We start from the raw sequence: 72,089 nt of genomic DNA, 5'->3' as shown, positions 1-72,089 counted from the left end.
CAATGCTATCCCCATACAAATTCCAATGTCATTTTCTTTACAAAATAGAAAAATCAATGTAAGGATTGAAAAGACTCAGCATAGCCCAAGTGATCTTGAGAAAGAAAAACAAAGCTGGAAGCATCACACTTCCTAATTTCAAAATATATTACAAAACTATAGCAATTAAAAAAGGATGGTACTGGCATAAAGACAGACATATAGAACAATGGAACAGAATAGAGAGCCCAGAAATAAATCCGTGACCATACAGTCAACTGACCCTCAAGAAGGGTGTCAAAAATACACAATGGTGAAAGAATAGTCTTTTTAACAAATGATGCTGAGAAAAATGGATATTCACATGCAAAAGAATGTAGTTGGATCCCTGTCTTACAAGTACATGCAAAAAATTAACACAAAATGGATTAAAGACTTAAAACATAAGATCTAAAACCATAAAACTCCTAGAAGAAAATATAGGGGAATGTTTATAACACTGGTCTTGGCAGTGATTTCTTGGATATGCCACTGAAAGCACAAATAACAGAAGCAAAAATTAGACAAGTGGAATTACATCAAATTAAAAATCTGCACAGCAAAGAAAATAATAAACAAAGTGAAAAGGCAACTTATGGAATGAGAGAAAATATTTGCAAACCATAATCTCATAAGGGGTTAATATCCAAAATATATAATAAACTCCTACAACTCAATAGCAAAAACAAAACAACAACAAAATACCTTTATTAAAAAATGGTCATACAACTAGACATTTTTCCAAGGAAGATATGTGTCATATATTTTGAGAAATTTAAACAAAATTAAGAGTAGTTACTTTTGTCTCACAATGAGAAGTTTCAAAGAGAAAGTACATCCTACTTAGTTCTTAAAGGATATCAACAATATCGAAAAGAGTTTGAGGAAGAATCTTTGACAAAGAGTGGTAGAAAGACCAATGTGAGCTGCATAAAAGAGTCACAAAAGTTCATGGCATGTTTATTAAACAAGCCAAAAAGTAAGATATGGTGGAAGTGAAAGAGGAAAAAAGGAGATTGGTATCACAGTAAAGCCATGTGAACAAATTTAAAAGTATTCAAAGCACATTGGACAGCAAGTAACAATATCTTTTCATTTTAGAAGATGACTAAAAAATGAAAGATACTTTTTAATATTAGTGTCCTTCAATTATTTCTCACTCTGAGAGTTCAAATGCTGATGGATATGCTAATTATCCTGATTTGATCATCACACAGTATATACACATGTTGAAATATTACTCTGCACCCCATAAATATGTACAATAATTGTGTCACTAAAAAAAAAATTTTAATCACAAAAATGCGCAAAAAAAGAACAGATTTTCCTTTAATAGAATTTCTTGTAATAGAAAAATGAAGTAAAATGTCCATATTATCTTTAATAAAAATTAATAAGAATATTATTTTCATTAACAAAAGTTTCCATTTTTTTTATGGCAAAAGCAGAACATGAACATGTCTCCAGAGAACTAAGAGCTCTTGAAATACTTCTGAATTATGGAGTTCCAAGATCTCAAAGCTTTGAAGTTGGGCAGATATGAATTTAAAGACCGTCCATTTGTGTGACATTGTAAGTTAATTTAAGCTTCCTGTTTCTTCTAATGTAGAAGCCAGTGTGCAAGGATATTGTAAGGATTAAAGAAAATGTTGTATAAATAATAAGCATATATCTCAATTGTCTGTACGTGGTTTATATGCAACAAAATGCTTCTTTTTTCCTTCAATATATTCTATTATTTTTCTCTTTTTTCTAATGTTTGTGAAGAAATCCTGATGACTAGAAAACCCTACACATGTCATATAGTGTGTACATTTAGCAGTATCTTAACTGGTTCACCTTCCCCTACCAGACTTTCTCAACTGCACCATTTTTATAAATCAAATTATTTCTTTCATAACCACATAGGGAAAAAAGAGACCTGGGCCAGTGACACCCAGGATTTGGGAAATAAGTCACAATTATTTATCTTGTTCCTTTATTTCTTTCCCTAGGATCACCTACATTTTAATCACTACTTTCTCTACAATTCTAAAAAAATATATAAATAAATAAAATAAAATAAAACTTTTGACTGGTTTGTGTCTTGTGTCCTGCAGTGCTAAAATTGGAAGCCATTTCACTTTAAGAAGTGTTTCATAGCAAAAGTGATTACTAAGTAAGTCATGTAATTGGTTCAAATATGAGATATCATAGAAGGGAAGAATACACATGTGGGTGAAGCCATACACAAGACATCTGACATGATCTATTACTGACTGTGGCATCTTGGTGGCCTTGTACTTGGTTTGTATATCTGTGCTTCATTTAGCCAGATTTATTCTGCAGATGCTAATTCCAATTTAAGTCTAATGACAGCTACCTGCATGTATTAGTCCATTTTTGGTGCTTACAACAGAATACCTGAAACTGGGTTATTTATAAAGAAAATGAAATTTATTGCTTACAGTTTCTAAGGCTGAGAAATCCAAAGTCCTTCTGGTGGTGGTGACAGTCACTCAGGGGTCTCATGTTGCAAGATGGTGGAAGCAGAGAGAGCAGAGAGAGAGCAAGAGAAACAGACTTTCTTCTTTTAAAGCCTTCAGAACCACGCCCCTGACCACCGTTTCTAATCCATTCACTACGGCATGGTCCTACAATCCAATCACCTCTTCAAGGCTCCACCTTCCAATTACCATAATAGGATTTCCCACCCTCTTAACAGTCACAGTGGGGGCTAAGTTTCTAATACATTGAACTTGGGGGACACAATTCAAGTTTCAGGGAGTTTTGGGGGTACATAATTCAATCGACTGCACTGCAAGACACACTAGGATGTGAGCTTCATGAAGGCAGGGGATTTTATCTGTTTTGTTCACTGATGAAATTCCAGATCTTGAAACATCCCTGGCATAATTTAACAATATTTATTTGTTGAATAAAGCAACTTCCTTTAAGCTAAAGTTCCAATTTCTTAATGTCGCTGACAGTGCTCTCCACAATAAATCCTCTGTCTAACTCTCCAGGATCATTTAATGTAACCCCCACACTCTCGCTGTTATTCAACCGTACTGGGTTCATTTATTTCTTTGTGCCACTACTCTTCCTGATCTATTTTTTCATCTGGAATACCTTCTCATTCCAATTCTACCCCTAACTTCGATGGGTAAATTATACATAAAGTTTAGATCACAGTTCAAATAAAACATCCTCAGGGAAGAATTTCCTGAATCACTAAAAATATATCATTCTATACCACCCATACCATGATATGCATCATCTTAAATTACTTGCCTATATTCTGTCTTCACCACTAGATTAATAGCAGCAAAAATTAGAAGCCATATCTTTTTTGTTCACAATTTTCATTTCATTGTTTAATTCTAAAATTCATGTGTAAAAGTGAGAATTATAATGCAGTGGATCTAACATAGAACATAGCAGGTGCATTAAAATAACACATTTCAGTGAGAGAAGATTTTCAAATTAGACAAAAAATCGTGCCATTGTTAGAGTTATTTCCTCATGATTAATAAATGAAGATGATCTACAAATTTTAGTTTTTGTATTTATTTGGCTTTAATGTATTTTGTAATTAAAAGAAAATAATTTGGTATCTGTATTTCTCTCTGTATGCTCTAGAAGTATTTAAATAAGCCAATTATTATCTGTTTCTGGAAAGCTTGAAAAAAAATACCACTACACCTAGGTGGGATTGGAGCTTCTGAGTGTAATTTATCCTCCTCCTTTTCCAACCACCTTCTCCCCCTCTTTCTCCTTCTTCAATTAATTATTTTTTTTCATTGATTACAGAAATGCAATCATATGTAAAAAATGTAATCATACATAAAAAGTTAATTTCAAAAGTGTAATAGCACCTTTTGCCAAATCCCTTTCCTAGTGAAAATATTATAAAAACATTTTGTGAATTATTTAAAAATGTTCTACTTATATGCCACTATTTATGCACACTTCTCTATTGTATATGTGTGGTATGTGTTTGTACATACATCAAATGATAGCAATCCTGACCCATAATTACTGCTTATGAAACTAACAAAAAGGAGACAACTGTTTAAGCCTCTCCCTAAATATCTATCTAATTTTATATGTGTATATATGTATATATGCATGATATATACACACACACAAATGTACACAAATAGATGCAAGAACACACATAGTGTATAGTTTCTGGCACAAAGGGTTAACTGATATTCTTATTCTTATCATAAGATCATAGATTAAAAAAATGTAGGTAATTTACAGGGTTTACCAGGGTCTGAAGAAAAGGGCATAGCTTCATAAGAACGTAAATTGATACAAATTCTTTGAAAAGCAATTTGACAAAATTTCAATTACACAAGTAGCAATTGATTCTGAACATATACTTTTATGTCTCTATTTAGATATTTGTATGCGAATGATTTTTTCTTATCAGATTTAATCGCAAAATATACAAACAACATAAATTTCCATTATAGAGAGACAGGCTAAATTACATATTTCTACCATGGAATATCATGTAACTTTAATAAAACTGAGATAAATCTGTTATTTGCTACTATGGAAAGATATTCAAAGTGTATTTTTGAGTGGAAACAATATAAAATTATGCATAGGATTTATTCCATTTGTCAACAAAATAGAAACATGTACATGCAGATATGTGTATATGTTCAGCGATTGAAATTTTTTGGAAGGAAAAATAAACTATTGTTGACAGTAATCTCTAATGAGTGCAAATAGGATCTTGGATGAAAGCAAGATTAAATCTACTTTATATGCCCTTGTGAATATTTTAATATGTATATGTTCAAATCAGATAAAAAATAAATCAGGTGTACTTTTCTTAATTAAAAATAATTTAAATTTTAAAGACAATACAGACATAATTTTAAAAACAGACCAAAAGCCTCCCAGGTGACATTTCCAATTTGTATATCTCAAAACATACATGTAACACAGGGTGACTCATATCACAGGAACAAGAGTATTCAAATGCAACTGTACTCAGTTGCTTTAAAGAGTGAGTTTTTACTATATATCTCAAATAGGTTACAAGGTTAAATATTTATAACAGAAATTTAGGAAAATACTCTGCCAATTGATATGTAAATTTCTTTTCAATAGGATTATACCTTAATTACAAGAACATGTGAGTCTGAGTAATGTTAAACTAGCAATATAAACTTCAACAAAATTACTACAGCTACAGCTACAGTGACATGCATGCACAGGACATTTTTCAATTACCATGCAAAACACTCTAGGAAGAAACTTAATTGGCCTTTTAGTTGAATTCTCTTTGGAGTAGTGATGGTATTTTGGGTATTGGAGCAACACAGAAAAGAAATAAAAACTAATCTGGATCAAATAGCCTCAGGCAATTTTAGCATTGTTATGCTGTTTCATAAAATATTAGAAATAGAGATGTAAATAATTTTAGTTAGGTACCAATAATTGTCATTTTTAATAAGCCCTGTTTCTAACATTGATTTAATTATCAGCACATGTTGGCAGAATGTAGGATACTCACATCACCAATCAGAAAAATATTTCGAGTACACAGATATGTGCCAAGAAATAAGCCAGGTAATAGGAATACGATAGTTAACAAACAGATACACAGTCCTTGCTCTAATGATTGCTATAATCTAGAGTCTCAACAAACATTAAATAAAAATTACAAAAATATTGTTATTTTCAACAGTGATGGAGACGTACAGGGCTTTGGTGGACCTTTGGGATTCTAGAAGGCTTCTTGAAGGAAATGTCATTTAGGTTGTTATATAACTGAATGATACATGAAAGGAGTTTAACAGGTGGAGGGAACAGAACATGTGAGGAATTGGTGACAATGGCACATTAGAGGATATGAAATAGGGCCACTCTTTCTGAAGCATAGAAATTTGGGACAAGGGGAAGAGTAGGACCAGATGAGTATAGAGAAGTAAGATTCACCTTTCTACTGTCATCCTCACACTACACTCAGAGACATTTGCCTTACTGTTATCTCCTACTTTTGTGTGAATTCTTTGCTACTTGTGAGACCCATCTAAACATCTTAAGGCTTATGTTTCTTGCATGTTTGTTTCCTAGACCTGCCATAGCAAAGTACCACAAATGGATGGCTTAAGCAACAGCAATTTACTGCCCCTCAGCTTTAGATCCTGGAAATATCAAGGTTTCAGCAGCTTTAGACCCTGGAAATGTCAAGGTGTCAGCAGTGTTGATTCCTTCCGAAGGCTGTGAGCGTCAATCTGTTCCATGCTTCTCTCCTACCTTCTGATAGTTTGTTGGCAATCTTTTATGTTCCTTGGCTTGTAGATAAATCACCCTAATCCCTGCCTTCTCTTTTCATGGCATTTTCCCTATGTGAGTGTGTTTTTGTTCAAATTTCCTCTTTTCATATGGACACTGGTTGTATTGGAGTAAGGCCCATTATAATAACCTAATTTTAACTTGAATATCTCTGTAAATATCTTACCTCCAAATAAAGTCACATTCTGAGGAACTGGGGATTAGGACTCCAACATATCTTACTTGGACTGATGCAATTCAATGTTAAATCTTAAAGTTTCTATGAATATGGAATTTTCCTAGCAAATAGGAAAAAGATGATGATGCAAGGTGTCACAATGCTTCATCCTGGAAACAAAATCTTTTTTTTTTTAAATCTAAACCAGAACAGCATCGACTTTATCTCCCTCTTCCTCATTTCTTAAGTGAGAGCCCAGAGAACCTCTTCCATTCCAGTTAAAGCCAGTCTTGTGCAACTGCTATTTGTTTGTGTTGGAATAAAAACATTTTAAATAAGTTTTTTTAAATAACAAGCAATCGATATTGAAGAAAGTTTTAAAATATTAAAAATAACCAGATAAATGCCTGAAATATGTCAAAGTGACTCTTATTATTAAAGGTTATTTTGTGCTCAACATTTGTAGTAGTATAGAGAAGTTGGTGATCTAAAGAAAAATCAATACAAAAGGTTTTCTTCGAATCTAAACCAAAGAAAATTGTGAAATTCTTAAGAATTTTTTGAAGCTTTTTCTTCTGCTTAGAATGTCCATAGAGAGCTGAATTACATCCTTCAAAAATACATGTCGAAGTCCTAACCCACAGTACCTCAGAATGCTACCTTATTTGTAATAAGTCATTGCAGATCTAATTAGTTAAGATGAGGTCCTACTGAGTAGGCTCTTAATCCAATATGTCGGGTGTCCTTACAGGAAGAGAATAGATGCACAAAAATGAAGAATGAAAAAATAAAAAAATGGCCTTGTAAAGACAAGGACAGAGATTGGAGTTATGTTGCCACAAGCCAGAGCTAGGGCTACATACAGGCCAGTAAGGATCTTCTCTTAGAGGCTTCAGAGGGAGTGTGGCCCTCCAACACCTTGATTTTGGACTTCTAGTCTCTGCATCTGTTAGAAAATAAACTCTTATTGTTTTAAACCACCCAGTCTGTGGTATCTGTTTACAACAGTTCTAGGAAACTAATATATACTCTGTGATGATAAATTTTATGTGTTAACTTGTCCAGGTTATGGCATATCCAAATAGCTGGTAAAAACATTATTTCTGATTTAATCTTTGAGAGTGTTCGCAGAAGAGATTAGCATTTGAATCAGTGGTCTGGTTAAAGAAGGTCCTTCCTCACCAAAGTGAGCAAGCATCATATAATTCCTTTTGGGACCCTGGAATAGAACAAAAAGGTGGAGGGAGGGCAAACTGTCTCTCTTCTTAAGTTGGAACATCCATCTTATCCTGACCCAGGACATAGGTGTTCCTAATTCACAGGCCTTTGGACTCAGACTGAATTACACTACTGGCTTACCTGCCCTGGTGTGCAGATTGTGGGACTTCTGGGTTTCCATATTTGAATGAGCCGTTACCCATAATAAATCTCCTCTTACATATCTGCACGCATTCTATTGGTTCTATTTCTCTGGAGAACCCTAATATACTCTCTAGCCATTTTTTTTCTCCTGAAAAATCTTATTTATCCTAGATCCAGATGAAATTTTATTTCTTCTGTGGAGTCTTTTTTTAGTCCACCAATCTACAGACACAAAAATTTTCTAGCCTCTGTACTTTAAATGTCTTTTTAAACTGTGTTTGGCCAAATTAATTACTTTGTACTATTTAAAAATATTTGTGTGAGACCTCTATTCAAAACTCTGATTTTTCTGCTGGGTTATATATATATATATATATATATATATATATATATATATATATATATATATATATATATATATAATCGGCCCCAGATATTTTTCATTCATTTTTGACTAAAATTAGAGTTGATACCTGAGGCCACAGATGTCAAGCTAATATTTGGTGATAAATTTTTTTATGAATATTCATGAGATACAAAGCTAATTGTCACCCCTTGTGCCCATGGTGATAAAATTTTAATGATAATATTTAAAAGCTACTCATACAAGTTCTTTTGACCATGCCAAGCAATGGATTATCTATCCCCTTCATTTTCAAAGACATATAATGAAGCCTAGTAAATATTTACATAGACCTTACTGTGAAATTCAAGTGAAATCTTAACTTGCCTCTTTCTTCAAAATATTTTTTTTCTAAAAAGGGGGAAAAAATCTTTCTCATTATATGAAAATATTTTATAGTTCTAATTATAATTAACCTCTAACCTTAAGGTTTTGAATGTTTGTTTTTTAAAAATACAAATTTAGAATTATGAAAATGCGATCATTCAAAATGATAAACTTTGTTTATTATGGGGGTTGATTTTTCACTACTCATGTGATAAATAACATACTGATGCTGACCTCTTAATCTGATTCTGATTAATTGAATTATTCCAAAGATACTGAGTATTTTATAAAGTTTTGTTTTCCACATGAAATAAATGTGGTTAACAAATCTAACTCTGAAACACAGTGGCAAACAGTGATTTTTCCATCATATTGCAAGGTTTGAGTCATAGTATATTTTCATTATGTACCTGAAACATACTCGGTTTTCAGCAAATATTTTCTGAATGAATGTACAAAAGACCATATAGGTATAAGGAAAATAAAGGACTAGTGAAAAGGATAGACCATTCTTTTTTTGACAAGTAGGGATAGATTTCAATTACTAAGCAGTGACAATTTTTATTTAATATTTATAATTTGTGCTTTTATATTGCAGTAAATTTTGTTGCCAAAAAGTTGACACATCAATAGAGACTGAAAATGTGTTAGAATCTTCCAATAAACTAACACAAGCTGTCAAAATACAAAATATGAAGGATGACAAATTCTTCTGCTGAAACCAGATTCTCCCTTTATGATGAGCATTAATGCAGTCACAGACTATTGCAGCTACTGAATATAGTAGCTCGAGTAAGACGAAATCAGTTCTAAAAGAAATAGGACATTCATTGGAATATCCAGGCAGGACTCATTTTGATTGTAAGAGGTGGAAATCCAACTGAAACACATGTCCTCAGAGAGAAGAACTTATGCCTTACCTAGCTAGACTTTAGGAATCACAAAGCATTAGTTATTCTCAGAAATGACTGAGAACAGGGATTGGAAAGATATCAGGTGTTGCTCATTCTCTGCATCTTCATCTTGGTATTTTCTCTCATCATTCAGGCTTATTACAGCAGACTAGCTAATTCTTCATTGTGCAGAAATGTGGCATTGGTAGCTCTCAGGCTAGTATACTTTTTTTTTTTTTTTTTTACTTTCAGTTGCTCTATGCAAGGGACATTTCACATCTTCAGTCTTCAGTTTTAAAAAGTCATTAGAATATACAGTCTGATTCTGCTCAAGTGTCCAAAAATATCACTAGGTATTTACATATTGCAGAGATTTGGGGGCACAATTATTGGTAGTTCCCTCCACAATAACGTGGTTAGAGTTGGGGAGAAATAATTTCCTAAAATAAGAGGGTGCCTTGCTATTCCTGGGATGTTCAGTAATTAAGCAAATTTATCAACCAGCTAGAAATTGATTATCATTTAACAGAAGGAGAACTAACCTACTAGATTCTACAAAATTCCTAGTAACATAAAGTGACCACGAAAAAAAAGAAAAAGAAAAAAGAAAAGGTTTCTGTGTGTGTGTGCATGTACGAGAAAAGGAGAAAGAGAGATTCATTTTATGTCTTGCTGGTTCTGAAAATACTTTTAAGTTTCTTTTTGTTTGTTTTGAGAAAATAAAATCCAATAGGTTATGCTTTAGACATCATATAAGATAGATGTTAGAGGTCTCTTGTAATAAAAGAATCTTTTGAGAACAATGAAATGATGAATATATAAGTGACAGTAGAGGAGCCAGTTAGTCAAGACAAAGAGAAGACTACATAAAGAGAAGACTACACATGTCAAATCCTTTATATAGTAGCGCTCTTTCTCTGTCTCTCTGTCTCTCTGTCTCTCTGTCTCTCTGTCTCTCTCTCTCTCTCATGCACACACACACACAAAAAAAATCATAAGCAGTTTTTTAAAAAGTTTTATCAAAAATTGTACCAATGTCAATTTCCTGATTTGGTAATTGTACTATCATTATGTAACGTGTTACCATTGGTGCATACTGAATGAAGGGTACACAGAAACTCTCAGTCTATTTTTGCAACTGTTGCATAAGAATAAAATTTCATAATCAAAATTCAAAGAGAATTAAAAAATAAGGAACATATTAATGATGCTTGTTCTCACTTCTTTTTAAAGCTGAGAACAAAAACCCCAGCCTGTAGCTGGTAATAAAAAAATAAATAAATAAAAATTACCAGAAAGTTAAAGAAGAAGTAAAACACTAATTTGTAATGATAGGATTGTCTACACCAGGTCACTATAATATTTTGGACAAGATATGGTTCTGTGGGGTGGGGGGGGTAGTGTCTTGTGCATTGTAGGATATAAATAACAAACTTGACCTGTACTCACTAGACGCCAGCAGCACCGGACCTGAATATGTATGACAAAAAAAGATGTCTGCAGACATAGTCAAATGTTCTCTGGGGTGCAAAATCACCCCCAGTTCAGAAATTATGATCTACATAAACATCCAAGAGAGTATTCAGATAAATTCTTAGAGTAATAAGACAGTTAATCAAGTTTGTTAATGTAACATCGATTTAAAAATTAATCGCATTTTGATTACCAACAAAAGCAGAAAATGTAATTCAGAAAAAAAGTAGCATTTATATAGCAACAAAACATACGAGCCATCTGAATAACTATAAAAAATATACAAGATGTTTATCAGGAAAATTAAACCTTTTTGAAGCAATTTAGAAAGACCTAGAGATATATGATTTTTTGTTCATGATATTCAATATGATAAAGATGTTAGTTTTTTCTCAATTAATCTATAAAATCTATGCAATTCTAATCAAAGTAACTACCATATTTTTTTTGAAACTTGAAAAACTAATTCTAGACTTTACATGAAAGCACAAAGGCCTAATAATATCAAAGATGCTCTTGAAGAAGTTTAAGGTGGGAGGATGTGTCCTATTCAACTCCAAATATAACAGGACTCTATTCAATTAAATGCAGTATGTTATTAAAACAAGGATAAAAAGATAAACCAGATGCAAGTATCCTGGAAACACACCCATGTACACCTGAGATATGAAATAGGTAGAATATCAATTTGGCATACTCTAGGTATATGTTGGGACTGTCAGTTATTCATAAAGTAAAACATAATTATAAAACACATATGATCAATTCCACATGAGTTAAGTATCACATATGAAAACTAAGAATTTTAATTTTTAAATGAAGAGACAATCTTATTAATTCAAGATAGTGATAAATTTCTTATATAAAACTTAAAAAATCACATTCACTAATGAAATAATTAATGACATTTATTAAAATAAATTAAAAATTACATTAAATAATGCTATCAAAATTGAAAAGAAATGTTTAAGATCTTTAGAAAAGATTTACCATGATCTACACACAATGCAAAATAAAATGAGCAGAAGTTATAAACTGGCAATTCATTAAAATGGAACGTATGTAACCAAATGAGCACATTTCAGTAATAATCAGTGAATTAAAAATTAAAAACATGGTGAGAGATAATTTCATAAATAGCAGACTGGAAAACGTCTTGAATCTGAAAATACCAATGCTGATTTATATAGAGAGCAGTGTGTTAATTTCATAAACTCCAGGTAAATTATATGAACTTTAGTTATTTATTTGGTAATATATAATAAATATAACAATATGCAAAACGTATGATTAGACAATTCCTCCCCTAGGAATCATTTTGAACATTTTGTGTTAGTCTTTACTTAGGAGTTCATAATATCTCCTTGTACTATGAAAATTAACCCATTGTCATTCATAGTCAATATATTTGTTTTTTTTATAAAGCAAATTTTTTATGTATAATATCTTTATTAAATTTTGTTATCAACATTATACTGCCTTTGCAAAAAGGCTTCAAATGTTTTCTTTCCTATCCTTTTGGAATGAATTAAATTGCATTGAAGTTGTCTTTTCCTTTTATAAAGGTAGTTTCATATATACCAGGGTTTAGAATGTATTTATATTGTATTTAGCAAAATAATTTCTTGTGATTTTTCTAACATATTCTGTAGATATATTTTTCATTCTCCTTTGTTTGCCTTACTTCCACTGAATTAGCTTAGCCAGTGGTTTATCTTTTTTTTTTTTATTTACGTTTTCATAGAGCTACATCACTAATTTGTAAGTTCTTATTTTCTATTTTCTAGTTCATTAATTTCAGCTTTTATATTACTTAGTTTCTTCCTCCAGGCTTCCTTGTTTTTTTGTACTTTTTCTAACTACTTGGGTTTAATGTTGAACAAATTTCCCTGTCTTCTCAATTAGTATTGCAAATATTTAAAGCTATACATTTTCCCTGTTCAGAGTGCAATCTATTGATTTTAGTATTTCAGTTTCAATATTTTCTAGATATTCTGAAATTTTGGTTTGGATTTATTATCTCGTTTAAACATTATTTAAAGTTATTTGTAAATTTTGTATTATTCTGTTTCATATTTATTATAAATTTCTTGTTTTACTGAACTGTGATCAGAACACGTAATTTTAAGTTTTGGAAACTGTTTTGGTATTTTTTGTATTCGAGTGGTTAAAATGTTCTTTTGTACCAATGGAAAAAAAAGTCTGCTTTCTATTTTCAAAGCATAGATTTGGGAAAACCAATTTGATCCCTCTTATTGACCTTATTGGCCTTATTAATTTGATTTTTATGTGCTCATGAAAATAAATTAATGTCTTCTAATTATTCCTTGTTTCTATGTTTCTCCTTGTATTTCCCATAGTTTTAAATTAAGAATATTGAAGCTATACTGTTTGATTTTAAAGTCATTATAAAATCCTCTCCTTATTACAACTATCATGATTCCATCTTAACTTTTAGTTTTTTTTAATTGTTTTAAATTTTTTAAAATTAATTAATTTTGATGTTGGGTTATTTGGCAGAAAAATATTTATATTAGTTATTCATGATTGGGCTGGCTGGTTAGCTAAGTTGGTTAGGGTGCAGTGTTACACCACCAAAGTCAAGTGTTCAGATCCCCGAACCAGCCGATCACCAAAAAAAAAATTAAAAAAGATATCCATGATTCATTTTACTGTTAATTTTTGAATGCTCTTCTTTGTCTTAGGAAAAGTTCTTTTCTTTTCTCCTTAAATTCAAAGTGTTGATATGAGATTATCCTTCTTGTTTTCATTGTATTTGCTTTTTCCAGATATATCTTTGACTATCCTCTTTCTTTCACACTTCCTGCTGCCTAGTTTTGGCTAAGTCTCATATTTAACAAAATTCATGGTTTTTCCCTTTGAACAGCTGATTACTGACATTATGTATGTGCATATATGTGTGTATGCATATGTGTATGTATGTGCATGTGTGTATATATATGTGTGTGTGTGTATATATATATATGAGGGTACTTCAAAAAGTTTATGGTAAAATTAAATTAAAACATAATACGAATATTTCAATAGACTTTTTGAAGATCCCTTGTGTACATATATGCATATATTCGTGTGTGTGTGTGTGTGTGTGTATCTATATGTGTGCTTGGCCTTATTTATATCACCCCATTTTATATTACGGTTGCACTATTTGAGCCTTCTTTTAAATTTTTAGCCTTCCTTTAAAATCTTTGATTTGCATTATCTTTGTCTTTTTTTCTATGTATTTGTTACGCTTCTGACAATTTGGGAGGCTTATGATCAGTACCTAGCTCTCTTTATGATTACATTTATTACTTTATATAGCATATCAGCGTTTATATAATGCTATTAATTGATGCTTTGGTTTGATTGATAAGGAAAACAGAATTAGCAATCTCTAGTTCTTCCTGCTTCCCATCCTGCCTCTAGTTTTGGTTGGCCCTATTGTTTTTTGTAGTTCTTTTAATACAATTATTTAAGTCCAGCTTCACATTAAAATTTCCAAGGGTTGGATATGGGGGTGGAGGGAATCTTCAAAATATTGATAGCCAATTAAAAAAATAAAATAAAATACAGTGATATCTTGGCCTCACTCTCAAAGATCCAGATGGTCTGTCTTGGAGGCTAATGTATTATTATGTATAAAATTCCTGGTGATTCTAACATGCAGCTAATGTTAAAAACCACAGTCAGTGAGTAATTTTTAGAGCTCTAATGATATGTATCCTCATCAGCCTCTACTCCTGGATGTGGCTTTTCTGTTCATTGGAAGCAGGAAATCTCTCCACTTCACAAAGAAGCCGTGACAACTGTGGCAGCTTATAGGTGCCCACGTTCATGTGTGTGTCCATGTGTACACTCGCACATGTGTGTCTGTATGTTTGTGTGTAGGCATTCTTTTTCTCCAGTATGATTTAGATTTGAATCCTTATCAGATATAAGATATTCTTCTTCATCCTGCAACCTGCTTTCCGCAGAAGTAGTTTGTGCATTTGTTTCTACAGCCCAGCCATTATTTCTCAGAATTACCGAACAAGTTTTAAGAAGGCTATCACAGCAAATTCATTCAGCCTAACCTTGTAATTTTAAGTCTCAACTCTGGTTGTGGACCTGTTTTGGAAAACTTTTAATCTACGTGATCTGAAAAGAATCTGCTTAGTCTGTGTACTCTGTGGTGAACACTCAGATTATTTCGCACGGTGTCCAAGGGAAATAGATATTTGCTAGTTCATTAAAGATATACTTTTTTCTGTTTCTCATTCACCTTTATTCCACTTGGCTTCATAGCAGGAGGAGGATAGAGAGAAATATTTCAGTCATCTGAAAATATTTAGTAATTATTAAAAGTAATTTGTTAAGCATGTCCAACTGTAATAAATTCTATCTTCCTCGTCTCTCTCTCTTTGATCACCGTGTAGTGTTCAATATCTGCTGCTTCTTTGAGAGCTGATGAATATTGTCAGGGTTAATGAATGAGATTTGAACACAGTCAGAATCCTTTAAACATTCATCTAATTTGATTTTTATATCAATCCTTAGCATTCATTTATTTAGCAATTCATGAAAAGGAAGGCTGTTAATAGGATTTACTTATTTAGTCTAATTAGGTAATGTTATTCTTTAGGAGATATTTTCCCTTAAATCTTCTTCATAGTATCAACTTTCTGCGGTATAGAATAAGAGGATTAAAATGTTGCATATGTTAATAAAATACTCTCTCTTAAATTAAGATAATTTATACTCTGTGTAGATTATCTTTGTTTAAAACAGTTTTGACTACCACTGACTTCCATCTTTTTTGAGGGCAAGCAAACAATTCACGTATTTATATTTACAGAAAAGAGAGGATCATGGAGTTTGTAGTAATATATACAAAATTGCTAACAACTGTTGATCATCAACTATATGTTCAGCACCATTCCAAGCAATATGCTTATTTTTACTTATTTTTAAATTTTAATTTATTAATATACAATAGAGTTGATTTTCATGTCCCTTTACTAATTCCTCCTTTCCGCCCTTCAACATCATATCTGTTCACATGTCTTAACTTTGTTTGATCCCTTCTCCAATACTTTAAGACAGATTTGTTATTTAATCTAATAAAATGTTACGCTACTATGCTAAGGAGGAAATTAGTTTGAAGATGAAAACTAGGATCTTAAACAGAGGATGGAATGGTCATTCTTAGGCTTGAAGAACATCATTCTGGTTGCTGAATGACAGCAGGTAACACAGGATGAAACAGATCACTGAGGTTTAGGCCAAATAAGGAATTTAGTGTTTTCCTTTTAAGGACAATCAGAAAAGTTGGATTATTTTTAAAAAGGGTCATGAGAAACAGATTGATACAAAACAGGAATATTCCTGTTGCTGTGTAGGTAATGCTTCCGAGGAATTCATGAGTAGAAAGAGGGAGACAAGCAATGCTGCTGTTTGCCAGGTTCCATGCAAGTGTCGATGATGGACTGCTCTAGAATTAAAGCAGAGAAAGGGAAAGAAGCTAATCACATGTATGCGGTTAGGGACGAAAATAAGCATGGACAGTTTTCTCTAGTTAATAACAAGTAATTGGGTACGAGCAGTGCTTTGTTTTTTGTTTTTAATAAAATATGAACGATGGGAGTTTGGGGAAGTGGAATAATTGTGTCCTAGGCCACGTAGAATACATATGACTGTGAGAGTTCCAAGAGGAAATCTTAAGTAACAAGTTTGATATGAGGAGTTTACAGATCGTAAGACTGATCTTGGTCCTCACTTCTATCAGGTCATTCTATTTGGAGTATGATGACTTCAAAAAGTCTTAAAGGCCAGGAGAGTTTGACTTTTTTGTCACAGACAAGGTTGTTGTCTCTTTCTCTTTGTACATTTCCTTCATTCAGTTACATTATTGTAGCCTTTATTTACATTGTAGGAAATTATTTTCTTGCATTATTCATTTTGGTATATTTCTATAAATCATCATCACCTTAATGTTAGGAATTTTGAAAATTAAATTCGCTTGCAGCCATGTCAAAACTAACCAGAATAAAGCTTCAGAGTTATCAGTTTAAGGTAATAATTACACACATGCACACTTGTGGAGTTGGAGTAGGAATGTGCGGTGAAGACCTTCAAATGACCCTGCCTGGCCAATGTGCTCTGATTCTTAAAGCTACATGTAAACAAGCACTCTAAGCCTAACTCACTTCACATTTATCTCACTTTGTTTTTAATAATGTTACTGTTACTTAACATGTGGCATTGGAAGCTACATTATGTTTTTGTGTACTAACAAGGCATTTAACAAATATTTCATGATATCCTTGTAAGCAAAATTGAGACATATGTGCTGAATATTATTATAATCTGATGTCTTATTGATTAATGGAATAAACATATCAAAAATGTATGCATTATCTATCAGCATCAACAAGGAAGAAGCATTTTAGTCAAAATGCCTTCAAATGCTGTTATGAATTTCATTAACTGTTTAACTGTTCAATATTTTAATAAAAGGCACAAATAAAACTAAATTATCTGTTCTTATTTTTGTTCAAGAATAATTCAATTATGGTCAGGAAAATTGTGAACTATTAACATTTTTACCTTATAAACATTTAAAACTGTTGGTGTATATGTGCATATATGCATGTGTGAATGAGAGTTAATATTTCCTGCTCAAAATTCACTAAAAGAGGCAGAAAGAATGTCCAATAGGAGCTAGGGCAAGATTTGCTAAAGACAAAGATATATGCATCATTCTTTAAAAGTACTAAGGTAATACAAAACAACTCAAAGCAATGATCCAGATGCAAAAAGGCAGAGAGTGAGGAAGGAGACCATGGGAATATGGTGCTGTCCAGAGATGCAAGGTCCCCTTTGGTTTACTTATAAACGTGCTGATAACACATGCTATAGACATTGAAATGCAGGAACCACCTCCAGCTGGATGTCTCACAGGCATCACAAATATCTGCAAAACACATCTCGATAGCCACTCTGTAAAATTCTTTCTTAATTCTGTGTTGCAGTCACCCTAAATCCTGAGCCAGAAGTATTGGAGGTATGTCTTTCCTTCATGTAAACTCCTATCATTCTATATCCCACATATCTCTTGACTCTTCTTCTATTTGTTCTCATTGCCACATCTAATATTGTGTTAATTCTATATATCAATTGCAAATAGCTTCTTGTCTAACATTCTTGAAATCTTTAATTATCCAATACATACAGCCTTCAGAGTAATTTGAAAATGCAAATCTTATCGCCTCTTTCTAGTGTCTGCTTATTGATTTTTAAGTAAACTTGAACTTGATATTACTTACTGGGTAGTTCATTATTAGGAAGATTTTCCTTACCTTTTCAGCTCCATTAATCATTTTAATATCCACTTTTGAGTGTTACCCATGAGCAATATACAGTATATTCATTTTCTCAAAAATGCTAGTATCTCTCCCATCTTGGAAGCTTAAAATAAATGTAGAAATTAGGGTTGCAATAAAAAAAAAGTTTTATAAACTATAAATCAAAAAATTAATGTACAATTAATTATGGAGAAATTTGTCAAAAGAGATTGGAGTTTACATTATTTGAAAATTATATTTGTATCAGTTTTCCATTTAATACATCTTTGATTATTTTTCTTAAGTCTATTATTTTGATCACATTTGCAATTCACACAAATTGAGGAAGGTAGAGGACATATTACTTAGATGACAAAATTAAATATGTCAGTATGGAGTAGGAAAGTTATTACCTTTGGGCTTTCTACCTTAGCAGGGAAGTCTGAACAGAAACAGGTCTTATTAAGGCAAGTAAAGTGAAAAAAAAATGAGAAAGTCATCAGTGATTTAAAACATATCAGTAAGTTCCAGGAAGACAAAATGAGGAAGAAGAAATCTATCATGGAGCAGAGTCACTGTATATAGCCTTTGACAGAGCAATGGCAAGAGGAAATATGGGGTCAAAGTTGTAGCAGAACATTCCCCCCCCCAACACACACACACTGGGTTCATTGTGTATAACTAACTACAAGTCAGAAGAAATATTGAAGCCTTATCTCTGAATCCTGGCTCCATTGCTTGAGTTATTTAAAACCTTGATTAAGTTATTTCACTTCTTATGTCCATGTCTTCTAACCTAAGATGATAAAAGATGTGGCTGATAAAAGTACCCATTGCATAAGATTATTGTGAGAATAGATGAAGTAAAATAAGAGTTTATTTAGAACAGTATCTGTTACATATTATAAACTCAATAAATATTACTCACTTAATAATTATTATTACTTAATACCTAGTTCCAGTCACAGTGGACTTTTTTCAAAATCTGGATTATTACATGCCTCTCAAACTTAATTAGAAATTTTTGGTTCATAGCTGTTGCTAGATACAGTGCTTTTGGGGTCATTGTCAATCTAGGCCAACAGAACTAGTCCAAAAGAAATTACATGTGGAAAAAAAGGTGGTCTCATTTGTTTGCTAAAAAAAAAAAAAAAATAGAGAAAATCTTTTGCAATAGATCTGTTTATATCCATATATCTATATTATATTTGTACCAATAATATTATCTTTAGGTGGTCTGTGTAAGCCCACAGTATTGATTGATTAATGCTGATATCCTTTACAATTGGAGGGGGGCATGCAGTACAATAACTAAAAATGTTGAATATTATCCCTATATATATATCATCAAGTACTTCTGAAATGTAGTCTTGTGAGAAAAGCTAGTTTATTCATAAACAGGTATCTCCTAAAAATTTAGAAATGTTTGTGGCATAAGGTAGATATTCAATAAGTATTTTAAAAGGTCTCAAACAACTTAACAGTAAAAAAATAAGTAACTCCATTAAAATAGGGGCAAAGAAACTGAATAGGTGTTTCAAAAAGGAAGATACACAAATGGCCAATGGACAAAAAATTGTTCAACATCAGTAAGCATCAGGGAAATGCCAATCAAAACCACACCAAGATATCATCTCACCCCACTTACACTGGCCAGTATCAAAAAGACAGAGAACAACAAATGCTGGTGAGAATGTAGAGAAAAGGGAACTCTTCCACACTGTTGGTGGGACTGTAAATTAGTGCAGTTGTTATGGAAAACAGTATGGAATTTCCTCAAACAACTACAGACAGAACTGCCATGAGATCCAGCAATCCTGCTGTTGGGTATATATCCAAAGGGACGGAAATCATCATGTCAAAAGGATACCTGCACTCCCATGCTTCTATTTACAGTAGCCAAGAGTTGGAACCAACCTAAATGTCCATCACTGGATGACTGGATGAGGAAAATGTGGTATATATACACAGTGGAATACTACTGTGTCATAAAAAAGAATGGAATTCTCCCATTCACAACAACATGGATGAACTTAGAAAAAATTATGTTAAGTGAAACAGGCCAGGCACAGAAAGAGAAATACTGCATGTCCTCACTCATGATCAAGAGCTAAAAAATAAGCAAATAATTAAAAAAAGAAAGGCAGATACAACAATCACAGTAATTCATTGAACTTTCAAAGGGAGACAGCAGAACTGAGGCTAACAGAGTTGTAAAAGGAGGAGGGAAGGGATGGTTGGTGAGGAATTGGTAGCGGGCCACAAAAAATGATAACATTGTGTAATGTTGAATATACTAACTGTCCTGATTTGAGCATCACATAATGCACACACTTATCGATATTCAATGCTGTACCCCACAGATATGTACAATCAATTATTTTTCAGGAAAAAGTTAAATTGAAATAGAAAAAGCCAGGCACAGAAAGAGAAATACTGTGTGTACTCCGATATAAGTGGGAGCAAAGAAAGAAAAAAATAAAGGAAGAAGGAAAGAAAAAGAAAAAAAGGGAAAGAAGGAAAGAAAGAACACAATAGTAGGTTGAATTTTCAGAAGGACAGAAAAGAATTGTGGTGACTGGAGGTGGGAAAAGGGGAAGGGGAGCGGGCTTAGGAAAAAATTGGTTACAGACACAAGGAATGATAACGTTTTGTAATGATGAACATACTAACCTAATTTGATCATCACACATTGTACACACTTATGGATATTCAACTCTGTACCCCACAAATATGTATAAACAATTATGTTTCAATTTAAAAAAATAAGTATTGTAAACAAATAAGTACTTGTTATATTGTCTGATATGTTGGAACTCTAAAACAACATTTTTGTACTCTAAAATGCTAATTATTGTTATTATTTTTGTCTTAAATTTGCTGGTATTATGAAGCAATGTTAATTTACCTGCCCTTATTCTGAAGGCAGAAAAAGATTAATGAAACATGATTGCATAGGTCAAAATCTTTATATGAACATTAAAATAATAATTGCCTTTCTATAGGAAAATTTTTATCCCTAAGAGCTAAAAAAATATTGGTGAGATCTGTATGTGGTATTTTGTAGAATGCAGAAATCATGTTTTATGATACTAGACCACCTGTACTGGGTGTGATGTATTTGTATACGAGTGAGTATATGCGCCTATGTTTCTCTTTCTCTCTCTCTCTTTGCACTCATATTTATGTTTTCTAAGAAACATTCTGTCAGTCTTACTTTATAGATAATAAATATAAAATTCAGAAATTAGAATTCTGGCAAAAAAGGAAATAGAGCAAGTGCATCATCAAAGAAACAACTATATGGGCATTTTATTTCTGTAAAATGATAAATGTAAAATCCAATTTTAACAAACACCATACTATTTAATTATAGTCAAATTTTATTATACCTATAATGAACACATTGTCAGAAATCACATTTACTGCTATAGCAGCTGATGGTGAAATGTGGCTTAGGCCAGCTTCTCTGTAATTAATTCAAATGAAAATTGCTTTGATCTCAAGAAGAAAAGCAGTGCTCATACATAACCTTCATCCTCTAAGTGCCAGAACTATTACAGAGATCATTTCATTTTGCTAGGCTGTTTGTGAATTTAGATTTTTTTAATGGGAAGACAGATTTTGGAATTTTAGAGCAAGGAGCATGATTGAAAGGTAATGGCATTTTTATAGGAAGTCAAAGAAATCAAATATAGAGTTCAGTTTACCTTTGCTCTTTGTGTTACCAGAAGTCAAAAAATGCCATATCATATAATCATAAGCCCAAAAAGCACTGTTTACAGAGGAAACTGCCACTGTGAGATTTTCAGAGAAATCTTGTATTACACAGGATTTTGCTTTGAGTGGATCTTCTTATCTCCTGGTCAGGAAGTCCTTGATATAATAGGGATCTGTATGTAAGTTTTATTAATGATATTCAAAGGGGAAAGATTTTACCTGTACTGAAATACATTTTCCTATCTCTGAACAGACTAAATATTCAGAGCAACAAACAACTTTCAATAACATATCTTGTGATATATGTAAAATACTTGAATATCTGGGTTGTAATCTTGGTTCTGCCACTAACTGATTGTGACCTTGAGAAATTGTACGTGCTCAACTACTAAAATTGGCTTTTTAGATAAGGCATGTTTCAATATTTGATATTTTAATGGGAAGGTGATATAGAGATATCATCTGAGACATGTCTACATTACAGTGATGTGCATTGTGATCCCTGTAGGAATTTTTTAACTCTTCATGTGTGAGTATATTACGATCCTTGGATGAAGTGTTTTCTATAACTATTGGTTACAATTATTATTAGTAATCTGGAGATAGTTTTTCATATTTGAGTGTAATATAGTTCCAAAATTTGCATCTCCTTGGGATTATTTTGAAATATCATTAAACTCTGATAATACAGATCCATATGCTTTGTTTTATTATTTTCAAAAGTATTCAACAATATAGCTCTAACAGAGAAAACTCAACACATTGCTTTTAAAACTAGTAAGTTCTACAAAGAAAACACAATTGCTCTTTCTTTTTATTATATACACTCTTCAAATTATTTTTGTAGATTTAAACTGTGTATATATATTTTCCTTCAATAAATTACTATGATTGTTTGTGAAGTGTTCACATGTATTTGTCCCAATATTTACCTTTTCCTGAAGTCTTTATTCTTTTCTTAATTTCCATGTTTTTTCTTTTTCTAGGATCATTTTCCTTCTGCCTGAAGAACTCATTTTAGTATTTATTTTATTATTGATCTGTTGGCAGCAAATTATTTGGTTTACTTTTTTTATTTGAAAAAAGAATGAGTTTTTTCTTTCACATTTGAAGGATATTTTTATTAGGTCTAGAACTCGAGTCTGGCAATAGTTTACATTTAGCATTTTAAAGATGTTATTTACTAGCTGCTAGTTTTATTGCATATCTTTAAAGAAAGCATATTATTTTCTTGACTGTGACTGCTTTTAAAATGTTTTTGCTTTTGTCTTTGGGTTTTAGCAATTTTACTATGATGAATTTAGATGTAGTTTTCTTTTTTACTCACTTGGGTTTTGTGGAATTTTGTTAACTGTGGCTTGATACTTTTTGCCAGTTTTGGGAAGTTCTTGACTATCATTCTTTAAAATATTTCTTCTTTCCCTTTCTCTTTTTTCTCTAGTCTGGGACTCTAGTTACACTATGTTAGATACTTAAACGTGTCTCTTATGTTTCTTCCCAAAGATAATTTACACAATTATTTGCCTGGCTCAGAGGAGCAGATCCCTCAACCCGAAGACAGAGTTGGCTGACTCTGAGTTCTTTCCGTCCTGCCTCTCTCCCTACCACCCACCCATCCCATTAGTTGCAAATGTGCATTCTGGAATTTCTATAGCTTCTTTCCTATTTAGTGATTTCTGGACTCCAACTTTTGAGTCCCAATATTGTGAACAGCTGCAAATCTGTCTTCCGCATTTCAGATATTTTCTCCTTGGCTTCCTAGTCCCTTGCCATTGGCAATGTCTGAAGGTGAAAACCAGTGGGGAGTGTCTGTTTCACTTCCCTGTTACCCTTTCTTGTGCATCTCCATTCTTCAATTGCTGGATAGCTTGGCAGTCTCAAACTTAATATTTGGCTCTGAGTTTTTCAGAGGTTGCTTTGAGCTCTGCTGGATTTTTTCACCTATTATCAAAGGTCTTTTGCAGCACTTTTCAGCCTTTTGCCTCTTTCCAAGAATTGGTAAGTAGTCCGAGGGCAAAAATGACATTCAGAAAGTTGGAGTCACCTTAATGTACTTTCCTGGTTTCTAAGATCTGACCATTAGTAGCTATCCAAAGCTTTCAAACAAAGGCTGGGCTTATTGTATGGATTTTAATGGGTATGCAATGCTGAACAATGGACAAAGAAAGAAACAGCACAAGCAGAGCAACAGTCTATGCTGAGTCCAAAGGGTGAGGGTGAAATATTTGTAGCATGTCTGTAGAAAAAAGACTGCAGTATTTTGCTTCAGTTGGAGCATGTTGTAAGGAAGAGACTGTATTATATACGACTAGTAAGAAGATGACCAGAGCATGAAGGGACATGAATGACATTTAAAAGGCCAACATTCTTTCCTTAGTCTCCTCAAACAGATTATACAGAAATTTGCCCCATACATGCATTACGAAAAAATCCTATTCTAAAAATCAAATGAGAATGAAGATTTCTAACCCTCTACATAGAATTTCCTTGCTGAGTATCTTTTCCCATAGTGAGTCTATAAGATGCTCTACTTTTTTTCTTTCTTTCCTTTTTTCTTTATTATTTTACTCTCTAAGTTATTCTTCCTGCTTTGTCCTTCCTGTGTCTGAGTCAAAAACATTGAATTAGGGGCCAGCCTCGTGGCACATTCGGGAGAGTGTGGCGCTGGTAGCGCTGAGGCCACGGGTTCGGATCCTACATGGGGATGGCCAGTGTGCTCACTGGCTGAGCGTGGTGCAACCAACACGGTGCCAAGGGGTGCGATCCCCTTACTGGTCAAACAAAACAAAACAAACAAACAAACAAAAACACTGAATTAGTACAAAACAATCAAGAATTGAAAACAGAAGGTAGCAGTACAGGAGAGTCATTTATGATTTTTCCCATTGCATTTTTGTTATAGGCATTGCATTTCAAACTTTTTGTTTATATTCTATGCTTTAATACCTATTTTAACTGAAAAAACCTTTGACACAAATGGCAAGAGTTCCTTTTTTATGGCTGAATATAATATGTATTCACTCTTTATTTTAAAATGTGGACGGACCTGGAGGGCTTTATGCCAAGTGAAATAAGCTACACACAGAAGACAACTACTGCATGATTTCCCTTATATGTGTAATCTAAAAAATTGACCTTACAGAAGCAGAGAATAGAACAGTGGTTACCAGGAGCTGGAGGTTGTGGGGGAAATTTTCAGTTAAAAGATGAAGAAGTTCTGACACCTAAAGTATGACATGAGTGGTGATGGATGTGTTAAATTAATTTGATTGTGGCAATTATTACAGAATGTATATCAAGTCATAATGTTGTACACGTTGAATACATATATATAACCTTTATTTGTCAATTAAACATCAAAAAAGAATAAATGTACTTTTCTGTAAAGTTATTACCCAAAGAAAGCTAAAAATAATATGTAAATATCTTTGGTTTGTGCTAATTTATTAACCAATGATTTTCCTCTGCATATAAATATACATCTATTTAATCACACCATCATCCTGTAACTGACATTTTTATTGTGCTGTTTTACTTATCATTACAGTATTTGCAGTTCTCCATGCCATTAAAGCTGCATTTGTTAATGTCATCTTAGCAATGATATACTTTTCCATCATTATTATTCAGTACAAAATTTTTAATCATTTTTCTATTATTAGACATCTACATTTTATATTTATTATGTTATACAATTATATAATGAGTATCTTTGTGCATTTAGCTTTTTATATATTTTTTATTTCTTTATTATGAATTCCTATATATAAAATTGGTTTAAAAAATGTTATGATTATTTTTAAGACTTCATACACATAGCTAAACTGGTTTTCCGGTTTATGCCAATTTAATCTGCTACAAGCAATACATGAAATGAAGCTTTTGTAATAATAACTTTATTGTTCAGAAATCCATCTTTCAGTGAATACAGGAATACCTATGTGGCATGTTTCAACTTCACTTAGAAAAGGCAACTTTTTTTTGACTTCATATAAGAAAGGCTGTGTCATATCCAGGAATGGATGTGTCTAAAAACACTGTGATTTTATCTGGTCTTCAACACAGGTAAGGCTTTTTAGACTTTGAGGATTTCTAGCGCTCTACATCCTGAGCTTCAGAATGTCTGCTGAAGGTGAAGGACACTCCAAACTTCAGAGCGTAATGGACCTACGTTTTTCAATATCTAGTAAAATCATGACGGTATTCAGTATTTCATAATGACCTTCCTGGGACTCCTCTAAATGGGCCTGATTTTCTGTGGGGTTCCTTGGAGATAAAGAGCTTTTTCCATCTTACATTCTATAAAATATCAGAGCTGGCATCAAGCTGTAAAAGACTTATTGGTGCTGGCTATAAACTGTGATGCATCCACCGGCAAGTCTTTTGAGTCTCTCTATCCCACCCAAGATATGCTAAAACCTGTGCAAGATTATCTTTACCATTAAAGTGAAGGAGAGATTGAGAATAGAGTGAAAGAGGGCATGCTAAAGGCCTTCTTGTTGAATATTCTTAGAGTTTCCTAGTATTCTTTCTGACTTATTCAACATTCATGTTGAACATATATTTTTATATCATTCTTCCAGTCCTCCTTTAGCCTATAAAACTAAGCATGAGAAATGTTACGACCAAACGTAGGAATCCAGGAGTTGAGGCTTTGTGGAAAGGCCAAGGAGTAGGTACCAGTGCTTGTCAAGCCACACATTTTCCAAAAAGTTTTTCACATATTCACTGCTTAATACAGGATCATGGCAAGTTATACCAATAGATTTTCTATTCACCCACATGTACTCCAAATAAGCAAGATGAATTCTAATCATGTCCATTAAATCATTTTACTTATTAGTCATGTTTTAATACTGTTTCAAATAATAGGTACTAGCAAGTATTTTTACTCTTTTTAAGTCACTAGTAATATTTTGGAAAGAGCTCCTAAAAACTGCTTTACTAAACATAAATGAAAAATGTGATTGTTTTTGAGCCCTTCAATTCTTTTAGAATGCAGGTCATCTTTGACAGGACACATTCTTTTTACCTAAAAAATGACTATGACTTAATCATTTCCTTCTGAAGGCAGATAATAAACAGTCCTACTCAGGCATAGATTGTTTCTCCTCCTCTCTCTTTAAAAAAAAATATTTTATATTAATAAGGTCAGACTAGAATAAAGAAAAAACAGAACTGTGAACACAAAATAATAATTGCAGAAAACACCATTGTCATTTTGTATTTCTCTCTTCTTCTTATCACACAAATAACACTGCATGTAAAGTGTTTAACTATAGTCTCCCCTATAGCCTATGGATTTCTGACAGCAGTAATTGGCTTTATTTCTGTATTCTGCGTACCTAAAGCAATATTTAATATACATCAGTAGGACAAAAGGAAGGGAACGTAAAAGAAAGGAAACTTGTATAATTGAAAGAAAATCATCTTACATTAGCGTTCTAAGAGAAATCTCTCATCATTTAAAACTGATGCTTGGTATTATTAAACCCTCAGTTTGTTAAATTTAAAAGTGTGTGGTTGAAGCAATAACTAGCTGTGAGTTGGGAGACTTTGGGTACAGGTATCATTCAAATTACTGAATACATTTCCCGTTCTAAATAGTATCCTATTGTATAAATTCATGTTTTGGTAATGATAATAATAATACCGGATGCTCTGTTTAAAATCACAAAGATAACAATAGTTCTAACTTGCTGTCCAAGGTTTTGCTTGTGCCTGACAATAGTGTCACCACATCATATGTATTTTCTCAATGCCAACAGCAATCCTGTAATGTAGGTTTAGTCTTAATGACCTTTGCCATTAAGATACAAGGGATTTAATTAACTTAAGTGATGAAGCCAGGATTTGAATCTCAGCAGAGTCTAAAGCTCACGCACTTAGTTTACTACTACGTTATATAAATAAAAGCTAAGTTGTAAACATTGAAGGCAATGAAGAATAATGGAAAAATTTAACAAATCGTCTTTTAGTTTATAAATGTAAGCATTGGACTTTAAATTTAATATGTTGTGTATTAACAGATGTTATATTGTAAAATTCTAAGAGGAAACAAAGCATTTGCATAAAAACTAGTGTTTGTATTTTATTTAAACAGGTTCATGAATATGAGAAACATTTAATTGATAATTGAATAGTCTTCAATCAGGTGAAAATCTGTCATCTACACAATTAGCATTCTTTATTTAAAGGGTAAGTGCAAAATATTTGCAAAGTATCTCATTGATATCTGATGACATTAGCTAACATTTTATGATGAATATAGAGACAGGAAAGATATCTCTACTGGTATAAAAGAGGTTTTTGGAAAACTTTTAATTTCTTTCTTGCTGCGGCAGTCTAACTTTTAGTATACCATTTAGTTCTGAGTATAATTAGAAAGGCTGGGTAATATAATCAACATAAAACAAACAAAAAATCCATTTAAAAGCACTGGAGAATTCAATTCAAGTTGAAGTGAATCAGTCAGACAGTTTTTGATTTCTAAGCAACGGAGTTGAATAATGACAGAAACCAAGATGAAAGTCCTAAAAAGAACAGAAGCTGTTCATTGTTTTTTGTGTGACGGTCTCTCTCAAATAACCTTAGATTTATTCATAATTATTTGATGCTTTTGATAGCTATTGTAATAGTATTTTTTAAATTTCATTTTAAATGCCAACAGAAAAGCAATCAATTTTCATATATCAATATTCTATCTCATTGCTTTACTGAACATACTGATTTTAATACTTATCTCTAGATGCTTTTTTACTTTCTCTGTTGTATGCAAAAAGGAAAAGTTTTATTTCTTACCTTGTGATCATCATACCTTTATTTATTTCACTTTTCTTATTGTTTAAGCTGTGACTTCCAGTTCAGTGTTCATTAGAAGTGATCATAGCAGATTTTCTTTTCTTTCCCTAAAGGGAAAGGTTTTCAATATTTCACCATTAAATATGAGGTATGTTATAGCTTTTTCTTTTTGGTAAATACCCTTTATAAGATTAAAGATATTTCCCTATATTATTAATTTTCTATGTATTTATAAAGAAAGGACGTTGAATTTTATAAACTGCTTATGAGTTATATGATTTTCTTCCTCATTCTACTGTTGTGAATTACATAGATTAATTTTGAACTGATGAACTGGGATACATACCTGAAGTAAACACAAATTGGTTATAATCTACTCCCATTTTCTACAATTCAGGACTTTCATTGAATAATTTGTTTAGGATATTTGCATTTCACTTCCTGAGAAGGTTTTATTTGTTGGTTTTTCATCTTTCAATATTCTTTATTTGGTGTTTGTATCAAAGTTAAGGTGACCTCCAAAAATAAGTTGGAAAGATTTTCTCCTTTTCTGATTCTCCTGGAGGAGTGTATGTAAGACTTCATATTTTCAATCAAAATTTTGATGAAATCACATTAAAATCATTTGCACATGGATACTTTTTTTGGTTGGGAGGCTTCTCATTGCAGATTTTGAAATTTTTAATAGATATAATATTATTCAACTTTTCTCAAACTTTTTAGGTAATTTTGGTTAAATTGTGTTCTTCATGTAATTTGTGTATTTCATCTAAATTTTCATGTTTTCTGTTTAAGTGTGTTATAATATCCTCTCAGTATCTTTTTCATTGAATAATCTATAGTGATATTCCAATTTAAAAAGTGAATTTTTATTCTTAAAATTGATTTTTAAAATTTTTTATCAGACCTAGTAAAAGTATATAAATATATTGACTTATTAAAAAATAACTTTAAGCCTTCTTGATTTTCTCAACTGCAATTTGATATATTTCATTAATTTCCACTCTTGTTTTTATTATATAGTTCATTCAATTTTTCTTGAATTTCATTTTTTAATTTTTTGAAATAGACACTTTTCTTTTTCTAACTTTCTGAGATGGATATTTATTTTTTTTGTTTAGCCTTTGCTCATTTTTAATATTTATATTTAAGGCTAAACATTTCCTTCTAAGTATAGTTTCAGCTTCATCCTTTAAGTTTTAATGTCATACTTTAACTATCATTAGTTAAAATATTTTCTTTTTGACAAAATTGTTTTTATTTGAATTGACACGTTGCAATTGTACCCACTTATGTGATACAGTCTGATGTTTTGATACATATATATGTTGTATAATAATCAGGTTAGGATAGTTAAACTATCAATCGCCTCATGCGTTTATCATTTCCTGTTAAAATATTTTCTAATTTCCGATTGTGTTTTTTTTTTCGTTGATCCATGAGTTGTTTGAATGTAAATTGCTTAATATCTGAATATATGGTGAAATTTTCAGATCTAGTAAGTTATTCAGTTATTCTATATTTGCCAATTAGATTATGTTTCTTAATCATTGTTAAGTTTTTTTAGAGTTCACAGATATTTTATGTTTTTGTTTTGTAGGATACCTTGACACCTAGAGGATTATGTTTAATTGAATAGTAATGTCCAAATACTTAAATGTATAATGTATACCATGTTTTGTGAATATTGCCATCACCCCTTTTAGTTCTGATAATTAGCATTAACATCAACAAATTTAAAATTGTTATATATGTTTGGTGGATAAATATTTTATTATGTTACAATGTCTCTCCTATTTGTAATAATGTATATTGTGTTAAAGTCAACTGTTTCTCATATTAGTATAGTTAAATGAACTTTGTCTTTTTAATCACTTAAACAAATTTTATTTATTTAATTTATTTTATTATTTTTATGTTTTTAATTTTTATTGAATCAAAATCTATTATACATATTTTGGGGGTTCAACATTGAGATATGTTGATCAAATCAATATTACTAGTATATATATTGTTGCAAATCATAATTATTCTTTATGCCCCTTGACCAATCCCACTCCATCCCCCTTTCTCTCCCCCCTGCCCCCTCTAATCACCCTAGATTTCTTCTCTCCCTCTGAAAGAATGGTTACTCTGTTGATTGATCTGCTGCCCAAATGATTTGTCCAAAGCTGATTGGCGTGATCAGGTCCCCCAATACTATCATAGAGCAGATGTCTCTTTCGTCACTATGAAATGGGCTCTGTGGAGAAAGACATCCTCCTCCTTTCTTTATCTCTGCTGGTGACTCTCCTTGTGTCAACTCACTCCAGTGGTTGGTGGACCATCTGTGTGGTGGTTGTGGCATCTAGCCGTCTTCATGACAGCCATGGTTATTGTGGCGGCTGAGGTGGGGCCACTCACATGGAGGAGATACTTTTGGTCTGCTCTGTGCTGCTGGCAGTGTGCCTGGTTGTGGAGAATATCCATTCTCTGGTTCCATTCCCCGGTCCCTGAGTGGGTCCCAAGGAGCTGGCACAGTGTGCCTGGTTGTGGGAAGGGGATCTGGTCCCCTTCTCCATGCTCCGGATCCCTGGGTGAGCCCTGAGGTGCTGGCGAGGTGTGCCTGGTGGTGGGAGGGGTGGTCCAGTCCCCAGCTCCGTACCCTGGGTCCCCAGGTGGGCCCCAAGGTGCTGGTGCAAGGTGCCTGGTTGTGGGAAGGGGGTCTGGTCCCCTTCTACATGCCCCTGGTCCCCAGGCAGGGTGCAAGGCACTGGTGCAGTGTGCCTGGTGGTAGGAGGGGGATCCGGTTCCCTTCTCCATGCCCTGGGTCCCAGTGTGGGCCCCAAGGCGCTGGTGTTGTGTGCCTGGTTGTAGAGGGGGTCCAGTCCCTGGCTCCATACCCTTAGTCTTCAGTTTGGCTCCAAGGCTCTGGAACAGGGTGCCTGGTTGTGGGAGGTGTGTCTGGTCCCTGGCTCCACTCACCAGGTTGCTGGGTAGGCCCCAGGGCACTGGCTTGGGGTGCCTGGTTTTGTGGGGGGGATTCTGGTCCCCTTCTCCTTACCCTGAGTCCCTGGGTGGGCCCCAAGGCACTGGCACAGTGTGCCTGGTTGTTGGGGGGGAGTCCAGTCCCCAGCTCCATACTCTGGGTCCTGGGGCAGGTCCCGAAGTACTGGCACAGGGTGCCTGTTTGTGGGAGGGAGATCAGGTCCCCGGCTCCATACCCTGAGTCTCTGAGCAGGACCTAAGGTTCTGGCACAGTGTGCCTTGTTGTGGGAGGCGGACCTGGTCTCCTTCATGCCCCGGGTCCCAGCATGGGCCCTGGGGTGCTGGCACAGGGGCCTGGTTGTGGGAGGGGAGGTCCAGTCCCCTTCTCCATACCCTGGGTCCCCAAGCGGGACCCAAGGCACTGGTGCGGGGTGCCTGGTTGTAGGAGGGGGAATCTGGTCCCCTTCTCCATGCCCTGGGTCCTTGGGTGGGCCCTTAGGCACTGGAGAGGTGTGCCTGTATGTGAGAGGGAGGTCCAATTCCCTTCTACATGCCTCAGGCCCCTGGGCAGGGCCCTGATGTGCTGGCATGGTATACCTAGTTATGAGAGGGGGTTCTGCTCCCCTTCTCCATGCCCTGGGTCCCAGGGTGGGCCCTAGTGTGCTGGCATGGTGTGCCTGTTTGTGGGAGGGGAGATCGGTCCCCTTCTGCATGTCCCAGATCCCTGGGCGGGCTCCAAGGTGCTGGCGTGGTGTGCCTGGTTGGGAGAAGGGGGTCCAGTCCCACTCCATACTCCTGGTCCTGGGGCAGTCCCCAAGCCACTGGTATGGGGTACCTGGTTGTAGGAGGGGCGTCCAATTCCCGGCTCCAATACTCTGATTTCTGGGTGTGGCCCAGAGGTGCTGGCGGTATGAGTGATTTTGGGTGGCAGTCCTGCCTGTGGCTCCATGTTTCATGTCCCTTGGTGGGTCCCAAGGCATTCATGGTGTGCCTGGGCCAGAACTACGTTTTTGTCCTTTGCTTGCTTCTAACACGGGGAACTTCCTGTGGGAACCAGTACTTGAGCTGTGTGGTTGAGCTGAATTGCAGCTTTGCTGCTGTTTCCCTAGGGAAGGCTTTTTGTGCAGTTCAGGGTTTAATGGTTGACCTTATAGGTATTTCTGGCTCTCCAGATACTCGGTGCACCTGGGTTGTGTAGAAACTCTGATCTGGGCCTGAGTTTTTTCATAGAACTGCACCCCATGTAATTCTGCATTCCCGACCAGTCTGCTCTGAATGATCCTGCGCTGATTGGGGGCGGATTGGCTGTCCTTGCTGTGCCCCCATCCACCCTTGCTCCAAACACTTCCCATGGGATAGTCCCTGCTCCGATCCCTTGCATGACTCACCGGCCTTTGAATGGCTCCCCTTTTTCATCTCCTCTGGCTCCTCGCTCCTGTGTGGGTCCATGGGAATCCTATTAGTGGTCCTGCTGTCCCAGGGGCCAGCAAAGTCTTTTTCTCCCCTGCTGCCTCCAAGTAACTCCATCTGAAGGGCACAGCTACAGCTTCTGCTCGCTCCTGCTCCATGTGCTCCAGCATTAAAGTGCCCGTGGCCCAAAACACTGAGAGCAGTTTTTTCTTTCTCTCATCATGGTTTCTCCCGCCTTCATGAGTTCCGTAGGTCTCTCCTCCTCTTCAACTGAGCTCCAGCAGCCCCAGCTTGGCTGATGTTACATTTTTATAGTTGTAAATTTGTTGATTTGTGGGAGAGAGTGACGCTGGGGACCGTCTATTCCGCCATCTTAACCGGAATTCAGTTAAATGAACTTTGATTATTATCTGCGTGCTATATATTTGTCCAACCTTTAAATTTTCAACTTTTATTTGTTCTTACACTTGATATGCAACTCTTATAAAAGGAATAAAAATAAGATCTCCAAAACAACAGAATATCTCTTATCTTTTTTGTTTCTGTGCTTCTCAAGTTATGAATCTTCTGCAGATATGAATGAGAGAAAATGTAAGAGTTGCATATTTATAGATAGATGTTTTAAGTCATTTATGAGAAATAAAAATAAGTATTCATCCTTGTATATTATAAAGCCATTATTATTTTCTTGCCCAAAGATATCAAACATTTAGCAAATTAGGTAAATAACTTCTTTTTTAGTTTAAATTTGATAAAAACTTAATTATTTTTTGCAGTGCTTTTTCAATGACATTTCTGATTATGGATTACTCCTAACTAGTGTGGCTTCATCTTTCTCTCTCCCTAGCTTCTCCAAATGTGTTATTATCCTAATTAAAGTTATTTAATATCTCTCAATTTGTTAGAAGGTAATGTCCAAATGCAATATATTTTAAAAAATCCTCCATCATATAGCTACTGTCTAGAGTTCCTGACACTTTTTAAAATTATTGTTCCTTAATTCAAAATTGCAGTCTTTGAACTGAGCGTGCATGTCTATGTGCTTTAAACAATCAAACCCTCATACTATGAAGACCATTTCCATGCTGTTCTTTGGTGGCCCCCAGTTCTTAAACACTTGGACTATACCTCCCTTCCACAGCCTGATACATGTGAAGACTCAAATATCTCATCACCAAACATTCTGTGCTTGTTTTTATTATTAGTCTTTGTTAAACTGCACCAAATTTTCCTATTTCCATAGAAACAATTTTGAGAGCAAAGATTATGTTTTTCATGTTTATATTTTTAACTTCTAACATCTACATAATAGTGTAACAGTTTTTGTAAAGTGAAGGGAATTCTTCTAAAATAAAAAGTCACATCTTAAAGTACGGTGCACCACTAGTAGCATTGAGTTGACAATTAAATGCACGATTCACAATTGGCTTTTCTTAATACTGTGCTTACTTAGCTTTAAGAAAGGATACAATATAGAAACCCGCATAGCAAACACAGCAGTAGTATAGGGTAGATTTCCTAACACCCAGACATATCTTTCAATATACCACTGATACACTACTCGTTTTGCACTTGAGAACTAGATGGACTTAAAAGACAGAAGGAGTGTGTGCACTACCTTAGTTCAAGGAAACGATCGGCACTGGAACTCTAGGTTTCATATGTAACTAGTCACAGGATCCGCTCGTGCCTGTGACCGTCTTGCAATCTCTTCATGCATATGTGACCCTTCGTAGCTGCATCTTATCAATTTGAATCGCTCATTACCTGATAACAGATAAGTGATCTGGTACTTAGTCCTAATCTTGGGTTTGATATAATTAAACTACTAAAAATTATTGAGTTACCGGGGTTTAAAATTCTCAGGCATACCTGAGACAAGAGGAAAACTCATAAAACCATTGTTAATTCTTCTTTACTACTATTGCAAAGCAAGTCTCTTGGGTGAGGGAATCTGAGAATTTTGGAGAAGAAAACATAAAATCTCTTCAAATAAGAAAGGAAAAACTGTTTCTCATATTATTAATTCCCCAGAGCAAGACTACCGAATCATGAGAGTGTGTGCTTTGTTTCATACAATGATCTAAGCCAGGAAGTTTCCATCATCAACTTGCAGAGTAAATCCCCAGTTCCGACTTTCCTAATTTATCTTTCCATAGCTGCAGTCAGGACACAGAGGAGATCAGGATGGAAGTTTAGCATCTCATTAGTGTAATTAATGGATTATTGATGGTAAACAAGTAACACCAAACATGAAATTCTAAGTGAACATATTGACACAGTTATCCCGTCTTTTCAGAGACTTTCAACTACTGTTCATATAGATAATTGTCAGGTTACATTCAAAAAGTTCATGGGTTTTTGATTGATGTTACGATATTAAAACCTCCATCCCTTAATTGATAAAGCAAATTTTCCAATTACTTAGAGAATGTGTCATTTTTCTTTGCTATTAAATGCATATACTAACACTTAAATATTAGGCTTCTCTAGTCTTCAAGTTTATAAGATATTTTGCTATAAAATGAGGTACCTAGAACTCTATTTAGTATTTTTAATAATTTAAATGTTTATATATAGTGTTGATATTATTCATGCAATAATAAAGAAGTATTTCTCTCTTTAATATAACATGTTTATTTTCAAATTACCTAGCTCTCCAGACTTTTGAATATTTTACTTTCTAAACCACACCAAATATCAATAAATCATAAGATTCTGTACATAGTGGAAAAGGTGACATATTTCAAAAGTAGAAATGCTGTCCACAATCCCCAAAAGAAGCAAATGAGAATTCCACACTGGCAGGTTACTGGGAAAAGCCAAAAAGACCACATCGTATTTTATAGTTTGGCAACATGTGAAACATCATTTGCCGTCTTCAGGGCATTCCCACTGGGAAAGAGCAGCAGTGACTTGCTGACAACCCCATCTTGTAAGATCATGGAAATATCCTAGGTTATTTCCAATTGTTTATAGGCATCATTTAAAGCAGTGCAGCTGTGGTTTTACTTGTACTTTCCACCTGTCATACTGTAATTGCCTCAGCATTAGCATTCTCTAAAAGGAAGGAAAGATTCTTAAGAGATGTATTTGGCCTCAAATTAGCTAGGTATGTACATAAACCTGCTCATTTTCCCATTAAGAAGAGAGCCATAGAGGAATGCTCCTCTGCTCTTGGCAGATGGTGACAGAAACTCATCAGTTACTCTGAAACTGCCTTGCCATAATACTAGGGAAAAATTAGCATCTACCTGTTAGATTCATTGCATATAAATTATGATACCTTTTAAGTAGAGGCCAGAATTATCATCAGGAAAGGATAGATTAACTGTTTTTTACATCATGTAACCAAACACCAAAGGTGAAACTTTGCATTTAGAATTTCAAATGAAATAAGCTGTAGGACTTAGGTTTCATCTCCTAAAATTATCCAATAAACTCATTAAGCCTTTTGAGGAGTGGTAAAAGTATAGACAGAAAAGAAGACTGGCAATAATTATAACTTTACACATACACCTAATTAGAATGAAACTCTTAAATCATGCATCATAGAGTAGCATGATTTAAGAATTTCATTACCATTAAATGTACATTTTACGTTTTCATGTTAAGTGTGAACATTAAAGCTCAGCTAAATGATATGATTTAATGTGAGAAGTAAAATAGATAAAAAGAAAAAAAAAATAAGCCAAAGTCATGAGGAGCATGTTCTCCTTGCTGCTGCTTCAGTTCTTGAGACAGATAGTCTGAAAAATACTCTCTCAGTTAAAAACAACAACAAAATACCTGTACAAGTATTTAGTTGAAATCTACCAGTACATTTTCAGTGCAAAATAGGTTACCTAGTTAGTTCTGTAAATATATTAGCTTATATTTCTAATTTTGTCATACCTACATTCTATAGTCTACATTCTGTATTTTCTAAAATGAAAACCAACCATTATTAAACTTGTATTCTGTACCAGAATTTCCTCTGTCTAGTTTTCTATTTTCATCAATGGTCATGCAATGGTCAGGTTTAAAAGTTTGAAGAGACTCTACTTTTAAAACATCGATCAATTAAACAAATCTAATATTCTTGAACATTCACTATTCACATGCCATTTTGGTTTGATAAAATGAATAGAATAGAATTCATCTAAAAATGAGAAAAAAGATTCATAAGGTACCTGTAGGAGTCAGGTGTAGTAAATCTTATATTCTAAGAAATTTAGATAAATTTAATGAGACTATGGGATAGCAAGTTAAGACTCAGAGAATCAAGTGAGACTTTTTGGAGAAAAAGTCATTTGAGTTTGGCTTGTGAAAGTTAAGTAAAATTCCAATAGCCAGGGGAAAATATTTCAGGTAAAGAGGATCATTTCAGCAAAGTCTAGAAGGGTCAAAGCACCAGGCATATTCTGGCTGGAGCAAGGGTCCATTGAGAGGTAGTAACCAAAGGTGAGATTGGGAGTAGATTAGAAATAGCCTTATTTTTTATCAAATAGTAATGTTGAGTAAGAAATATGCTGTAACTTTTTTTTATAATGATGCCTTTTGGCAGTTGTTAAGTGTCACCTTGTGTCCTCCACAAAAGATGTTGAAGTGCTAATCCCCAGTATGTGTAAATGTAATCTTACTTGGAAATAGGATCTGCCTTATTCAGTTCGGGCTGTTATAACAAAGTGCCATATACTTGGTGGCTTAAAACAACAGAAATTCATTTCTCACAGTTCTGGAGGTTAGAAGTCGGAGATCAGGCTGACACCATGGTCAGATTCTAGTGAGGGCCCTCTTCCAGGTAGCCGACTGCTGATTTCACTTGATATCTTCACCTGGAAGAAAGAGAGCTATCTAGCTCTCTGGCCTCTTCTAGAAGGGCACTAATCTCATTCATGAGGGATCCACCCTCATGAACTAGTTAACTCCCAAAGTCCCCACTTCTAAATACCATTACATTGGGGATTAGATTTCAACATATAAATATTGAGGAGACACGAATATTCAGTTCATAGCAGAGTCTTTGCAGATGATCAAGTTAAGATGGGGTCATTAGAGGGGACTTGTCTTGATATGACTGGTGTTATAAAAAGGGGAAACTTGGACCCTGGAACAGGCACATACAACAGAGAAGATGATGTTAAGACACAAAGGGAATGATGTTATCTATAAGCCAACGAACATCAGGGGTTACCACAAACTAGGAGAGCTGTAGGAAACAGATTCTCCCTCAAAGCCCTCAGCAGAAAACATCATAGCTGAAAGCTGATTTTGTGCTTCTAGACTCCAGAATGATGAGATACTAAGTTTCTGTTTTTTTAGCCACCCAATTTGTGGTACTTTATTTTGGCATCTGCAGGAAACTAATAAGGCAATATTGTAGATTATGAACATAAGTGTCTGGAACTGAAGGAAGAAAAGGCAGTTAAGTAATTGTAATAGTTTGGGAAGAAATGATGATATTATAAGATGTAATTATGGGAAAGGTGATACAATACGAGAAATGTTGTTAATGAAAAATGTAGAGATTTTCAGTAAATTAATTGTAGAGAAAGTAAAGGAAGAATAAAAATGACTTTTAAGTTTCTAATCTGATCCACTTATTTCAATGATAAACATGTAAGAAAAATGAGACATTTGGAAGAAATCACTTTGAAATATAAGAATGGAAGCTGTTCTAGAAATGCTTGAATTTCAAGTTACTCGGAAAATATTCAGTTTGTTATTTTAACAGAAACTTGGAAAAAGGTCTTGGCTGGACAAAGAGATTTGAGTTTCACTAAAATTTGAAGTAATGGGCTTGCATAATATGATGTGGAAGTGACAATGGCTGAGGCTAGAACTCTAAGGAAAAACAATACTTAAAGACCAGCTGGTGGAGAGGAACTTGTTCAAGAGATACAGAAGTAGTCAGGCAAGTAGGAAGACATCCACAAGGGAGGAGGGTTAGAGAAGCCAAAGAAGAAAAAGAATTTCAAGACATTGGAATGGGAAACATTTAAAATGATATATGGAGATAAAGACGGAGAAGTGCCCATTAAGTTAGGCAAGCGGATAATCATTGTATAACCTGATAACTGCTGAAAACAGACACACATTTATGATGTATTAGCACATTTATCTTGGAAATTAGTAAGGCAGGTCTCCCAGAATAGCAAAGAGTATGATATTACAAAACAGGTGTACTAAGTTTCATAGATTCTGAGATGTATTTTTTTTTTTTAAAGATGACTGGTAAGAGGATCTTAACCCTTGACTTGGTGTTGTCAGCACCACGCTCTCCCAAGTGAGCCAAGGGCCAGCTCCTGAGATGTATTTTTTTATTTAACATTTTGACATCACTGACATTGCCTTTTACTATCCAATATATTTTATAATCACTATTGGCCTGGATTGAATTTTCATTCTTCCAGAGACAATCTGAGTTTGCTTGTGCCAGTCACCAGTGGGACCTACCAAACTGAGAAAACTTTAGATTTAATTTGTCCCTACGAAATTTTTGTACCACATAGCTAGTTTGAATTTACCGTATGAGTACAGGCTTGCAATTTGTTTTCTCAAGATACAATTCATTTTCTTCTTTCTTCCTAGGTTTAGTTTGAGACTTCCAAACTTCCTTGCTGTCACTTTCTGATTGGTACATTTATATATCATTAAGCTTATGTTCTGCATGTAAACTTTTGGTGACACAGTTACCTTGCTCTGTGCCAGAATCTTCTGTTATGCAGTGATTCTCATCTTGGATCTCTTTTCCACCTCTTTTTAGTGCTACATGCAATAATGCTATAACATAAATAATGGTGTAACTTAAAATAATGGTGTAATAAATAATAATATATTTGAATAAAAATGGTAAGTAAAAGTGTTTTTTAATAGCATTTAGGGATTAAATGCACAGTAGAGGCTGCTAATAGAATTATCATAAACTTTCTAGGAAGAAATATTGCTTACTTTTCATAATCATTTGTTCGCATTAGGTTGGCTTGAAGGTCCATGTCAGAAATGCAGGCACACAAGGAGTGCATTAGATTCCTATTGCTGCTGTAACCAATCACCCCAAACTCAGTGGCTAAAGACAACACAAACTTATTATCTTCCAAATCTGGAAGTAAAAAATCCAAAATTGATCCTATGGGGCTAAAATCAACATGTTAGTAGAACTACATTTCTTTTAGAGACTCTAGGGAAGAATCTGTTCCTTGCCTTTTCCAGCTTTAAAGGCTGCTCACACTCCCTGGCTCATGGGTCTCACTCTAACCTCTGCTTCTGTCATCACATCTCTTCTCTGACTCTGACTCTATTTCTTCCTTTCAGCTGTAAGGGCCCTCTACATTATAATACTATAATACATTCCTAATACTCTAGGAAAATCTCACCGTTTCAAATTCTTAACATAATCACATCTGCAAACTCCCTTTTGCCATGTCAGGTAACATATTCACAGGTTTCAGGGTTTAGGATGTGAACATCTTTGGGAAGAGGGCACATGATATTTCTGCCTACCAAAAGGGGTGAACTATAAATAAACTAATTTTCCTTGATTTCAGTTACTACCAGGCATTATTTAAGAAATTGTTCTTCCATCTATTCTCCAAAAAATATTTTATTCAAAAAATATTTGTACTTCAAAATTGTTTGTCAAAGTACCGATCCCAAATTGAAATGCAACCAAAAAATCTATATCTTCTTTAAAGAGAAATACCATGTTTTCACTCATAACTGGGAACTGAATCCATAAATAAACAAATAAACAATAAAGAGAGACAGAGAGACAAAGAGACAGACAGACGAAAGAAATTAAGAAAGAAATTAAGAAAGAAAGAAAGAAAGAAAGAAAGAAAGAAAGAAAGAAAGAAAGAAAGAAAGAAAGAAAGAAAGAAGGAAGGAAAGAAAGAAGGAAAGAAAGAAAAGAAAGATCACAGCAAACTTTTAGAAAATACACCAAACTTTTAGAAAACTAAAGGTGGAAAAGGTGAGGCGAGGTGGGGGGGAGAGGGGCTAATGAAGAATTGGTCAATGGACACAAAGAATGATTGTGTATTGTAATGATGAATAAACTACCTATCCCGACCTAACCACCACACATTCTACACAATTACTGAAAATCAATGTTGTACCCTACATGTATGTATAATAAATCATCTAAAAAAATAAATGAAACAGAAAAATAAAACTATTTTTTAAAAAGTAAAACTAATGACATCCTGAAAAAAAAATAATTTAAAACTTTCCAAAGTAGCTGATATCTTGCCTTTTTTTAGGATTCTAGATTTTATTCAATCTTATTCATCAAGTATTTGTTAAAAATGTATCATGGAAAAAAGAAAGTCCAAAACAACAAGTGGATAGTCACAGGTCAAACAGAGTGTCTGGGTGAAGACACTGAAATTCGACAAAAGACTGAGGAAGACCCCTTGAGGTTCAGAAAACTCCAGATGGCAGCAGAGAAATACAAATGAAGTGCTCAACTGAGATTGGCTTGAAGCCAGGAGAAACTCCCTGCTGCAGAAAACATGTAGTGGAGGGAATTCCCAGTGGTCCGTGCTCCTGTTGTGGATACCTGCAATCCAAGCTGCGAGGGATCTGTTTGGTTCTTGCAGGCTGTGAGCCCAGTATGGGGAGCTTCTTCGAGCCCAAGCAACTTCATTAAGCCAGAGAGGGAGCTCACTTTGAGCCTCCCCATATCCCAGGTTTGGAGCAACTGCAGGATGTTGCCATTTGGGGATCAGAGCCAACCCAGAGTGCATTTTTTTCACTCACCCAATAGCCCCAGCACCTCCACATTCCTCCTCATAAGAGGCCTCCTCATCACAGCATGACTCTGGCACCTGAGGCCTCATGGAGTCATGTACCCTTGGGAACAGGCAGTCCAGTGCAGTGCAGAGGCCACCTCCAGTAAAGAAGGAGCCAGTTCTCACACTTTCTGGAGCCTGACAGCCAACTGATCAGGGCTTCTGCTACCATGAGCAGCTATGCTGTCTTTGATGAAGTGCCCATGTGCCTTTCCCTGTGGCACAGAGTCACTTAGTGGCTCTGACAAACCCACTCAGAGTCACCCACACTGGCTGAGAAGCTGCAGATCTTCTGCATGCCTCTCCCAGGGCACAGAGTCCCATTTGTACCTCCAGTGAGCCTACTGAGAGCCATCAGCCCCACTGGGAAGCAGCAGAGTGCCCCATCATTTCTCTTGGAAGCTCAGGGTTCCTTGCACAACCCCATTGACCTTGCCTAGAGTGGCCCGCTCCAACTGAGAAGCTGTGGAGTGATCCAGTGTCTCTCTTGGGGGTGCAGGATCCCACCTATGACCCCAGCAACTTCACTCAGAGTGACCAACTTCAACAGCTGCAGAGCAAACCGGCATCACTCTTGGGGTTTCAGGATCCCACTCATGACCCCAGCAACCTTGTCTGAAGAGGCACAATCCAGCTGGGGAGCTACAAAGTGCTCCAGCATCACTCTTGGGGGTGCAAGGTCCCACCCAAGGCCCCAGTAACCTCACCTAGTGTCACCAATTTAGCTAAGGGGTATCTATAATTAATAATTTATTGTATATTTTCAAATGTCTAGAAGAGAGGAGATCGAATGTTCCTAATTGTCTTATGTTTGTTTTATAACTCCTTTGTTCCTTTTTATTTTATTCTTTGTCTTTGCTATTTGGTGACTATTTTTACTGATAAGATATAATTCCTTTCTTTTTCTTATTTGCATAGCTTCTCTACTAGTGAGTTTTATTCTTTAACATATCATCATGATAGTAATTATCATTCTTTTGCTTCCACATGTATCTACTGTAAAACTCCTAGAAGATAACATAAGAGAAAATGTAGGTGACACTGAGTTTGTTGATGACTTTTTTTTTAAACATATTTATTTATTTATTTTTTATTTTGGGGGAGGGTGCAATTTGTTTTGTTTAAATTTGTTTTCTTTAAATTTAATAGTAATTTTATTTTACTTCTCAAAATACGTTGTACTTATTACATGCCCCTTTACCCATTCCTCTCCAACTCCCCCCCCGCCCCGCCCCACACATCGTATTTGTGCACTTGGCTTAAACAGTTCAAGGAATTTTTGTGGTTATTCTGTTTTCTTCCCCCCACCACCACACCCTTTATTTGTTTCTGTGTTTATTTATTTATTAATTTTTAGCTCCCACAAATAAGTGAGAACATGTGGTATTTCTCTTTCTTTGCCTGACTTGATTCACTTAATGTAATTTTCTTTAAGTCCATCCATGTTGCTGCAAAATGTAGTATTTTGTTTTTTTTTATAGCAGAGAAGTATTCCATTGTGTAGATGTACCACAGTTTCCTTATCCATCCATCAGATGATGGACACTTGGGCTGGTTCCAGCTCTTGACTATTGTATACAGAGCTGCAGTAAACATTTGAGTACAGGTATCCCTTCAGCATGATGACTTCCATTCCTCTGCGTATTTCCCAGCAGTGAGATTGCTGGGTCATATGGTAGATCTATCCGTAATTGTTTGAGGAAAATCCATATCATTTTCCATAAAGGCTGCAACATTCTGCAGCCCCACCAACAGTGGATGAGGGTTCCTTTTACTCCACAACCACTCCAGAACTTATCGGTCTCAGTCTTTTGGATATAGCGATCCTAACTGGAGCAAGATAGTATCTCGGAGTGGTTTTGATTTGCATTTCCCAGATGTTAAGTGATATTGAGCACTTTTTCTGTTGGTCATTCATATATCTTTCTTTGAAAAATGTCTGTTCAGCTCCTTTACCCACTTTTTAATTGGGTTATTTGTTTTTTTGTTGTAAAGTTGTTTGAGTTCCTTTTATATTCTGGATATTAATCCTTTGTCACATGTATATTTACAGTCTGTTGGTTGTTTTTTCACTCTGCTGATTGTTTCTTTTGCTGTGCAGAAGCTTTTTAGTTTGATATAATCCCATTTGTTTATTTCTCCTTTGGTTGCCTGTGCTTTTTTGGGTGCTATTCATGAATTCTGTACCCATTCCTATTTCCTAGGGTGCTTTCCCTATGTTTTCTTTAAGGAGTTTTATTGTTTCAGGGTGTATATTTAATTCTTTAATACATTTTGAATTGATTTTGGTATGTGGTGAAAGATATGGGTCTAGTTTCATTTTCCTACATATGATTATCCAGTTTTCCCAGTACCATTTGTTGAAAATGCAGTCTCTTCCCCAGTAGATTTGCTGCCTTTGTCAAAGATCAGATGGCTGTAGGCACATGGGTTAATTTCTGGGTTCTCTATTCAGTTCCATTGATCCATGTGTCTTTTTTAATGCCATTACCATGCTGTTTTACTTGTTATAGCTTTGTAATATAGTTTAAAGTCAGGTAGTGTTATGCCACCAGCTTTATTTCTTTTGCTCAGGATTGCTTTGGCTATGCATGGTCTTTTCTTGTTCCATATAAATATCTGGAGAGCTTTTACCATCTCAGAGAAAAATGCCACTGGAATTTTGATGGGGATTGCATTGAATTTGCAGATCACTTAGGGTAATATGGACATTTTCACAAAGTTAATTCTTCCAATCCAAGAGAATGAGGTAACTTTCCATCTTCTTATGTCCTCTTTAACTTCTCTCAACAGTGGTTTGTAGTTCTCTTTGTAGAGATTTTTTACATTCTTGGTCAGTTTTATACCTAAATATTTTATTTTTTGGTGGCTATTGTAAATGGGCAAGCTTTCTTGATTTCTTTTTCTTCATGTTCACTGGTGGAGTACAGAAATGCTACTGATTTTTGTGTGTTGATTTTGTACCCTGAAACTTTGCTTAAATCATTTATCAACTCTAGGAGTTTGTATATAGAAGCTTTAGGCTGTACAATATATAGGATGATATCACCTGCAAAAATGGGACAGTTTGACTTCATCCTTTACAATCTGGATGCCCTTTATTTCTTTCTCTTCTCTGATTGCTCTGGCTAGTACTTCCAACACTATGTTGAATAGGAGTGGTGAGAGTGGGCATCCTGTCTAGTCCCTGTTTGTAAGGGAAAAACTTTCACCTTTTCTCCATTCAGGATGATAATGGCAGTGGGCTTATTGTATATGGCTTTAATTATGTTGAGATACTTTCCATCTATGCCTAACTTGTAGAGAGTCTTTATCATGAAAGGATGTTGAATTTTGTCAAAGGCTTTTTCAGCCTCAACAGAGATGATCAAGTGGTTTTTGTCTTTGCTTTTATTTATGTGGTATATCACATTTATTGATTTGCATATGTTGAAACAACCTTGCATCCCTGGGATGAATCCCACTCGACCATGGTGTATAATTTTGTGTACGTGTTGATGTATTCTGTTAGCTAGTATTTTATTTTATTTTATTTTATTATTATTTTTTTATTTTATTTTATTTTATTTTATTTTTTTTAATTTTATTTTGTCGATATACATTGTACCTGATTAATGCTCCCCATCACCAAAACCTCCCTCCCTTCTCCCTCCCCCCTCCCCCCCAACAATGTCCTTTCTGTTTGTTTGTTGTATCAACTTCAAATAATTGTGGTTGTTATATCTTCTCCCCCCCCCCGGTTTGTGTGTGTATGTGTGTATGTGTGTGTGTGAATTTATATATTAATTTTTAGCTCCCTCCAATAAGTGAGAACATGTGGTATTTCTCTTTCTGTGCCTGACTTGTTTCACTTAATATAATTCTCTCGAGGTCCATCCATGTTGTTGCAAATGGCAGTATTTCATTCGTTTTTATAGCTGAGTAGTATTCCATTGTGTAGATGTACCACATTTTCCGTATCCACTCATCTGATGATGGGCATTTGGGCTGGTTCCAACTCTTGGCTATTGTAAAGAGTGCTGCGATGAACATTGGGGAACACGTATACCTTCGACTTGATGATTTCCATTCCTCTGGGTATATTCCCAACAGTGGGATGGCTGGGTCGTATGGTAGATCTATTTGCAATTGTTTAAGGAACCTCCATACCATTTTCCATAGAGGCTGCACCATTTTGCAGTCCCACCAACAATGTATGAGAGTTCCTTTTTCTCCGCAGCCTCGCCAGCATTTATCGTTCATAGTCTTTTGGATTTTAGCCATCCTAACTGGGGTTAGATAGTATCTCAATGTGGTTTTAATTTGCATTTCCCGGATGCTGAGTGATGTTGAGCATTTTTTCATATGTCTGTTGGCCATTTGGATATCTTCCTTAGAGAAATGCCTACTTAGCTCTTTTGCCCATTTTTTAATTGGGTTGCTTGTTTTCTTCTTGTAAAGTTGTTTGAGTTCCTTATATATTCTGGATATTAATCCTTTGTCAGATGTATATTTTGCAAATATTTTCTCCCACTCTGTTGGTTGTCTTTTAACTCTTTTAATTGTTTCTTTTGCTGTGCAGAAGCTTTTTAGTTTGATATAATCCCATTTGTTTATTTTTCCTTTGGTTGCCCATGCTTTTGGGGTCGTATTCATGAAGTCTGTGCCCAGTCCTATTTCCTGAAGTGTTTCCCCTATGTTTTCTTTAAGAAGTTTTATTGTCTCAGGGTGTATATTTAAATCCTTAATCCATTTTGAGTTGATTTTAGTATACGGTGAGAGGTATGGATCTAGTTTCATTCTCCTGCATATCTATATCCAGTTATCCCAGTACCACTTGCTGAAGAGGCAGTCCCTTCCCCAGTGAATAGGCTTGGTGCCTTTGTCAAAGATCAGATGGCAGTAAGTGTGTGGGTTGATTTCTGGATTCTCTATTCTATTCCATTGGTCAGTGTGTCTGTTTTTATGCCAGTACCATACTGTTTTGGTTATTATAGCTTTGTAGTATAGCTTAAAGTCAGGTAGTGTTATGCCTCCAGCTTTATTTTTTTTGCTGAGCATTGCTTTGGCTATTCGTGGTCTTTTATTGTTCCATATAAATGTCTGAATAGTTTTTTCCATTTCTGAGAAAACAAAGAAAATCCCAGGACCAGATGGATTCACAGCAGAATTTTACCAAACATTCAAAGAGGAATTGACACCGATTCTTTACAAACTATTCCAAAAGATTGAAACGGACGCAAATCTCCCAAACTCATTCTATGAAGCAAACATCATCCTGATACCAAAACCAGGTAAAGATATAACCAAAAAAGAAAACTACAGGCCGATATCCTTGATGAATATAGATGCAAAAATCCTCACTAAAATACTAGCAAACAGAATACAGCAACACATACAAAAAATTATTCATCACGATCAAGTGGGATTCATCCCAGGGATGCAAGGTTGGTTCAACATACGCAAATCAATAAATGTGATACACCATATTAATAAACTCAAACACAAGGACCATATGATCATCTCTATAGATGCTGAAAAAGCATTTGATAAAGTTCAGCACTCATTCATGACAAAGACCCTCTATAAGTTAGGTATAGAGGGAAAGTATCTCAACATAATTAAAGCCATATATGACAAACCCACTGCCAATATCATCCTGAATGGGGAAAAGCTGAAAGCTTTTCCTTTAAGAACAGGCACTAGACAAGGATGCCCACTCTCACCACTCCTATTCAACATAGTGTTGGAAGTACTAGCCAGAGCAATCAGAGAAGAGAAAGAAATAAAGGGCATCCAGATTGGAAAAGATGAAGTCAAACTGTCCCTGTTTGCAGATGACATGATCCTATATATCGAACAGCCTAAAACCTCTACAAAAAAACTGTTGGAATTGATAAATGATTTCAGCACAGTAGCAGGATACAAAATCAACACACAAAAATCAGTAGCATTTCCTTTCTCCAATAGTGAACGTGCAGAAGGAGAAATCAAGAAAGCCTGCCCATTTACAATAGCCACCAAAAAAATAAAATACTTAGGAATTGAGTTAACCAAGGATGTGAAAAATCTCTATAATGAGAACTACAAACCACTGCTGAGAGAAATTAGAGAGGATACAAGAAGATGGAAAGATATTCCATGCTCTTGGATTGGAAGAATCAACATAGTGAAAATGTCCATACTACCCAAAGTGATATACAAATTCAATGCAATCCCCATCAAAATAGCTAGTATTTTATTGAGGATTTTTGCATCTATATTCATCAAGGATATTGGCTTGTAGTTTTCTATTGTTGGTGCATATTTGTCTGGTTTTGATATCAGGGTGATATTTGCCTCATAGAATGAGTTTGGGAGAATAGCCTCTCTTTCAATCTTCTGGAATAGTTTGTAGAGAATCGATATCAGTTCCTCTTTGAAGATTTGGTAGAACTCTGCAGTGAACCCATCTAGTCCTGGGCTTTTCTTTGTTGGGAGCCTTCTGACAACAGCTTTAATCTCTTTTCTTGTTATTGGTCTGTTCATATTTTCTACATCTTCTTGCCTCAGTTTTGGTAGCTTGGATGCATCCAAAAATTCATCTATTTCCTCCAGATTTTCAAATTTGTTGGCATATATATGTTTATAGTAGTCTCTAATGATTCCTTATATTTCTGATGTGTCAGTTGTAATATCACCTTTTTTATTTCTAGTTTTTGTTATTTGGGTCTTCTCTCTTCTTTTCTTAGTTAGTCTTGCTAAAGGTTAGTCAATTTTATTAATCTTTTCAAAGAACCAAATTTTGTTTCATTGATCTTTTGTACTGTTTTTCATGTTTCTATTTCATTTAGTTCTGCTCTGATTTTAATTATTTCCTTCCATCTACTAATTTTAGGTTTGGATTGTTCTTGTTTTTTTAGATCTTTAAGGTTGAGTGTTAGGTTATTTATTTGCCATCTTTCCATTCTTCTTGAAATAAATTTCCCCCTTAAAACTGCTTTTGCAGTATCCCACAGGTATTGTTATTATGTGTCATTATTTTCATTAGTTTCAAGAAATTTTTTGATCTCCTGTTTAATTTCTTCTTGGACCCACATGTCACTAAGTAGAATGTTGTTTAATTTCCATGAGTTTGTATAGTTTTCAGAGTTTCATTTATTATTGATTTCTAATCTTAATCAATTGTGATGAGAAAAAGTACATGGAATAATTCCAATTTTTCTGAATTTGTTAAGACTTGCTTTGTGACCTAACATGTGGTCTATCCTGGAGAATGTTCCATGTGCTGATGAGAATAATGAATATTCTGAGGTTGTTGGGTGGAATGTTCTGTAGCTATTTGCCAAATCTAATTGGTCTAAAGTATTGTTTAGATCTTGTGTTCCTCTGTTGATATTTTGCCTAGATAATCTGTCCAACGATGAGAGTGGGGTGTTCAGGTCCCCCACTATTATGGTGTTAGTGTCTATTTCTTTCTTTAGATCTAATAATGTTTGCTTTGTAAATCTGGCTGCTCCAACATTAGATGTGTATATATTTATGAGTGTTATGTCTTCTTGATGGATAGATCCTTTTATCATATATATTGGCCATCTTTATCTCTTTTAATGGTTTTTGCTTTAAAGTCTATTTTATGTGACATAAGAATAGCTACTTCAGCTCATTTTTCATTTCTACTTACATGATATATCTTTTTCCATCCTTTTACTCTTAGTCTATGTGTGTCTTTACAGGTCAAGTGAGTCTCTTGAAGACAGCATATTGTTGGGTCCATCTTTTTAATCCAATCAGTCAGTCTGTGTCTTTTGAACGAGGAATTTGGTCCCTTTACATTCAGAGTCATTATTGAAAGGTGTTGCTTTACTCCGAGAATTATACTGATTTTTGTTTAGATGTCTTAAGTATCTTTTGTTCCGATGTCTTAAGTATCTTTTGTTCCTTTCTTTCAAATTTTCTGTTTGTCTTCTGTATTTGTTGGTTTCTTGGGGTAACAGATGAACTATTTTTTACTCTCTTTTGTTAGCATTTTTGTTTTGCTGGTAGGTGCTGTTCTTTCTTGTATATTCAGGGCAATGATGGTTGTTTTTGTGATATCAAATCCAGTACTTCCTTGAGAATTTCTTGTAGGACTGGTTGTGTGGTAGTGAACTCCTCCAGTTTTTGTTTGTCTGAGAAATATACTATCTGACCTTCGTTTCAGAAAGATAGCCTTGCTGGGTAAAGTAGTCTCAGCTGGCAGTTATTGTCCTTAAGAGTTTTGAATATATCATCCCATTCTTTTCCGGCTTTTAGAGTTTCTGATGAAAAGTCTGATGTTATTCTGATTGGGGCTCCCTTATAAGTGAGTTGCTGCTTCTCTCTTGCAGCTTTTAAGATTCTCTCTTTGTCTTTGATTTTTGGCAGTTTGATTATCACATGTCTTGGAGAGGAGCTTTTTGGGTTGAATGTGTTTGGCGATCTTTGGGCTTCCTGAATCTGGGGATCTGTGACTTTCCCTATACCTGGGAAGTTTTCTACTATTATCTCATTGAGTATGTTTTCAAGCCATTTCCTTTTTCCTCCCCTTCTGGAATACCTATGATTCAGATATCTGAGTGCTTAAGGTTGTCAGTTGTCTCTCTTAAATTTTCTTCAAATTTTTGATTCTTTTTTCTTTTTTCTGGTCTGCCTGTAATAATTCGAACAGCCTATCTTCAAGGTCAGAAATTGTCTCTTCTGCTTATTCAAGTCTGCTGGTTAAAATCTCTGTTGTATTTTTTATTTTGTTGAATGAACCCTTCAGCTCCACAAGCTCAGCTATGTTCTTTTTCAAGGCATTTATTTCTTTGTACATTACTTCTTTCAGATCCTGTATGTTTTTTCTCATTTCATTGTGCTATTTCACTGAGTTTTCTCGTATCTCAATTATTTTCCTTAGAATAGTTACTCTAAATTCCTTGTCTGTCATTTCAAAGACTTCCTGTTCTATAGGATCTAGCACTTGTAAGTTATTATTTTCCTTTGATGGTGATGTACTTTCTTGATTTTTCATATTTCTGATTTCTTTCCTTTGGTGTTTTGTCATTGTGGCCAGAAGTATCACAGTTCACTCATTTCACCCTGATGTCTGACTTGGATCCTGAAGGTTCTGCTGCTTCTGGACAGCAGGAACTAGCCTGGACCAGAAGTCTTGCCCCACCTACCTTCACTGGCTGGTTAGGTGGCATGTGAGTCCAGGGCCTCTCAAGTCGCTCATGAGACAGACAGCCTGGGCCAGAAGTCCCACCCCACCTTCCTTTATTGGCTTGTCAGGCTTGGGGCTTGTGAGCCCATGCCTCTCAGGTAGCTCACGGAGATGGATGGCTTACACCAGAAGTCCCACCCGACCTGCGTTCACCAGCTTGTCTGGCTCAGGGCTTGGGAACCCGGAGCCTCTCAGGTCACTCACAGAGATGGATGGCCTGTGCCTGAAGTCCCAACCCAGCCCCGCCTGCTTTCTCTGGCAGGCAGGCTCAGGGCATATGGGCCCAAAGGCTCTAAAACTCTAAAGTCTCTTTATGAAATGGGGAGCAACCTGAACTGGGGTCCTGCGGTGAGTGGCTCCTGTCTGTTTCAGCACAGATTTCAGGTCTTCTGATGCTGCTCCTCAAAAGCTGCAGATTGGTCACTCTGTGGGAGAGAGAGACACCAGGAACTGACTACTCTACCAACTTGGCCCCTCCCCTTGATGACTTTTTTGATGCCCCACCAAAAGCACAATTCATGAAGGAAGAAATAGATAAGCTGGACTTCATTAAAATTAGAAATAACCTGTTCTGCAAAAGACACCGCTAAGGGAGTGAAAAGATAAGCCACATACTGGAAGAAAATCTTTGAAAATATTTACCTTATAAATGGCTGGTATCTAAAATGCATAAAGAACTCTAAAACTCAGCAATGTGAAAATAACTCAATTAAAAAACAGGCAAAGTAGTATTCCATGGTGTATATATTCCATAGTTTCCTTATCCAATCATCCATCAATGGACATTTAGGCTGGTTCCATGTCTTGGCTATTGTAAACAGAGCTGCGATGAACGTGGAAGTGCAGGTATCTCTTTGAGACATGATGATTTCCATTCCTCTGGGTATATATCCAGAAGTGGAATTGCTTGATCATATGGGAGATCTATCTGTAGTTGTTTGAAAAACCTCCATATTTTTTTCCATAGTGGTTGTACTAATTTACAGTCCCACCAACAGTGTAGGAGTGTTCCCTCCTCCCCACACCCTCACCAGCATTTGTTATTCATCATCTTTTTGATTATGGCTAGTCTAACTGGGTTAGGTGATATCTCAATGTAGTTCTAATTTGCATTTCCCTGTGACTAGAGATGTTGAGCATTTTTTCATGTACCTGTTGGCCATTTGTATGTCTTCCTTTGAAAAATGTCTATTCAGCTCCTTTGCCCATTTTTTGATTGGGTTATTTTTTTTTTTTACTATAAAATTGTTTGCGTTCCTTGTATATTATGAATATTAATTCCTTGTCAGATGCACAGTTAGCAAAATTTTTCTCCCACGCTGCCATAAAAAAGAATGAAATACTCCCATTTGCAACAACATGGATGGGCCTGGAGAAACTTATGTTGAGTGAAGTAAGCAAAGCACAGAGGGATAAATACCACATGTACTCATTCATATGTGGGAGCTAAGAGAGAAAGAAGGAAAGAAAGACCACAGTAGTGCATTGAACTTGTAGACGGAGAGAACATTCTTTGGGCTACAAAGTGGAATGGGGGGCAAGGGGGAAGTGGGAGGAGGATGGGGATAACTGGGTGGGGGACATGGGGTACAAATGCAATTTGTGGTAATGGGTATATAGCCAGTATGAATCTGGCTCCCACATCATGGGCACGAGGGGTGACAGTCAGCTTTGTATTTCATGAATATTAATAACCAATAATAAAAAAGCAGGCAAAAAATCTCAATAAATGCCTTACCAAGGAAGACCAACAGATGGAAAATAAGCATATTGAAAGATGTTAAAAATTATACGTCATTAGGGAATTACAAATTAAAGCAATGATGAAATACCACCACAAACCTATTAGAACAGCTAAAATTGAAAACAGCGTCAACATCAAATGCTGGCAAGGATGTGTGGCAAGAGAAACCCTCGCCCACTGATTGTGGGGATGCAAAATAGTACAGCTGCTTTGGAAGATGACTTGGCAGTTTCTCACAAAACTACACATACTCTTACCATATGATTCAGCAATTGTGCTCCTTGTTATTTATCCAAATGAATTGAAAAGTGTGTCTACACAGAAACCTGCACACAAATGTTTTTAGCAGCTTTACTCATGATCGCCAAAATTTAGAAGCAACCGAGATGTCTTTCAATAAATGAATGGATAAGTAAACTGTGGTATATCCGAACAATGGAGTATTATTCGGCAATAAAGAGAAATGAATTATCAAGCCAAAGTCATGGAAAAACCTTAAGTACATATTGATAGGTAAAAGAAGCCAATCTGAAAAGGCTATATCTTGTATGAATCCAACTATATGACATTCAGGGAAAGACAAAACTGTAGAGACTTTGAAAAGAAGTGTTTGGAGGCAGGGATGAGTAGGTGGAACACAGGGAATTTTTAGGGCAGTGAAACTAAATCTGTATGATATATATTGGTAGATACATGTCATAATAGCATCTGTACAACACAAAGTGAATCCTAATGTAAACAAAGGACTTTGGCTAATAATAATGCATCAATATTGGCTCATCAGTTGTAACAACTATACCACACTAATGCAAAATATTAATAATAAGAGTAACTGTGTGCACAAAAGGGTGAAGGGTACTTGCTGCTTGGTTCTTTCTGTTTAATATTTCTGTCAACTTAAAACTGCTCTAAAATAAAATCTACTTATTAAAGAAAAAAAAAAACAAAAAAAATCACAATTGTAGTATGATCTAAAGCTACATACATACAAAAGGTCCATTCACTGTCCGTTTGTGGTTGCTTGGGATTAAACTTAAAACAGGGAGTGTGCACACAAGACACTGCAAGCATTCTGTGTGTGTGTGTGTGTGTGTGTGTGTGTGTGTGTATCTGTGTGTCCTTTGAAAATCAATACCTTGTAAGTCAATTTAGCCATTAATTTACCAATTAAGGTGTGCATTCAGTAACTATAAATAGGGTACAATGAGTAATTTCATGGCAACCTCTGTGAAGACAGAGTTGTGTATGTGTGCCTGTGAATGTGTGTATTTGTATGAGTGAGAGAGAGAAAGAAAGAGAGAGAGATTTACGTGCCACTTTCTATGTGTTCATATACATAGATTGGATAGATAGATAATAGAATGACATCAACAAGACATGTATATCATGTATATATATTCACATGATAGGCATATATGATGTGAATATCATTAGGTATATTACATTTATACCTATCAATAACTCAAAGGTGAGTATAGGAAGAGAATATTAATCAACTATTTGTATAACTGTTACTGAGAAGTCACATTCAACATAGCACAGCTAGAACTCACTTGTGGGGTATCTCAAATACCAAAAGAGAACATTTCAGCTATAATTAATAGCTAAAACAGCTAAGGACAAGGAGATCAGAAAGCCCTTGGACTTTTTCTTGTTCCAGGGAGATGGCTCATCTTTGAATACAGTGCCCTTCTTAAGATTGATTACTTCATTTGGCATTTCCTGTGATCTTAAAGGACAGTTTGAATGAAGGGCATTAAAAAAAAAAAAACCTCAAGTATTGGAAAGTTTTTAAAAAGTAAAGAATAAGGATACTAAGGTACCTATGATAGAAAAATAGTAACAAAATGGGAATTGAATGTTTGTTAGAAAAAAATACTTCTGAAATACTTTCTTTTTTCAGTTCAACAAAATTTATGGGGTATTTTTTAAAAATATATTAAGATAATGTACATAAACTATATGTCAAGAATATTCTGGATGTTCCCCCTCTCAATTTTCTGGAAACCAATAGACAACACTGGGGAAAAAGTGTAATCATCAGCACTACCCATGGAAACTTTAGAAATAAATCAATACTCGGACCCTGCCCCAGACCTGCTGAATCAGAATCTTCAGGAGGTATTTAAAACAAAACAAAACCTGCCAAAAATTATCATCTTTTTTCTGATGCATAGCTCAAGTGAACAATCACAATTGTCACCTGCAACTTTACAGACCTTCAATTAGGTGAGTCTCAACTTAGCCAATCACAGAAAATAATGAAGTCAGAAAGTAGAGAAAGAATAAATGATTTGGAGAAACATTAAAAAAATAAATTACATGGCATTTGTGTGTTTGTCTAGAAGCCAAACAGTCATTTATTTTAAAGACCAATATAATTCAGGTCTTTGAATATAACTTTCAACAATATCTTATTATTGAGTAGATACGGAAACCAATTTACTCCTTATTATATGCCCCCTTTAGCTTAACAAGTTTCTGATTCTTTTCCATTTCACCCTGGTTCACTGTCAAATTCTAATAATTATCTTTTTCTCCCCTACGACACATTATAAACTTATCCACGTTTATTAATAAAACATAAAGAGTGCCTGACACATAAAATGTGATCAGTTAGTACTGTTAGTGTTAGTTAGTCTGTAACTAGATTAGTCTCAAAAAGAAAAAGAGCCAGAAAAAAAGATATGGTGAGAAAAATGATGCCATCTAGAGCACTTAGAGAGTTTTGAATTCAAATGGTAGGAATGTGTGCTGGATGTGTATGAGATGCTCAATAAATATTTATTAATATTTAAATAAAAATAGAGTTTAAATGAATAAGTAGCAGTCTTAATATATGGTACCTCTGTATACGACAGAAACAATTAGAACACTGTGGCTAAAACCAGGTTAGGTAATTGGAAACCGGCTGAGTTAGAATCCAGATTAGAATACATTTGATCATCCTCTTTTTCCAAAGGATGTATTTGCCTTATTACTTTACATGGGGTTTTGGGAGTCAACTGGTAAAATCTTGTATGTGTCTACATTTGTGATTTTGGCATTTGCTACTATTGCTGGTGGAGAGGTAGGGACAGCAAAGGAAGGTGATAGATCCTAGCTTGGAGAAGTGTGAGGTGCATTCAGAGGGACTTCTTTGTAATGTTGTGTGTCTCTTTTAACTTTAATAGTTCCAGAAATGTTGTTAAAACTGCCCAAAATTGGACTGTAAGGCAGATGGGACAGAGCTGATCTTGACAGAACAGAGCTGATTTTTCCACCATGAAAGAGGCTGCTAAGCTCTCAGGGCACAGGAACATTAAGTGTTCCCATGGGTCTGGGGGCTGGAATATGTATTTTGCAGGATGGGGGAGGTGGTGACAGCAGAACAGCTCATGGAAAATGGGAGCAATGAGTGAGAGATCACGCACTGAAAAAGTTTCCAGAAATATTACAAAAAGTATTACAGAAGAAGGGGCATTTGCATGAATTAGTGAGTGAACAGAAACACCAAAACTCAAATTTAATAAATATTTGAGTACACTTTGTACCCACGACCTAAGAAACATTGGGGAATTTAAACAAGAAAATGCATTTTAAGTGATCAATTTGATATTTCTTAATTCACCTTATTTCAATAGTACTTATGTCATTAATATGATCCCATGACACTTACTTTAATAAACTATGGATAGTGTTTGAAGCCATGCCTTTCTTCTAATTTAGGGTAGGAAGCCAATATCGGCTTATTCATCACTGTTCTGGGGGATAAAAAGCTAAGAATTTTATATCTCAGACTCTCTAAACATTACTATTTTGCATTTGGGCTGAAATCTTGAGTCCAATTTGGCATCAGGAGTAAGCTATTGCAGTAGCAGCTGTGTGTACCAAGACAGCATCTTCTGTCACATATGATGAAAAGTGCATCTGATTTTGATATATTAGCTGTGTTAGAGTTTGTTGATATTCAGTTTATAAAGTCATATTAATTAAAGTCTAAGTGGTATCGACTATGATATTTCTGCTAAAATTACAGTGGGCACAGTATGGGGGTGGCATTTTTCCTGACTCTCTGTTTCATGATTTCCTTGGTCCTGACATGTTCTCTTTTATTGGAGATAATAAATAATATTATTTACTAAACTTTTCTGTTTAAATTGACTAGAGTGTATTCTGCTTTTTAAATCTAAGAACTTTGAAATATGCCTCTACAGCTATTGTCTATCTATGTACAAGAACAATAAGTTCATATCATAACAATTAGCTTACAATTTTTAACAGATACATTAAAATTTCATAATGATATCTTCATGCACATAGAGATTTTATATACATTATCTTATTTATTCTCTGAGAAAGGGAAGACTTCAGGAAAATTTCACAATAAAAAAAAATTGCTTTGAAGAGACTTCTAATTTCTGATCTGATGTGTAAAGGGCTTGGAAGCTGTCACTTCTACATTCACAACAAGAAAAGACTATGCAAACTGAAAATTAACAACTCTTCTTAGATTGATCAGAGATTTAAGGTCACAGGGACAGCTGCCACCCTAAAAATTGGAGAGACAGGTGGGTAAAGAGAATCACAGTTAACCAGGAACAAAAGCTCAGGAGCAGAAACCCAACACTGGAGCCATACCAATTCTATAGGATTATAGAACACTTCCTCTTCCATCATAATTTATCAACACATCAGTCACGCTCCTATATAATAACGAGGAACTACATTTTAAAGAACTACAAGCCTCAGATGCTATTTAAGAAGGAGTCTCTAGAGAAAGACAAAAAAAGGAAGACAAAAATAAGGAACATTAGTGGAAATTTTAGCCTCTAAAACCTACAGACAGAGCAAGCAGTAAACATAATCTTCCTTCTAGTAAAATAAAGATATAATCTTGCACTAAAGGCCTATTTATCTCAGTTGTTGTTGTTTGCATTGTTGTTATTTGCCTGATTCATCATGTCTAGCTATCAAAAAAAAAAAAAAACACAGTTTGAAGGGAAAAATCAAGCATCAGAGAAAGACTTAGATATGGGAGAGATTTAGAAATTATTAGACCTGGGATTTGAAATAACTCTAAAAAATAAGATGAGAGCTCTAATAGAAAAAGTAGAAGGCATAAAATAACAAATGGGTGATATAAGCAGAGATAGAAACCACATGAAAGAATCAAATGGAAAGGTTAGAAATCAAAAATACTGTAACAGAAATAAAGCATGCTGTCAATGGGCTCACCAATAGACAGAACAAAGCCAAGAAAAGAGTCAGTAAGATTGAAAATATTTCAGTAGAAACTTTCCGTCTATATTCATCAAGTATATTGGCCTGTGGTTTTCTTTTTTAGTTGTATCTTTACCTGGTTTTGGTATCAGGGTGACGTTTGCTTCATAGAATGAGTTTGGGAGAATTGTCTCTGTTTCAATCTTTTGGAATAGTTTGTAGAAAATACAGTAAAATTATACACTCTTATGAATTGGGATTCATCCTAGGGATGCAAGGTTGGTTCAACATATGCAAATCAATAAATGTGATACACCATATAAATAAAATCAAACACAAAGACCATGTGATCATCTCTATAGATGCTGAAAAAACCTTTGATAAAATTCAAAACTCATTCATGAAAAAGACTCTTTACAAGTTAGGTATAGATGGAAAAAGTATCTCAACATAATTAAAGCCATATATGATAAACCCACTGCCAGTATCATCCTGAATGGGGAAAAGCTGAAAGCTTTTCCTTCAAGAACAGGAACTAGACAAGGATGCCCACTCTCACCACTCCTATTCAACGTAGTGTTGGAAGTACTAGCCAGAGCAATCAGAGAATAGAAGGAAATAAAGGGCATCCAGGTTGGAAAAGATGAAGTCAAACTGTCCCTGTTTGCAGATGACATGATCTTATATATCAAACAGCCTAAAGCCTCTACAACAAAACTCTTGGAGTTGATAAATAACTTCAGCAAAGTTGCAGGATACAAAATCAACACAAAAAAATCAGTAGCATTTCTATTCTCCAATAGTGAACATGAAGAAAGAGAAATCAAGAAAGCTAGCCCATTTACAATAGCCACCCCAAAAATGAAATACTTAGGATTTGAGTTACCCAAGGAGGTGAAAAATCTCTATGATGAGAACTACAAACCACTGCTGAGAGAAATTAAAGAGGACACAAGAAGATGGAAAGATATCCCATGGTCTTGGATTGGAAGAACCAACATTGTGAAAATGTCATACTACCCAAAGTGATATGCAAATTCAATGCAATCTCCATCAAAATTCCAATGACATTTTTCTCAGAAATGGAAAAAACTATCCAGACATTTATATGGAATAACAAGACCATGCATAGCCAAAGAAATGCTGAGCAAAAAAATAAAGCTGGAGGCATAACAGTACCTGATTTTAAACTATGCTACAAAGCTATAATAACCCAAACAGCATGGTACTGGCATAAAAACTGACACACTGATCAAAGGAATAGAATAGAGAATCCAGAAATCAACCCACACACTTACAGCCATCTGATCTTTGACAAAGGCACCAAGCTTATAAACTGGGGAAGAGACTGCCTCTTCAGCAAATGGTGCTGGGATAACTGGATATCCATATGCAGGAGAATGAAACTAGACCCATACCACTCACCATATACTAAAATCAACTAAAAATGGATTAAAGAATTAAATATACACCCTTAAACAATAAAACTTCTTGAAGAAAACATAGGAGAAACACTTCAGGAAGTAGCACTGGGCACAGACTTCTTGAATACAACTGCAAAAGCATGGACAACCAAAGGAGAAATAAATAAATGGAATTATATCAAACTAGAAAGCTTCTGCACAGCAAAAGGAACAATTAACAGACTTCAAAGACAACCAACAGAGTAGTAGAAAATATTTGCAAAATATATATCTGACAAAGGAATAATATCCAGAATACACAAGGAACTGAAACAACTTTACCACAAAAAAACAAGTAACCCAATTAAAAATGGACAAAAGATCTAAATAGGCATTTCTCAAAGGAAGATATACGAATAGCCAACAGACACATGAAAAAATGCTCAACATCACTCAGCATTCGGGAAATGCAAACCAAAACCACACTGAGATACCATCTCACCCAAGTTAGGATGGCTAATACCCAAATGACTGTGAATGATAAATGCAGGCGAGGTTGCAGAGAAAAAGGAACTCTCATACATTGTTGGTGGGACTGCAAAATGGTGCAGTTTCTATGGAAAATGGTATGGAGATTCCTCAAATAATTGCAGATAGATCTACCATATGACCCAGCTATCTCACTGCTAGGAATATATATCCAGAGGAATGGAAATCATCAAGTCGAAGGTATACCTGTTCTCCAATGTTCATTGTAGCACCATTTACAATATCTAAGAGTTGGAACCAGCCCAAATGTCCATCATCAGATGAGTGGATACAGAAATGCAGTATATCTACACAATGGAATACTACTGCTATAAAAAACAATGAAATACTGCCATTTGCAACAACATGGACAGACCTAGAGAGAATTATATTAAGTGAAATGCATCAGGCATAGAAAGAGAAATATCACGTTCTCACTTATTTGTGGGAGCTAAAAATAAATAAATAAATACACAAATAAACTGGGGTGGGGGCGGGAAGAAGACACAACAATTACAATTCCTTGAAGTTGATTTGACAAGCGAACAGATATGAGGTTGTTGGGAGGGAGGGGGTAGAGGAAGGAGGGAAGGAGGTTTCGGTAATTGGCCACAATAATCAACGACATTGTATATTGACAAAATAAAATAAGATTAAAAAAAAAGAAACTTCCAAACTTATAAGCAAAGAGAGAAAAGAATGTAAAAACAAATAAAACAGAAGAGAATATCCAAAAAACAACAAAGGAGACATCCAGATAGCAAATAATCATAAGGAAAGATGTTCAACACCATATGTCATCAGGGGATTGTAACTTAAAATCAAGTGAGATATTATTACATACCTATTGCATAAGTTAAAATCTAAAATGCTGTCAACACCAAATGCTGGTGAGGATGGGAAGCAACAGGAACCCTCATTCATTGTTGACAGGAATGAAAAATGGTACAGCTGTTTTAGAAGATATTTTAGCAGTCTTTCACAAATCTAAACATAATCTTGCCATATGGTCCAGGAATCCATCTCTTTGGTATTTACCCAAATCAGTTGAAACATGTCCAGATTAAAACTTGCACACAAAATTTATAGCATCTTTATTTATAATTGCCAAATCTTGGAAATAACCAATATATTCTTCGAAAGGTTAATGGACAAATGAACTGTGGCACACTCATGCAGTGGAATATTGTTCAGTGATTAAAAAAAAAATGTCACTAAATGACACAGAGGACTATTTCCATCTTTTGGCTATTGTGAACAATACTGCTAAGAACATGGATATGCAAATGCCTCTTTGATATCTACTTTTAATTTCTTTGGGTATATACCCCAAAATGGGATAGCTGGATCATATCATAATTCTATTTATAATTTTTGTAAAAAACACTATACTGTTTTCCAAAGCAGCTGCACCATTTTACATTCCCACCAACAGGGCACAAAGGTTCCAATTTCTTCACATATTTGCCAACACTTGTTTCCTAAAACAGTCATCTTAATGGCTGTGAGGTGATATTTTGTTGTGGTTTTGATTTGCATTTTCTAAATGTCCATTGATAGATCAATGGATAAACAAAATGTGGCATATACGTAAAATGGACTATTATTCTGCCTTAAAAATGAAGGAAATCCTGTTGTATTAGTCCGCTTTTGTTGCTTATAACAAAATACATGGAACTGGGTATTTTATAAAAAAAAAAATATTGCTTACAGTTTCTGAGGCCGGGAAGTCCAAAGTCCATCTGGTGGTGGCAACAGTGACCCAGGGCTCTCACATTGCAAGAGGGTGGAAGCAGAGAGAGAGCACGACAGACTCTCCTCTTCTTTTAAAGCCCTCAGAACCAGCCCTGACCACTGTTTTTAATCCATTCACTACCACAAGGTCTTACAATCCAATCACCTCTTCAAGGCTTCACCTTTCAATTATCATAATAGGATTTCCAACCCTCTTAACAGTCATAGTGGGGGCTAAGTTTTTAATACATAAAACTTGTGGGACACATTTGAAACTTCAGGGATTTTTCAGGGGATATAATAATATAATTCAATCCACTACATTCCACCCCTGGCCCCTCAAAACTCATGTCTTTTCACACACAAATACATTCATTTCATGCCCAAAGTCTTAACTAGTTTCAACTCGAGTCCTAAGTTCAAAGTCCCATCTGTGAAATCAATATAACATCTACTTCCAAGGTACAGTGGTGGGAAAAACACAGGGTACATATTCCTATTCCAAAAGAGAGAAATAGGCCAAAAGGTAGGTGTTACAGGTCCCAAACAAGTCTGAAACCTATCAGGGGAGGCATTAAATCTCAAAGCTGATAAATCATATACCTTGACTCCATGTTCTGCATCTTCTGCATGCTGGTGTGGGGGTTGGGTCCACAAGTCCTTGGGCAGCTCCACTCCTATGGCCTTCCTAATCATAGGCCACACTTCAGCTCTCACAGTCTGTTGTTCCACTCTGGTAGCTCCACAGGTCTGGGGTCTCCATGGTGGTCCTTCTCTCACTGCTCCACTAGGCATGACACTGTTGGGGTTTCTCTGCTCCAACTCTGACACCACTTTTCCACCAGGCATTGCTCTAGTGAAGGCTGTCTGTCATGGATCTGCCCCTGTGACAGATCTCTTCCTGGGCCCCCAGACTTTTCCATAGATCCTTTGAAGTTGTGGTGGAAGATCCCAAGCTTTCCCAGCTCTGGCATTCTGTGAGCCTGCAGACCTAACACCACATGAACACTGCCAAGGCTTCTGGCTTGTATTTCCCAAAGCTGTGGGTCCAGCCACACCTGGGGCCAATTTAGCCACAGCTGTGGCAGCCAAAGCAGCTGTGGAGCTGGTGTGGGGAGCAGCATCCCAAAGTGGTCCTGAGCAGCGAGCCCATGGAGGGCACTTCTGGCCTGTTCCCCAAGACCATTTTGTCTCCCTAGGCATTTGGACCTGAAATGGCAGGGTTGGCCCCAGAGGCTTCTGCAGTACCTTTAGGGCCTTTTCCCCTTTCTCTTGATATTCCCTTTCTTTTGTGTTAATCTTCTTAGCTACGGGTCGCTGGGCTGCACCACTGCATGCTCTCTGCTTCTCTACCACATGGCCAGGGTGAAAATTTTCTAAATTTTTACACTCTGCTTCCCTTTTAAATTCTGGCTTTATGTCATGCCTTTGCCACCATAACTCAGTGTAGGCTCTTGCAAGTAGCCATGCAACTTCCTAAATGTAGTGTTTGTCCTTCCCTCCATTCTATTTCTCCCTTTCAAAATGGGAATGTGTACCCAATGTCTGTTTCACACTTGTATCTTGGCAGTAGATAAATTTGGTTTTGATTTTTACAGGTTTACAGTTGGAAGGAATTTTGCCTTTGGTCTCAGATGAGACTTTGGACTTTTAAATTGATGCTGGAGCAAGCTAAGACTTTTGGGACTGCTGGGATAGAATGATTATGTTTTGTATGTGAGAGGGTCATGAGTTCTGGGAGGCCAGGGGCAGAACGATGGAGTTTGGATGTATTGCCCTCCCAGAACCCATGTGGAAATCTGATCCCCAGTGTGATAGTTTGAGTCACTGGGACAGATTCCTCATGAATCGATTAGTGTTCTCCCTAGGTGGGAAGAGTAATGACTGAGTTCTCGCTCTATTAGTTCCTGTGAGAGCTGGTTGTTTGAAAGACTCTGGCACACCCTCTCTCTCTCTTTTGCTTCCTCTTGCTATGTGATCTGTTTGTACCCTCTGGCTGCCTCCCACTTTTTGCCATGAGTAGAAGCAGCCTGAGGCCCGTGCCAGATGCAGCTGTCCCAGAATCGTAAGCCAAATAAACCTCTCTTCTTTATAAATTATCTAGTCTCAGGAATTCTGTTAAAGCAACACAAAACAGACTAATATACCTGTCATATGCTACAACATGGGTGAACCTTGAAAACATTACAGTAAGTAAAATAAGCTATCCACAAAAAGACAAATACTATATCATTCCACTTATATGAAGTATTTAAAGTAGTCAAATTCATAGAAACAGAAAGTACAATGGTGGTTGCCAGGGGCTGGGTGGAGGGGGAAATTGGAATGTTTGTTTAGTGGGTACGGAGTATCAGTTTTGTAAGATTAAAACATTTTGGAGATCTATCGCATAACAATGTGAAGGTACTTAACATTATTAAATTGTACAGTTAAAATTAGTTCACATGGTAAACAAAAACTTACCAAATTGTACATTTTAGATATATGCAGTTTATTATATGCCAATTATACCTCAATAAATCTGTTTAAAAAGCACACACAAGACATAGAGGAAACAAATTCATATTGCTAAGTGCAGGAAGCCAGTTTGGAAAGGTTAAAATTACATGATATTCTGGAAAACGCAAAACTATAGAGACATTGAAAAGATCAGTGATTGCCAGAGATAAATGGGAAAGGAGGAAGGGAAAACATGTGGATTACAGGGGATTTTCAGAGGACTCATATAAGTACATGACATCATAATAGTGGACATATGACATTCTACATTTGTCAAAACCCATGGGATTTTAGAACACAAATGTAAATTCTGGATTATATTTTCTAATAACTTATCATTAATCTTTCATCATTTTTAACAAATGCAGCCCACTAATGCAAGATGTCAATAATGAGAGAAACTGTCTCAATAATGAGAAAAATTGTCTCAGGATGGAGAAAGGGTATATGGAAGCTGTCTGTGATTTTTGCTCAATTTTTACACACACACACACACACACACACACACACACACACACACACACACACATACACACAAAACCGGGGGGGGGGGGAGAAGATATAAGAACCACAATTACTTGAAGTTGATACGACAAGCAAACAGAAAGGACATTGTTGGGGGGGAGGCGGGGAGGGAGAAGGGAGGGAGGTTTTGGTGATGGGGAGCAATAATCAGCCACAATGTATATCGAGAAAATAAAATTAAAAAAATAAAAATAAAAATAAATAAAAATAAAAAAAATAAATAAATAAAATATATAGAAGTGCTCTAGAAAAAAAGCCTATTCATTAAAAATGAAATACTTTCAAAATGAAAACAATCCAACCAATTCTCACCACCTCCACTGCTACCGCCTTAGTTTAGGTGATCATCATTTTTCACATTGTTTTCCCTGCTCCTGTACAAGGTGTTCTAAGTGTAGAGGCCAAAGTGATTCCCTTAAAACATGTCTTTCTTGTTTAGAGAATCCTTCTATAGATTTTAAATCAGAATAGGATAACCTAATGTCATCACAGAGACCTACATGTCTATTACATGATTTCATGCCATACGATTCTATATTCTTTCAATTTTTTGGCATTATCTGCTCATACTCTGCCCAGCGCACTCAGCTCTAGCTTCATTGACTTTCTCTTTCTTGAACACATCAACCATCCTTTAACTTTAAAGATTTTTTTTTACTGCACCCTCTTCCTGAAATGATCTTCTGCCAGACAGCCTAATAAGCTTCATTCCTTGACTCCTTCTTGTGTGTTCAATTGTCACTTTCTTAATAAGTAAAGACTTCCTTGATCACCCAGCATAAAATAGCAAGTATTCCTTTCTAGCACTTTCGATCTCTTTCCCTGCTATATTTTTCTCCATACAACTTATCCTTATCAGATATGCCATCTATTTCTGAGGAAAGAAGGAAAGAAAGAGGAAAGAGAAAAAAGGAAATAAAAATGAGAAAACAAATCTTAGAGAAAACTAGACCTGCTGAAATCATCACACAAAGTAGGTGCAGAACCAGCATCAGGCTGTTGGTTCATCAACCCAGATCCAATGAAATACAACTAAACCAAGATTTATGTATGACTGTCTATATATGGTTTTGATACCCATATTTACAGTTTCTACTTAATTTCTTTATCATAAAACATCTCAGAACATATTTGTTTGGTTTCCTTTATGTTATGCTATGGGAAAACTATGTGACTTTGAGAGAAATGAATTTATTGAGGGCACTCAGACAATTCTATCTTTAAAAGAGAGGAATAATGTTTATAAGTAGAGGATATTGGGGTTTGATTAATGCTGATTCTCAGCCAGAGTTGGGTCAAATGCAAAAATAGCCTTTTGCTTCATCATGAGTGGCCTAACAAAAATCTTTGCATTTATTCACCAGGGGTATTCTTAAATGGGTCTATCTGAAAAGCACATTTCAACAGTAGATTAATCGCCATGGCTTTTTAAATCTTAGGCTGAGCTGCTTCAGGCTAGAAATTAAAACATCCCATTATATATCTGTCAAATGGTGTTCAGTCCTTCAGGCATTTGAGCTTGTCTAAAAGTCTTATGAAGAGTATATTTTGTAAATGCTTTTTATAGTAAAGTATGAATGAATGAGTTTAAGTGTTAAGACAAAAGAAAGAAAGACACTTGAAGAATAATAAAACCACAAATTGAAAGTCAGGACAAACCGCATCATTCTTAAAAAACAGCTAACTTGAGTTTTGAGAGATCAAGAAAAGCTATAATTTAACTTAGGAATTTGTTACTTTGTGCATTTCTTGTTTAGAACAACAAAAAAATCTGTACAATTTGTGAAGTCCGGTCTTTTATACTATTATACCACAATGTTATGATGTTTGTTTCTGCGATGTTAATTCCTATTCTTGGATGGACAAATTATCCTTGTTTCCCCTGAAGCCAACTGTAATGATTTCCACTGACTGCAGTAATGAGGGCAGAGCTGGTTAACTTTAGGCCTTTTTTCTACTAAAAACAGCACACAAGCTATCCAACAATATATACCTATGTAATAAAATATATTGCTGGAGATGTATATGTACATGTTGCTGAATATATACAAAAACATGAATATTCTTATCTTTCTTTACAGGAAAAAAAAAAAAAATCAGTGAATCCACCAACATGGCAATTTCCAGTTGGCCAGAGGATCAGGTCACTTGCATGTCCTCTCTCAGCATGAGAGGGTATTTGCATACTTGGCTGCATTCCTGTTTTGAAGGACAGCTGTGCTGGTGGTTCTGGTCTCAGTGGGATGCAGTGACACTGTCTTGAACAGCTTTAACCCATTTAAACAAAGAGTTAAACTAGAATATAGAACTCTTTCAATAAAATATGTTATAATTTAGATGTGTAAAAGCTTCAATAGACCTTATTTTATCCAAATACCAAAACACATACCTTTTTACTTAGTCTTTGATCATTAGTCATTTACCCTGTTTTATAGATGGAGGAACAGTGTCTGACAGCACCAGCTGTTTTGTGGTGCCTATCACTTGAAGAAGAGGCCACTCTTCTCCAGATGTTTATTTTGGGCTTTGCAAAAGAGGAAGAAACCTTTTACAAATGCATTGTACTCAGAACTTGATTTTATGCTTCTATTAGAAATTGCACATTGGTTAAATATACAGATGTAAACTTCCAGACTTCCGTTAGTGTTTTGGGCTATCATTATATGCCTTGAGGTTTTCTTGGTAGTTTGGAGGCAATAAGTAAGTAAGAGAAACACGACCTGCTTTAAGGAAGTTTCCAACTTCACATGTTGAGCAAAAGATATCTAGAATTATGCAGTTACTATGTTAAGTACTTATACGTTCTTATACACATTTCTTTTAGAATATTTATTACACTTCCAGGTAGTTATTTACATAAATATCTGTCAAGTTCATGAGTACTTTCTAGGTAGGAGGTATATCACATACATATTTTTAATCCCCATTCAGGGATTTTTAATCCCTAATCATATTTTTAATCCCTAATTAAATCAGAGATTAAAAATATTTAATAACAGCTATTTTATATGAACAAATGTTTGAATCCTATAAGCAGAGAATTCTATAAGCATAATTTCTTTTGTGCTTGATACATATATTTTATATAATGTTTATATACTCTTCTTGTATCAAAACATTTGAGTCTATTTTAGTTAAAAAGTCAACAAAAGGACTAAAGAATAATCCTTCATTCTTCTCTCCTTTCATTCATCCAATCCACTATTAGGTCTTGTAATTCACCAAGTGTTGCGATCCCCTTACCGGTCACAGAAGGACAAAAAAAAAAAAAAAAAAAAAAAAAGATCAGTTTGTTTTGTTTATTATTAGTCTTCCTTCATTAAAATATAAGCTACGTATTGTCTATTTTGTTTATAGTTGCATTTCCAGAAGCTGGGATAATGCTTGGCACATAATAGGTTTGCAATAAATAAATGTCAATTAGATGGGAATGACTAAAGTAATAATGAGGGATTGATACTAATAAATATGGATGAAATGACTACAAATGTTACATAACGAACAATTGTCAGACTGCTGATACTTGAAAACATCTTTTAAAGTTGGAAAAACATTTAGTCTTTCAAAAATTATATAAAAAAAGAAAAATTTAAAAAGAACAAAGTAGGACAATTCAGTAACACATTTGTTCATTGAGAAGTATCTTACAAGTAGTGTTATATATTAATCAATCTTATTTTCTTACTTATTTTCTTAACTCATAAAACCTGATCTCCATAACATCAATTTCGAAGATCCTTCCAGTAATTTATAAAGTATATTAATGGCTTTTTAAGCATTTTTTTTTATTTTCAGGGAAGGTTTGTTGCTAGTAAGAATTGCATGTTTTTGTAAAAGAGTACAATGCAATAGCACGTAGCAAAACAAGTACATATCCAGTGGTCAATATGGAAGTTGTGTGGGGTCCTGTGGTACTTGTTTTATGTTACGAGCTCCCTGCACCCCTTTTAAAATTTAGTCATAGTTACTGCCTTCAGACAATGTTGATACATAGATTTGGTGGTGAGTGCTTAATGTTTCTTATTGAAATTCTAGTAGAAATGTTACAAGTGTTCTTTCCCACTAGATGCTTGACTTAAGTTTATATGCATATTTCCAATGGTTATTTCTTCATAAATAATTTTGTAGTATGTTGACATAATAACACATGTTCCTATAGCTTAGCTATAAAGTCATTGCTTATGAAGACAGTACTAACACATTCCCACAAATTTTTTAGCTTGTATTAGAGAGGAGAAAATCTAAATGTGTATATTAAAAATTACCTTTTACATTAAAAGTAGGTTCAATAGCTGAAGTTCAGCAATTATTACAACCATATTGAGCCATGTTATTGCATGTAGATTTTCTTTCAGAGTCAGTTAATGTACATGACCCAGTGAGCTTCCATACTATTCTTGCTACAGTCAGAAAATGGAAATTTGTTACAACTGGACTTCCAGAAATCTTTTCCTCTTTTAGGCATTTATTTAACAAGGTTTAAAAAGTAGGGCTTATATCCCATCAAACTTCTCACCTGTAGCTTATTTCCTTCATAAGAAAGTATAACAGCTTCAGCAAAAAGAAACTAAATAGCAATATAGAGCAATAGTTATAAGGACATTGTTCTTACTCAAATTTGAATTGAATGCTGCTTTAAAGGAATGAATGACAAGGAATGAAAGAATATTCTTCCTTATTTAAAATGCAAGTAATGCATGGTAAAAAATAATTGAAGGAAAATAAAATAGAATAATATTTACTTAATAGAATTAAAAAAGTAAATTATTATTGAAATAAAAAGGTTCTTGATATTTTAAAATATCACATAAAAGGCAAAGGCAGAGAGTCGATATAGCACACAGGTTAATAATCAGGGTTAAAATAATCACTTGCTGGTTATGTGACATAAGACATAGAAAATCTGTCGAACAGAGATATTTATAATATTGTTTCATAGGTATTTTGAGGATTTACTGTACAATTACACATAAAAGCCTTTAAAAAATTGGGCATGTGGCAAGTGCTCATTAAATATTAACTATTAGTATTCTTAAAATGCCTTGAATGCTTAATTTTGGAAGAGTGAAAATGGTAAAAAAGAGCACTGTCCCTGGTTTATGTATTTTCTGAAAATACGAAGAGTCTTCACTTAGAGGGTGCATAGGGAATGGTGTCTTCAAGGAAAATCCAGGTCTCATGAACACTGAGAAATAAAGCTGAAGATATGATAATATATGGGAAGGGGTGGATGTCTTTTTACAATGTGAGTGTTAGAGAGGCCATAGTGTTCAGTTTTCTGTAGGCAGTACAGTAGAGAGTTGAGCTCTGGGTTAAGGACAAGGAAGCCCAGAGCCTGTGATGATGGCAGCATATTGCAGAGTCTTGCTCTTTAGGCATTGATCCAGGAATACAGGCATGTTGGCCAGCACTGTTGATTTCCTTCCCAGAACTCTTTTGGAGAATAGTAGCCATTTGAACTTTACAGAATGTGTCTGAAACCTGGAAAAAATGTGCTTTGGTTAGGAGTGGAGCCAGCATTTTCCCTGAACTATAGTGTTTATCTCAGAGATGGTCCTGTGACAGCTGGAAACAGAAAGCAACTGAACTCGAGGGAGTGTGTTCTCAGTTGGAGACCCCAGTGGTTCCAACCAAGTTAAGTCTGCATTCAGTGTATGTTCAGTGCTTCGCTTATTGGCCCTGGAACTTTCTAAGTCTCAGGGCTTCCTTTGGAGAGGGATTCAATAATAGTATCCTCTTTATACAATTTCGGGATGATTAAATGACTTAAGGTATATAAAATACTTTTAAAAGTGTGTGAATATCATAAACTGTCAATTAAAATAGCAAAAAACATTTTCCAATTTCATTTTGTTTCCTTTATAAAAATAAAATAAGGTCAATGTGAAATATATCAAATGCTCCTGTCAGATACCACCAGAATGTACAACTCTATGAAATATAACCTTTTCAGAAGAATTAGAGGAATACTGTACCCCAAAGAGTGCTGTATTTACTGTCAAAAGACTTCTATCTTAATCCTGTCTCCATTTCTAAATTTGAGCATGATCTTAAGCTAGTAACTTGGACTTTCTTGGCTTTAGTCTGCTCATTTGTGAAATGGCAATTATCATATATGTCTCTACTTCCTAAAGGGTTGTTAGGACAAAAGAGCCTTGTAAACCATGAAGTCATATTATTAGATATACTCTTAAGTGAGAAGATGCAATATTATTATCAGCTATTATAAAGTGGAAAAATATAATTTTTCTTCTTATCTTTCCTGAGAAGTGAGGATGACAAGTGAACTGCCAGGTTAATAAAGATGAACTACTCGATATATTTTAGTAGACCTGACTCAACAATGCTGCAAAAATTTTTCTTTTCCTTATGTATTACATATTTATATGTTATATTATATATCTATATATTTTACATACATGATGCTTTATAATGTCATTTTCATTAAAATTTTATTGATTTTCTGATTATCTATCTCTTCAAAGAATTTCATTGTTATCAGTGGAAGATGCCCAAAGAATAAACTATTTAAAAGGAAAATATGCAGAATAAATAATGCTCTTCTTGGATATTTATAAACTTATTTGCAGCTTCTAGAAAAGGTTTTGTTTTGGTTACTATAGCTTTGTGGTATAATTTGAAGTCAGGTAGTGTTATGCCTCTGGCTTTACTTTTTTTTGCTCAGGATTGCTTTGGCTATTCGGAGTCTTTTCTTGTTCTATATGAAAGTTAAGATTGTTTTTCCCATTTCTGGGAAGAATGTCATTGGTATTTTGATGGAGATAACACTGAATCTGTGGATCACTTTGGGTATTATCGACATTTGCACAATGTTAATTCTGCCAATCTGAGAGCATGGAATATCTTTTCATCTTTTTGTGTCTTCTTTAACTTCTTTCAGTAGTGACTTGTAATTCTCATCATAGAGATATTTCACCTCCTTGATTAAATTGATCCTTGGTTAATTTTTTTTGTGTGTGTGTGTGTGGCAATTGTAAATGGGCTTACTATCTTTATTTTGCTTTCTGTTAGTTCATTATTTGAGTATATAAATGCAACTGATTTGGGGGCATTCATTTTGTATCCTGCAATGTTACTGAAGTTATTAACCAGCTCTAGGAGTTACGGTACTGGCATAAAAATAGACACTTGGACCAGTGGAGCAGAATAGAGAACCGAGAAATCACCCCTCAGGCTTACAGCCATCTGATATTGGACAAAGGCAACAAAAACATGTATTGGGGAAAAGACTGCCTCTTCAGTAGGTGGTGCTGGGAAAATTGGATACTCATATGCAGAAGAACGAAACTAGACATGAACTTCTTACCATATACTAA

The sequence above is a fragment of the Cynocephalus volans genome, chromosome 6, assembly GCF_027409185.1.
Source record: "Cynocephalus volans isolate mCynVol1 chromosome 6, mCynVol1.pri, whole genome shotgun sequence".
NCBI classification, from domain to species: Eukaryota; Metazoa; Chordata; class Mammalia; order Dermoptera; family Cynocephalidae; genus Cynocephalus; species Cynocephalus volans.
The sequence above is the reverse complement of the archived record's forward strand: the minus strand, read 5'-3'. Positions refer to the sequence as shown.